Genomic DNA, 72089 nt, shown 5'->3' on the forward strand with positions numbered 1-72089 from the left:
TTGAACTTAAGCTTATGATTCTAAACAGAAAAAGTATAAGTTTATAGTCGGAAATACAGGTTACAAGTCGTTTTTGTAAAGGTAGTCATTTCAGTCGAAAGAACGACGTCTAGATGACCATTTTGGAAAACATACTTTCATTTTCAGTTTAACCATGATTTTTGGATATAGTTTCATGTTCATAAGAAAAATTATTTTCCCAGAAGAACAACTTTTAAATCAAAGTTTATCATAGTTTTTAATTAACTAACCCAAAACAGCCCGCGGTGTTACTTCGACGGCGTATATCCGATTTTACGGTGTTTTTCGTATTTTCAGGTTTTAAATCATTAAGTTAGCATATCATATAGATATAGAACATGTGTTTAGTTGATTTTAAAAGTCAAGTTAGAAGGATTAACTTTCGTTTGCGAACAAGTTTAGAATTAACTAAACTATGTTCTAGTGATTACAAGTTTAAACCTTCGAATAAGGTAGTTTTATATATATGAATCGAATGATGTTATGAACATCATGTAACATCCCGCCTTTTTCCATTTACTTTTTCGTTTACTTATTTAAAGTCCGTTATTTAATTATAACATCTTCCATTAAAACGCGTTCTAAAAATAATTCGTTTAGGTAATTCACGCACCCGCAACCGAACACGAGGGACTAGTTTCGTCAATTGATCAAAGGTGTGACTAGATGGACTAGTCAACACCCACCTCCTCCATTCATTATCCTTTTCCTTTTTTATTTTTCTTTAATACTTTCACATTTTCTCTCAAAACACAAAACAAAGAATCATCATCTATTCAAGATCTAGCAAGCATCAATTCAAACAAATTGCATATTTGGAATCCTTGCATCTTCCTCTTCGAATCCATACCGATTACATCTCATTTGGGTAACTTTCTAAAAACACTAGATTTTGTGTTCTTGATATTTTTAACTTATAAAAGTGTTAATTAGTGTCTATGGCTCAAGTCTAACATGAATATATGATTTGTATGTTCGATTTTGTTGTTTTGAGTAACTAGCATGAACTTATCAAATGGGTGTGTTTAATCTTGGGTTTTGAATGATTAAATATTGTTAGATGTTAAAAGTGCATGTATTAAATGTGTTCCTAACATCACTAGCTTCAAATTGATATGTAGGTTAACATGGATTAGCTTCATAAGTAAAATTGTTAAATTTGTGAATTTGGGTTAGGGTTTGATAGGAGTAAAATGAACCTTTGATGCATTAAATGCTTTGCAATGTTGTTTGTAAGTGTTTAGTTGTAATGTATGCGTAATTACCTACGAAACGGCGTGTTATATGTGTGCATTTAATTCCCGGATCATAAATGTGCAATTGTGAACTTGGAGTAATAAATGATGAGCATTAATGGTGATTTTTGGTGTAAGTTTGTTTGGTTTTGATTGATGATATGTGTTTAGTTGTGTTTCTCGTCAAATTACCTTCCCAACGATATATGGTGTGCGTTTTGTATGTTTTCGGTTCATGAATTATGTTAATTTGAGTTTTGGTTCGAGACTTGGCCATTTTACTGCAATCAGCTCAGTTTCCAGTAATGTGCGTCGTGCATATATTTACGCGCCGCGCAAATGTGAGATTTAAGAATCTTAACCCCTTTAGATGATTTCCTGACCTGGTTCCATGCATAGTTGCGCGCCGCGCAACCCTGCGCGCACCGCGCATCTGCCCATCCACTTTTTATTTGTGTTTTGTTTCTTCATAAAATTCTACTCGCTTAACTGTAACTCCGATTAACATGAAATTTGGCTAATGTGCTCATATATGATTTCTCATCATGGGAAAATTGTCAGATACCCGACCCGACCCCGTTGACTTTGACTTTGACTTGACTGAGTTTGACTTTTAGTCAAACTTAACCAAATGTTTATACGATTGTTCTAACATGCTTAACTACTTGTTTAGGTCAAGACTAGCATTCGTTCTTGCATACGTTATTGATACAACCTACTTGTTTAGGTCAAGACTAGCATTCGTTCTTGCATACGTTTACTTGTGAAGTACTATTACACTCTTGCACTCAAGGTGAGATCATAGTCCCACTTTTACTCTTTTGAACTTACATTTGGGATGAGAAAACATAAACGTTTCTTTTTACTAAGTGAACACAAGTACATGAAAACAAACATTCTACATACGAGTTAGAACAAAATCCTCAATTCGATTATCATTAGTTACAATTGCCGGGTGTAAGCGAGAACTTATGTTGTATGGCCATATGGGTTTGACAAACCTTCATTCGGACGGTTCGCTACCGTTATTTGGATGAAATGTATTTTCGAGAAATAGTATATGTTCTAACACTATTGTGATGGGGTTCTATGGATGGAAAGTTAAGCCTTGATAATTGGGTGCTCGTGATAACAGTTTTTAGAATGGTTTACTATTAGTTCAATGATACAAAATCTTGTGGTTCATTTGTACTTACTTACTTAAACCTATGATTTCACCAACGTTATCGTTGACAGATTTCTATGTTTTTTTAGGTCCTTTAACGTTTTGTGATACATGCTTTGTAACATCCCGCCTTTTTCCGTTTACTTTTCCGTTTAACTATTTAAGTTCCGTTATATGTTTATAACACATCCCGTTAATATGCGTTGAATTATCTCGTTTAGGTAATTCCCGCACCCGGTTTAAAGTTGAGGGACCAAACTTGCCAAAGGTTGAAACATTTGACTAGGTCAAAGAGTCAACCCTTATTCTCATCCATTCATTCATATCTTTCATTCTACTACTTCACCTTTTCTCTCAAAACCCTCAAACCTTCAATCATCATCCAAATTCGTTCAAGAAGGATTCGATCAAAACAAATTGCATATTTGAACTCCTCGTGATCTCCTCTTCGTTTCCATACCGATTTCATCAATTTTGGGTAACTTTCTAAAATCACTAATTCTTGTGTTCTTGAGATTTTTAAGTTATAAGGTTGTTAATTAGTGTCTATGGCTCGAGTCTAGTTTGTTATGTGATTTGTATGCTCGTTTTTGATATTTTGATGTAACTAGTTCATATTGAAAGATGACATGCTTAATCTTGAAAATTAAGTGTTCATATGTTGTTTGATGCTAAGAGTTCATGTTTTAATTGTGTTTCTAGTGTTACTAGCTTCATTATGATGTATAGTTTGATTAATGAAACCTCCTAAACTTGATTATGAAATTTGGTGAATTTAGGTTAAGGTTTCATGAACTTAAAATGGACTTTTAATGATTTGAATGACATGGAATGTTAGTTGTAAGTGTTAGGTTGTGTTGTATGCTTAATTACCTTCGAAACGGCATATTGTTCATGTAATTTGGTTACCGAATCATTAAATGGCATTTATGACTTGTATGCATTGAATGAGGAACATTGATGGCGGTTTTTGGTAGTTGTAAGTGGAATTTTGATTAATGAAAAGTGCTTAGTTATGTTCCTTGTCAAATTACCTTTCCGATGATATAAGATACATATCTTGATTGTTGCGGGTCATGAAATGTGTTGGTTTGTGTTTTGATTCGTGCATTTAAGAGTTGCAGCAAACAAGGCCTGGAAACCCCCTTAGACGCCGTCCAGATACTCAGGACGCCGTCCCACTTTTAGAACCTGGATGCCGTCTAGCTTCTCAGGACGCCGTCCCACCTTTAAAACCTGGACGCCGTCCCGTTTGCCTAAAACTGGCTGTTTGCTTGACCTTTTGACGAAAAATGTTTGGCATGTTCTAGACCTCCAATTTACATGTAACTTGTTTTAAAATGCTTATATATGAATAACTAGCATAGAAAATTTGTCCGAGACCCGACCCGAACAGGTTGACTTTTTCGTTGACGTTGACCGACCAAAGTTTGACTTTTTGTCAAACTTAACCAATTGTTTATGCACCCTTTCTAACATGCTCCTATACTTGTATCTTGCATGAAACTTGACAATTTGATTCACATGCTACATAATCGAGTCGTGTCGAGCCATAGGACTAATTTAACACCTTTGACCCTTCGTGACTATCGTTATTGATACAACCTATTTGTTTAGGTCAAGACTAGCATTGTTCTTTGCACACGTTACTTGTCGAAGTACTTTTTGGTTCGTGCATACAAGGTGAGATCATAGTCCCACTTTTACTCTTTTTGAACTTACTTTTGGGATGAGAAAACATAAACGTTCTTTTAAACTACGTGAACACAAGTACAGGGAAAACAAACATTCTACATACGAGTTTGAACACAAATCCCCAATTCGATTATCATTAGTTACATCAGATGGTGTAAGCGAGAACTTATGTTATATGGCCATATGGGTTTGACAAACCCTCACTTCGGACGGTTCGCTACCGTCTACGGGTGAAATATATTTTCGGGAAACAGTGTATGTTCTAACACTATTATTACGGGGTTCAACGGACGGAATGTTAAGCTTTGATAATTGAGTGCTCGTGAATATTAACTTTTAGAATGTACTATGACTTTATCGATGTTGCAAATCTTGTGGTTCAACTTACTTTTACTCACTTACTTATTTAAACCTATGATTTCACCAACGTTTTCGTTGACAGATTCTCTATGTTTTTCTCAGGTCCTTGAACTTAGGTGATACATGCTTCCGCTCATACTTTTTGATACTTGCATTGGATGTCGAGTATACTTGCATACGTGGAGCGTCTTTTTGACTACTTTTAATTGTGTCGCACGTGTTTCATACAAACTTTAAACATTGTTATGTACTTGTTATGGAAACTACTTTTGTAAACTTTGAAACATCCTTATTTATGAAATGAATGCGACATATTTTTCGGTCAAACTTTGTTATAAAGACTTACGACCATGTAATGGGACCATACGTAGATGACGCCGTCATTTGACGATTTGTCGGGGTCGCTACAAGTGGTATCAGAGCCTTGGTTGTAGGGATTTAGTGTTCATTGGTGTCAACCCTGAGTCATAGGGTACATTGGTGAGTCTAGACTACAACCGGCATATAGACTTGAAGTAGGAATTACTTGACTACTTGTGCATTTATACTCGAACGCTTCTACTCATATCTACTCTTAGATCATCTTAATCTCACGTTGTCTAATTTGATTGACACGCCACCTTGACTATATGAAATGATGTCGAATGCACATATGAATCAGGGTAATATAATTTCCGGGATTATATTATGGTGACTCATATGAACATTCCGACATTATGACATAAAGAATTTAAGGCGGGTCAAGGATAATTTTCTCTCTATCTTTATTCCATATCACGGTTAGTATTATTTAGAATACTAACCAACGGTATTCTTTTGTTTTGAAGGAACAATGGCTCCTCGTCGTGTACGCCGCAATGAAACTCCCGAACAAGCTCTCGAACGGATGATAGCTACCGCCGTAGATGCGGCCATGGCCGGTCACTCTTCCAACAACAATAACAATAACAACAACCACAACAACAACAACAACAATGGGGCCGGTAACTCAAACGAGGGATGCTCCTATAAAGCTTTCATGGGGTGCAAACCTCACACTTTCGATGGGACCGGGGGACCGGTCGTGCTCACCCGATGGTTTGAGCAAACGGAAGCCGTCTTTAGCATAAGCGGTTGTCGGGATCAAGACAAGGTCAAATACTCCACCCACACTTTCTCCGGAATTGCTCTAACATGGTGGAACACCTATGTTCAATCGGTGGGTACCGATGAAGCTCATGCCCTCTCTTGGGCCGATCTAAGGGAAAAGATGATTGTTGAATATTTTCCGCGCGAAGAAACCCGAAAGCTTGAGGAAGAACTAAGAGCTTTGAAAGTGGTCGGAAACGATCTTAAAGCTTATAATCAACGCTTCGCCGAACTATCCCTGATGTGTCCTAATCTTGTTAACCCCGAATCTCAAAGGATTGAGCTTTACATGCTCGGTCTTCCAAAAAGCATCAAACAAGGGGTGATGTCATCCAAACCCGCTACTCATCAAGCCGCTATGAACATGGCCCGCCAATTAATCGAAACGGTTGACGAAATCGTAGTGCCGGCTCCTAAGGCCGAGGACAAGTCGGGTGGCAACAAATGGAAATGGGAAGCCACTCCATCAACCAACTACAACAACACCTTCACCAAAAAGCCTTTCAACAACGACGGCAAGAAGGGTTATGTCGGAAACTTACCTTTTTGCAACAAATGCCACAAGCATCATCACGGTGAATGTAACAAGCTAGTTTGTCACCGTTGCCAAGGTGTTGGTCATAGGGCCAACAATTGCACAAGCGCCGCCCTCGTTGCTCGAAAGGGGCCCAATCCCCCAAAAACGGTCACTTGTTACGAATGTGGCCAAACGGGCCATTATAAGAACGAATGCCCGAAAAAGAAAGCCAACCCCAACAACCGAGGCCGAGCCTTTAACATCAACACCGAGGAAGCCCGAGATGACAATGAACTAGTCACGGGTACGTTTCTTCTCAACAACTCTTATGTTACTTGCTTATTCGATTCGGGTGCCGATAAATGTTTTGTGTCTAAGACTTTGGCTCCTACTCTTTGCACTCCACCACACCCTTTAGATACTACTTATTCCATCGAAGTGGCCGACGGAAAACTCTTAAGTGCCGACACATATTACCGGGGGTGTACTTTGAACATTTTGGGTAAGGAATTTGAAATTGACTTGATACCCATGGAATTAGGGAGTTTTGATGTAATAATCGGTATGAATTGGATGGTCAAAAATAAATCTCACATTCTTTGCGATCTTCACGCAATCCGAATTCCTATCGAGAATGGTGAACCATTGATTGTCTATGGCGACAAAAATTGCGCCGGACTCAATCTCGTTTCGTGCCTTAAAGTTCGAAAGCTACTTCGCAAGGGTTGTTTCGCGATTCTTGCTCACGTTAAGAAAGTCGAGGCCGACGAAAAGCGCATCGAAGATGTGCCAATTGTTAGTGACTTTTCCGATGTATTTCCCGACGAATTACCGGGTCTTCCACCTCATCGACCGGTTGAATTTCAAATTGATCTTATTCCAGGAGCCGCACCCGTAGCGCGTGCACCGTATAGACTCGCTCCATCCGAATTACAAGAATTGCAAAGTCAAATCCAAGAGCTACTTGACCGTGGTTTCATTCAACCTAGCCATTCACCATGGGGCGCTCCGATTTTGTTCGTCAAGAAGAAAGACGGATCCCTACGAATGTGCATTGATTATCGTGAACTAAACAAATTGACGGTTAAGAACCGATATCCCCTTCCTCGCATCGATGATCTCTTTGATCAACTACAAGATTCTCGTGTATATTCAAAAATCGATCTCCGTTCGGGTTATCATCAACTAAGGGTTAAGGGGGAAGATGTCTCCAAAACCGCTTTCCGGACTCGTTATGGTAGTTATGAATTCCTTGTCATGCCTTTCGGTCTCACTAACGCACCGGCGGTGTTCATGGATCTCATGAACCGCGTGTGCAAACCTTACCTCGACAAATTCGTTATCGTGTTCATTGACGACATTTTGGTCTATTCTAAAAGCGAAGAGGAACACAAAGAACATCTCTGACTCGTGCTCGAGCTCTTGAGAAAAGAGCAACTATATGCCAAGTTCTCCAAGTGTGAATTTTGGTTAAAGGAAGTTCAATTTCTTGGTCATGTTGTAAGTGATCAAGGCATTAAAGTCGATCCCGCAAAAATCGAAGCCATTAGTAAATGGGAGACTCCTACTACTCCTACTCAAATTCGTCAATTCTTGGGTCTCGCCGGATACTATCGTAAATTCATCAAGGATTTCTCCCTAATCGCTCGTCCTTTAACCGCGTTAACTCACAAGGAACGAAAATTCGTTTGGACATCCGAACAAGAAACCGCTTTCCAAATCTTGAAAACTAAGCTAACCACCGCTCCTATCTTGTCACTTCCCGAAGGCAATGATGATTTTGTTGTATATTGTGATGCCTCGAAAAACGGTTATGGATGCGTACTAATGCAACGAAAGAAAGTCATTGCTTATGCTTCTCGACAACTCAAAGTCCACGAACGAAACTACACGACACATGATCTTGAACTCGGTGCCGTCATCTTTGCACTTAAGCTATGGAGACATCATATTCTTGGTACCAAGAGTACTATCTTTACCGATCACAAAAGTCTCCAACATATCTTCGATCAAAAGCAACTAAACATGAGACAACGAAGGTGGATTGAGACCTTGAACGATTATAATTGCGAGCTTCGTTACCACCCCGGGAAGGCAAATGTAGTGGCCGATGCCTTAAGTCGAAAGGAAAGAGCGGTGCCTCTTCGTGTCCGAGCTTTGAATATCACCATCCACTCCAACCTTAATAGCCAAATTCGGGTAGCCCAAGATGAAGCTCTTAAGGAAAACAACATCGCACGCGAACTTTTAAACATTCTCGTCTCCCGATTCGAAGTTAAGGAGACCGGACTTCGATATTACGCCGGAAGAATTTGGGTGCCTAGATATGGCGACTTACGAAACCTCATCCTAGACGAAGCCCATAAATCGCGATACTCGATTCATCCCGGCGCCAATAAGATGTACCACGACCTTAAAGAACGATATTGGTGGCCGAACATCAAAAAGGAAGTCGCTACTTACGTTGCCAAATGTTTGACTTGCGCTAAAGTCAAAGCCGAACACCAAAGACCGTCCGGGTTACTTCAACAACCCGAGATCCCGCAATGGAAGTGGGAAAGGATCACGATGGATTTTATCACCAAACTACCAAAAACGTCGGGCGGTTATGATACTATTTGGGTCATTGTCGATCGCCTCACCAAATCCGCGCACTTTCTCGCCATGAAAGAGACCGACAAAATGGAGAAACTTGCACGACTATACATTAAGGAGATTGTAGCCCGACACGGTGTACCTTTATCGATTATCTCCGACCGAGATGGTCGTTTCGTTTCTAGATTTTGGCGTACGTTACAAGAAGCGTTGGGAACGCGTTTGGACATGAGCACCACATATCATCCCCAAACCGATGGGCAAAGTGAACGTACAATACAAACCTTAGAGGATATGTTACGAGCCTGCGTTGTTGATTTTGGAAAAGCTTGGGACAATCACTTACCTCTCGCCGAATTCTCTTACAACAATAGTTATCACGCGAGTATTAAGGCCGCACCTTTTGAAGCGTTATATGGTCGAAAATGTCGCTCTCCTCTTTGTTGGGCCGAAGTGGGTGACGTGCAAATTTCCGGGCCCGAACTCATTCACGAAACCACCGAGAAGATTCTTCAAATCCGAGATAGGCTTCGGACGGCCCGGAGTCGTCAAAAATGCTATACCGACAAAAGACGCAAAGACCTCAAATTTCAAGTCGGTGACCGCGTCATGTTAAAAGTCGCACCTTGGAAAGGTGTCATCCATTTTGGGAAACGTGGGAAACTAAATCCGCGGTATGTTGGTCCTTTCGAAATCTTAGAGCGTGTTGGAACCGTTGCGTATCGTTTGGATCTTCCGCCTCAACTAAGCTCCGTCCATCCTACCTTTCATGTATCTAACTTAAAGAAATGTCTTGCCAAGCCCGATATCGTCGTCCCTCTCGAGGAACTTACTATTAATGACAAACTCCATTTTGTGGAGGAACTGGTTGAAATTGTGGACTACGTCGAGAAGGAATTAAAACAAAGCCGGATCCCGATTGTTAAGGTCCGTTGGAACGCCAAAAGGGGACCCGAGTTTACTTGGGAAAGAGAAGATCAAATGCGAAAGAAACACCCTCATCTATTCCCGGTCCCGGAAACGTCAGATTCCGAGGAAGAAACAACGACTACTACGCCTACCTAAATTTCGGGACGAAATTTCTTTTAAGGTGTAGGTAATGTAACATCCCGCCTTTTTCCGTTTACTTTTCCATTTAACTATTTAAGTTCCGTTATATGTTTATAACACATCCTGTTAATATGCGTTGAATTATCTCGTTTAGGTAATTCCCGCACCCGGTTTAAAGTTGAGGGACCAAACTTGCCAAAGGTTGAAACATTTGACTAGGTCAAAGAGTCAACCCTTATTCTCATCCATTCATTCATCTCTTTCATTCTACTACTTCACCTTTTCTCTCAAAACCCTCAAACCTTCAATCATCATCCAAATTCGTTCAAGAAGGATTCGATCAAAACAAATTGCATATTTGAACTCCTCGTGATCTCCTCTTCGTTTCCATACCGATTTCATCAATTTTGGGTAACTTTCTAAAATCACTAATTCTTGTGTTCTTGAGATTTTTAAGTTATAAGGTTGTTAATTAGTGTCTATGGCTCGAGTCTAGTTTGTTATGTGATTTGTATGCTCGTTTTTGATATTTTGATGTAACTAGTTCATATTGAAAGATGACATGCTTAATCTTGAAAATTAAGTGTTCATATGTTGTTTGATGCTAAGAGTTCATGTTTTAATTGTGTTTCTAGTGTTACTAGCTTCATTATGATGTATAGTTTGATTAATGAAACCTCCTAAACTTGATTATGAAATTTGGTGAATTTAGGTTAAGGTTTCATGAACTTAAAATGGACTTTTAATGATTTGAATGACATGGAATGTTAGTTGTAAGTGTTAGGTTGTGTTGTATGCTTAATTACCTTCGAAACGGCATATTGTTCATGTAATTTGGTTACCGAATCATTAAATGGCATTTATGACTTGTATGCATTGAATGAGGAACATTGATGGCGGTTTTTGGTAGTTGTAAGTGGAATTTTGATTAATGAAAAGTGCTTAGTTATGTTCCTTGTCAAATTACCTTTCCGATGATATAAGATACATATCTTGATTGTTGCGGGTCATGAAATGTGTTGGTTTGTGTTTTGATTCGTGCATTTAAGAGTTGCAGCAAACAAGGCATGGAAACCCCCTTAGACGCCGTCCAGATACTCAGGACGCCGTCCCACTTTTAGAACTTGGACGCCGTCTAGCTTCTCAGGACGCCGTCCCACCTTTAAAACCTGGACGCCGTCCAGCTATATGGGACGCCGTCCCGTTTGCCTAAAACTGGCTGTTTGCTTGACCTTTTGACGAAAAATGTTTGGCATGTTCTAGACCTCCAATTTACATGTAACTTGTTTTAAAATGCTTATATATGAATAACTAGCATAGAAAATTTGTCCGAGACCCGACCCGAACAGGTTGACTTTTTCGTTGACGTTGACCGACCAAAGTTTGACTTTTTGTCAAACTTAACCAATTGTTTATGCACCCTTTCTAACATGCTCCTATACTTGTATCTTGCATGAAACTTGACAATTTGATTCACATGCTACATAATCGAGTCGTGTCGAGCCATAGGACTAATTTAACACCTTTGACCCTTCGTGACTATCGTTATTGATACAACCTATTTGTTTAGGTCAAGACTAGCATTGTTCTTTGCACACGTTACTTGTCGAAGTACTTTTTGGTTCGTGCATACAAGGTGAGATCATAGTCCCACTTTTACTCTTTTTGAACTTACTTTTGGGATGAGAAAACATAAACGTTCTTTTAAACTACGTGAACACAAGTACAGGGAAAACAAACATTCTACATACGAGTTTGAACACAAATCCCCAATTCGATTATCATTAGTTACATCAGATGGTGTAAGCGAGAACTTATGTTATATGGCCATATGGGTTTGATAAACCCTCACTTCGGACGTTTCGCTACCGTCTACGGGTGAAATATATTTTCGGGAAACAGTGTATGTTCTAACACTATTATTACGGGGTTCAACGGACGGAATGTTAAGCTTTGATAATTGAGTGCTCGTGAATATTAACTTTTAGAATGTACTATGACTTTATCGATGTTGCAAATCTTGTGGTTCAACTTACTTTTACTCACTTACTTATTTAAACCTATGATTTCACCAACGTTTTCGTTGACAGATTCTCTATGTTTTTCTCAGGTCCTTGAACTTAGGTGATACATGCTTCCGCTCATACTTTTTGATACTTGCATTGGATGTCGAGTATACTTGCATACGTGGAGCGTCTTTTTGACTACTTTTAATTGTGTCGCACGTGTTTCATACAAACTTTAAACATTGTTATGTACTTGTTATGGAAACTACTTTTGTAAACTTTGAAACATCCTTATTTATGAAATGAATGCGACATATTTTTCGGTCAAACTTTGTTATAAATACTTACGACCATGTAATGGGACCATACGTAGATGACGCCGTCATTTGACGATTTGTCGGGGTCGCTACATGCTTCCACTCATTACTTTTGATACTTGCTTAGATGTCGAGTATACATGCATACGTGGAGCGTCTTTTGACTTAACTTAATTTGTGTCGCATAGGTTTCAATTGTACTTATAACATTGTAACATGTTTGGTCGTCGAACCTACTTTGTAAACCTTAAAACATCTTTATAATTGAAATGAATGCTACATATTTTTTGGTCAAACGTTGTTTTAAAGACTTATGACCACGTGACGGGACCTGAGTAGACAGCGCCGTCAATGACGATTTTGTCGGGTTGCTACAGATGGTATCAGAGCGTTGGTTGTAGGGATTTAGATTTCATTGGTGTCAACCCCGAGTCATAGGGTACATTAGTGAGTCTAGACTACAACCGTCATATAGACTTGAAGTAGGAATTACTTGACTACTTGTGCATTTATACTCGAACGTTTCTACTCATATCTACTCTTATTTCATCTTAATCTCACGTTGTTTAATTTGATTTACAAGCCGCCTTGACTATATGAAATAATGTCGAATGCACATATGAATCAGGGTAATATAATTTCCGGGATTATATTATGGTGACTCATATGAACGTTCCGACATTATGACATAAAGAATTTAAGGCAAGTCAAGGAAAATTTTCTCTCTATCCTTATTTCATATCATGATTAGTATTATTGAAAATACTAATCAACGATATTCTTGTGTTTTGAAGGAACAATGCCTCCTCGCCGTGTACCATGCCATGAGACTCCTGAACAAACCCTTCAACGGATGATAGCCACCGCCGTAGATGCGGCCATGGCCGGTCACTCCTTCAACAACAACAATAACAACAACCATAACAACAATAACAATGGAGCCGGTAATTCAACCGAGGGATGCTCCTATAAAACTTTCATGGGGTGCAAACCTCATACTTTTGATGGGACCGGGGGAACGGTTACTCTCACTCAATGGTTCGAACAAACGGAGGCCGTTTTTAGCATAGGCGGTTGTTGGGACCAAGATAAGGTCAAATACTCCACTCACACTTTCGTCGGTGTCGCCCTCACATGGTGGAACACCTATGTGCAATCGGTGGGTACCGATGAAGCTCACACCCTCTCTTGGGCCGACTTAAGGGAAAAGATGATCGTCGAATATTTCCCTCGTGAAGAAACCCGAAGGCTCGAACAAGTGCTAAGAACTTTGAAAGTGGTCGGAAACGATCTCAAGGCCTATAATCAACGATTTTCTGAACTAGCCTTGATGTGCCCAAACCTTGTGAACCCCGAATCTTTAAGGGTTGAACTTTACATGGATGGTCTTCCAAAGAGCATCAAACACGGAGTAATGTCATCCAAACCCACTAATCATCAAGAAGCTTTGAACATGGCCCGCAAATTGATAGAAACGGTGGACGAAATTGTAGTGCCGGCACCTAAAGCCGAGGATAAGTCGAGTTACAATAAAATAAAATGGGAAGCCCCCAATCAAGCAACAGCAACTTTGCCAAGAAGCCTTTCACCTCCGACGGCAAAAAGGGTTATGCCGGAAACCTACCTCTTTGCAACAAACGCAACAAGCATCACTTCGGTGAATGTGGCAAGCTAATTTGCCATCGTTGCCAAGGAATTGGTCATAAGGCCAACGAATGTAAAAGTGCTGCCCCCGTCGCTCGAAAGGGGCCCAATGCACCAAAGACGGTCACTTGTTACGAATGTGGCCAAACGGGTCATTATAGAAATGCATGCCTAAAGAAGAAAGATAACCCCAATACGCGCGGCCGAGCTTTCAACATTAACACCGAGGAAGCCCGAGATGACAATGAACTATTCACGGGTACGTTTCTTCTCAACAATTCTTATGTTTCTTGTTTATTCGATTCGGGTGCCGATAAGAGTTTTGTATCCAAGATTTTGACTCATTCTTTTAGCACTCTACCACTTCCACTAGATACCACTTATACTATTGAAGTGGCCAACGGGAAACTATTGAGTGCCGACAAATATTATCGGGGGTGTACGTTAAACTTATTGGGTAAGGAATTTAAAATTGACTTGATACCTATGGAACTAGAGAGCTTCGATGTAATATTTGGTATGAATTAGTTAGCAAAAACAAAATCTCACATCCTTTGTGATCTTAACGCAATTCAAATTCCTATCGAGAATGGTGAACCCTTGATTGTTTATGGCGATAAGAGTTGCTCCGGACTCAACCTCGTTTCGTGCCTTAAAGTTAGAAAACTACTCCGTAAGGGTTGTTTTGCGATCCTTGCCCATGTTAAGAAAGTCGAGTCCTATGAGAAGCATATCGATGATGTGCCAATTGTTAGTGACTTTTCCGATGTATTTCCCGACGAATTGCCGGGTCTTCCACCTCATCGACCGGTTGAATTCCAAATCGATCTTAGTCCGGGAGCCGCACTCGTAGCACGTACACCGTATAGACTTGCTCCATCCGAAATGCAAGAATTGCAAAGTCAAATTCAAGAACTACTTGACCGTGGTTTTATCCAACCTAGCCATTCGCCATGGGGTGCTCTGATTTTATTCGTTAAGAAGAAAGATGGATCCCTACGAATGTGTATCGACTATCGTGAACTAAACAAATTGACGGTTAAGAACCGATATCCTCTTCCTCGCATTGATGACCTCTTTGATCAACTACAAGGATCTCGTGTATATTCAAAAATCGATCTCCGCTCGGGTTATCATCAATTAAGGGTCAAGGGGGAAGATGTCTCCAAAACCGCTTTCCAGACTCGTTATAGTAGTTATGAATTTCTTGTAATGCCATTTGGTCTCACTAACGCACCGGCGGTGTTCATGTACCTTATGAACCGCGTGTGCAAACCGTATCTCGACAAATTCGTTATTGTGTTCATTGATGACATCTTGGTCTATTCTAAAAGCGAAGAAGAGCACGAACAACATCTTCGACTTGTGCTTGAACTCTTGAGACAAGAACGACTCTATGCCAAATTCTCCAAGTGTGAATTTTGGTTGAAGGAAGTTCAATTTCTTGGTCATGTTGTAAGTGATCAAGGTATTAAAGTCGATCCAACGAAAATCGAAGCCATTAGTAAATGGGAGACTACTACTACTCCTACTCACATTCGTCAATTTTTGGGTCTCGCCGGATACTATCGTAGATTCATCGAAAACTTCTCCTTGGTTGCTCGTCCTCTAACCGCTTTAACTCACAAGGGAAAGAAATTCATTTGGGCGACCGAGCAAGAATTCGCGTTTCAAATCTTGAAGACAAAGCTAACCACTGCTCCTATATTGTCACTTCCCGAGGGCAATGATGATTTTGTTGTATATTGCGATGCCTCGAAACATGGTTTTGGGTGTGTATTGATGCAACGAAATAAAGTCATTGCTTATGCCTCTCGACAACTCAAAATTCATGAATGAAACTACACGACACATGATCTTGAACTCGGAGCCGTTGTCTTTGCACTTAAAATGTGGAGACACTATCTTTATGGGACCAAAAGTACTATCTTTACCGATCACAAAAGCCTCCAACACATCTTCGATCAAAAATAACTAAACATGAGACAACTACGGTGGATTTAATACATTGTGATTTATGGGGACCTGCTCCCGTTGTCTCTACACATGGCTATCGTTATTATGTTATATTTATCGATGATTTCTCTCGTTTTACATGGTTTTACCCTCTTAAGCACAAATCAGACTTTTTTGGTGTGTTCTGTAACTTCTTAAATTTAGTGCAAACACAGTTTGGCTGCAAGATCAAAGTTTTTCAAAGTGACGGTGGTACTGAGTTTCTCAATAATAATGTTCGTCAACTTCTTTTAGATAATGGAACACATCACAGAGTTTCATGTCCGTACACACCTCAGCAAAACGGACGGGCTGAACGCAAACATCGTCATATCATCGAAACAGGTCTTGCCATGATGTTTAATGCTCATACGCTTGCTTCTCTATGGGTCGATGCATTCAGTTCAACAACTTATATCATTAACCGCTTGCCTACGGTTGTACTCAACTCAATGTCACCCTATGAGTTATTATTCAAGACCACGCTGCATTATGATACTTTTCGAATTTTTGGTTGTCGTGTTTATCCGTATCTTCGTGATTACTCACTGCACAAACTCGCTCCCCGTAGTGTTCCATGTGTTTTCATTGGTTACAGCTCATTTTACAAAGGTTATCGATGTCTAGATATTTCTCCTGGACGTGAATATGTTACACGGCATGCTCAATTTGATGAAGTTAATTTTCCTTATTCCGGGACCTCCAGCAAAGTTGATCTTGGTAGTTTGAGTTACTCAAATTTTTTGGATAGTGCATTACCATGTTATACTCCTACGGTTTCTACAGTGTCTCCTTCGACGGTTTCTACTTCAAATAAATCGTCATCTTGTTCATTATGTCCCGAGACATCTGTGTCGCATCCTCCCATGGTTGCTGCACCGATTACCGACGCATCTGATTCATCTTCATCTTCAGTGTCCGATACCGAAGCTACTGCTGATGCTTCTGTCGAGTCTCAACAAACGGTTGCTGCTCCCGATGTCTTGCCAGCTGAACTTATTGCCACTCACCCCATGACTACGCGTTCAAAAGCGGTTATTGTTAAGCGTAAATATATTGTCGATATTGCACAACTTTCTTGCTCCCCACTCCATCATGCTTTGCTTACTACTCGCGAACCAAAGGGTTTTAAATCGGCATCTAAAAACCCTGCTTGGTTTCAGGCTATGCAAGAAGAGATTGACGTGTTACATGTTAATCATACTTGGGATCTTGTTCCTCGCCCGACTCATGGTAATATTGTTGGTTCGAAATGGGTGTTTCGCATGAAATATAATGCAGATGGTTCTGTTGATCGGCTTAAAGCTCGTCTTGTTGCTCAAGGATTTACTCGAATTCCTGGCCTTGATTATTCTGCAACTTTCAGTCCTGTTGTCAAAGCCTCGACTGTGCGCATTGTCCTTTCTTTAGCTATGCTTCACAAATGGCATTTGCATCAGCTAGACGTTAAGAATGCGTTTTTGAACGGGCATCTTACTGAAAATGTTCTCATGGAGCAACCTCCCGGTTTTATTGATTCTAAGTTTCCTGGTCATGTTTGTCGACTGAAGAAGGCGTTATATGGACTCAAGCAAGCTCCCCGAGCATAGTTTCAACGCTTGAGTGACTTTCTTATTCTACTAGGTTTCACCTGCAGTCGCGCGGATCCGTCGTTGTTTGTCTACAAAAAGGGTACGAGCGTGCTTTATCTACTCGTCTATGTTGATGACATTATTCTTACCGGGAATAACTCTTCTAAAATTGATGGGTTTATTACACGACTTCACCAGGAATTCGCTATCAAGGATCTTGGAAACCTGAGTTATTTTCTAGGACTAGAAGTTGCCTATACGGACTCAGGTTTATTTCTTAGTCAAACCAAATACACTCATGATATTTTGGTTCGTGCTCAGTTGCTGGATAGCAAACCTATCTCGACACCTCTTCCTATCGCGGCTTCATTTACAACAGATGGGTATCCCTTTGATGATCCCACTTATTATCGCTCGCTTGTAGGTGCTCTCCAGTATCTCACTATTACTCGTCCACTATTACTCGTCCAGACATATCCTATGCGGTTAACCAAGTGAGTCAATTTCTTCAGGCTCCGACTCTTGATCATTTTCAGGCTGTAAAGTGAATTATTCGCTATATAAAGGGTACGATACATTATGGGTTGTTTTTTCACCATTCGCCTAAACCATCCATTCTTGGTTATTCTGATGCTGATTGGGCTCGATGTATTGAAACAAGACGGTCCACATACGGATATTCTATTTTTCTTGGAGGAAATTTAGTTTCATGGAGCGCTAAGAAGCAACCGGCTGTTGCTCGCTCGGGCTGTGAATCTGAGTATAGGGCTTTGGCGAATACTGCAGCTGAGATTGTTTGGATTACGCACCTTCTGCGTGAACTTCATATATTGCCACCTGATCGTCCGACCATTTTATGTGATAACAAAAGTGCTCTCTTTCTTACTCAGAATCCTGTCTCGCACAAACGGTCTAAGCACATAGATATCGATTATCACTTTGTTCGTGAGTTGGTTACTTCCGGAAAGTTATACACGAAATTTGTTCCTACGCATCTTCAGCTTGTTGATATCTTCACGAAGAGTTTGCCTAGACCTTTGTTCGAGTCTTTTCACGCCAAGCTTCAAGTTGGCCCGCCACCTATTCGCTTGAGGGGGGTATTAACGGTGTGCTTGGTCAACAAGTCACCAACGTGACTTAAGGAGCAAACTAGAATATTTGTAGATAAAATTTGTTTCCTATTGTATTTATTTTTCCCTATTTCAAACTCCTTGTAACCATTATAATTAGTTCAATGATAAACCCTTAAAGGGTGTGGGATTTAACCCTAATACTAAGAAATAGTTCTATACGAACATGTAATAAGAAACGGTGTCTCTTTTTTTAGTTGTCTACTCATTAGTTATTAGTTCCAATCGATTATCAGAGGTTTAATTGTTTAATTATATTGTTTTTTAGGTGCATCTCCAACTTGATCCTTTTTTCTGAAGGTTTTTTTTTCTTTCCCTAAATGGTAATTTGCGACTCTATGCTTTCACTTTTTTTCTTCTTTTATTATGTCTATTATTAATATTAATTATTAATTATTAATTATTATTGTGGTTAGAAAGGAACTACGATTCAAGAAGCTACAGTTTTGTAATGATCATCAGTTACATTGAGGGAGGTGCTTTCATGTGGTACTAATTATTTATGTTATTTGATTTGTATTATTATGATTGTTTTGTTTTTTCAGAATTGTGATTTATCTTTCTGTTTGTGGGTTATTACGCTGTGTGTATGCTTTTTTAAGAAGTCTATGTAGCTGATGATGGTAAGCATGTTTGTATGTTGCATCAAATGTCTTTAAATTGATCTATGATTTTACAATTTAAGTTTAAAACTTGATGTTTCTTTTAATTAAATAATAGGTTGAAGCAAGAGAAAAAAGGACCAGGCCACTCTGCAAACTGCAAATGAGCATACAATTTTGACTCTATAATATACATGCACTTAAACAACATAGAATGCTTTCTGTGGAAGAAAATAAGCATTCTGTAAAATGTCCCTAAACTACTTATGTATGATCGTTAACTATCTAAGATGCTTTTAAGATGCTTTTCAAGACAACGCTTGCACATAAAGTTTAATTGGTCGGCCGCCGCAGTGCACGGAATGCTTGTTTAATACATATTAATTGTATAATACATGAAGCATTATGTACAACCTTATGATAAAACACCTCCATAACCATATGTACAATATTTGAATCATTATGTACACTCTTATAATAAAACATCTCATGATCATATGTACAATATTTGAAGCATTATGTACAACCTTATGATAATACACTCTTATGATCATATGTACAAACTTTGTAATAAATTGTACAATCTTTTACAGTACAACTTATGAACACATGTACAAACTTTGAAGCATATTGTACAATCTTTATATAATAATTGTATTTTAGTTTTTTAAATAATTTCAAGAGGCATTTGTTATTACTAATAATTATTATTAAAAATATAAATACTTCATTTGTAAGCAAACTTTATTATTATAATTATAACTATAATTGTTATATTATTATTATTCAAATACAGATTCTCTTACTAGATTATTTATGTTACATATTTATGCGAAATAATGTCTCAATAAAAGGTTGTAATGTATAATTTTATGACAAATAAAATAATAATTGTATTGAAAATTGGAAGAGAATGGTGGGAGAATAAATGTAGTTCATTTATCATGACTAAATTAAGTACATTAATATATTTGTAAAAACAACGAGAAGTTTCTTAATCGGAATTCGTGGTCCCACGAGTCATTAAAGTAAATACCTTTAACGTCTACATTCACTTAATACCTAGAACATATCATTAAACTGTTTCGTTTAAACAACCTCGTGATTTTACGGGTCATTTCACTAGTCATTTCACTAGTTTTTTTTAAAAAGTGTATTTTCTTTGAAAAAAATTTAAATGGCCAATTTCCCATAGGGTCAATCACCAAAATACCCATTTTTTTGGTCTTTTCTGAGCTGGTACCCAAAAAAAAAAAAACCTTGACAAAATGCCCGCGCAAGGCGCAAGAGACCTTGCGACCTTGCGACTTGCGTCCTTGCGCCTTGCGTCCTTGCGCCTTGCGTCCTTGTGTTAAAAAATTAGGTCAAATATAGAAATCAGACACCACATACACACACACACCCCGACAATCAGCTCTTGCGACCACTTTGCGACCGACGGCGATTACAAAGAACCTTGCACTTGCGACCCCCTTGCGACCCGTCTACCCTTGCGACCTTTCTTCTGAGACTCACCACATCACCACCACCACCACCACCATCGCCAGCACCACCGCCATCAGTACATCTCACCACCATTACCATCACCGCCTCCATTAGCATCACCATCACCACCACGATTGAGAAAAAGGAAGAGAAAAAAAACCGACAAAAAACGTGATCAATATGTCACAAGAACAGGTAAGTGTTTCCTTTCAACTATCTCCGTTCGATTACTCCATTTCTATGTTGAAAATGATATATAATTTTTGTTGCACACCAAGTGTTCGATGAAATGCTTCAACGAGCTTGGTGATGCAAAACTCACTTATAGTGTTGCTAGATTTGTTAAAGTTACAGTATTTGGAAGCTAACATTTTATAAAAACTGGAACACGATTGTTTTAGGGCTTAAAACTAGAATCTGGTATAGGCGCAAGGAAAGTCTTGCGTCCTTGCGTTTTGTCCCTAGTAGCTGGCGCAAGGCACGTCTTGCGTCCTTGCGCCTGTGTGATACACGAGACGCAAGGTGCGACTTGCGTCCTTGCGCCTGTATTTTTCTTCTGAAAAACTGTCTGTTTCAGGGATATGTTGAGGCGAAGTTGACGATGAAGAATATGCTTAATGTTATACCTCAACTAAAGGCATCAATGACTGAGAATTAACAAAAAATTTTTAGGGGAACTTGTTTTGGTCCTTGGCTAGATCTTTCTTACACCGGCAATGATCCGGGCCTTGTACATGCAATGCTCCAAAGAAAGAGTGAGCGACCGATAGGAATAGATGAAAAGTACCCTGCTGATGATGAGGAAATATGGTTTAGTTTCCGTCCGAATTTCAAAATTAGATTTAGTAGGCGGGAATTTTGTCTCATCACGGGGTTTAAGTTTAGTCGTCGCACGGACATGGCACATTACATTCCCAGAAGTTATGATGTAGAAACACCACCGATTAGATTTAGTTTTGATGTTCATGAATAAATGACGTGCACAATGAGCGTGAAACGCTTCCGGAAACACGTTTGCAATGCCGTGTGCTATTGAAGCAGCACGATCAGAAATAAAAGTAATCTCTGACATACGATCAACCATACCATAACTCATTAAATGATCTCTTAGGTTACCAAAAAACCATGACCAAACACTGTTTGTCTCGCCTTCACCAATTCCATAAGCCAATGGCAAAATTCCATTATTGTCATCCATCGCAACAGCAACTAAATTAGTACCCAGGTACCCACCCTTTAAATGTGCAGCATCGACGATGATTATCGGGCGGACATGTTGCACAAATGATCGAATCTGCATGAAATTTTCACAGTAAATCAAATATTATTAATAAAGACCTCATACACCATACGCAAGGCGCAAGGTTTTTATTGCGTCATTGCGTATTAGTTGGCGCAAGGTGACCCTTGCGCCTTTGCGTATGGTGTACATATTAAAAGGTGGTTTTTGCTAAAATATATTTACTTACAACTACTCCAATGGACATGTAACACATCACAAATTTATTTTCTTTATCGGTAACCAAATTGGTGATGGTCCCCGGGTTGTGGATCTTAAGGTTATGAAGGTAAATGGGAAGCATTCTAAAGGAGTCATCACTACTGCCACGTAACATCTCTATTGCTTGACACTTGGCCCTCCATGCTTGATTGTATGATACACTCACTCTAAACCGATTAGCTACATCATCACGTATATCTTTTGGTTTATACTCTCGATTAGCAGCCTTGAACGAATCCATAAGAATACTACCCAACACCTTTTTAGTAGCATGTTTATTGTTTCCCATAATTTGTGTGCGTGAGCAAGTGTGTACGTCATGCAACTTTTTAACCATAAAGTTTTCAGTGTGTCTTATTTTGTATGCACTACATTTCCACTCACAATTTGGCAACACACATTTAGCGGTGTACCGAGATTTGTCTGACTTTACAGGCTTTATTTGAAAGTTTTCTTCAAGGCATTTTGTAAATAGCTGGTTTAGGAATTCTTCCTTGTTCGAAAACGTTTGACGAACTTTGACCAAATCAGATACCTGATACGTGGTTGGAATTGGGGTCGTAAATTCTGGGTTTTCTTCATCTTGCTGATTGTGTAGAGTTGGCATATTCCAGAATACATCTTGTTTTTCTTCATCTTCTTCATCTTCATCTTCCTCGTCACTTGCTTCATCCGATTCACTAGACCCAACAACAGGTATAAACGGGTTCTCTATTTTTTTTATTTTACACACGTTCTCGGCGCCATGGTTGAAGAAGTCAAATTCTTCTGTGTTTGGAGGTGGTATTTCAGCCTGTTTTTCTTCCGAATAGTGTGTTTCGAGGTTTGGTTCGGAATTGTGTATTTCATCCTGTTCTTTTTGCAGATGGTGAGTTTGTTTGTTTGGTTGAGACTCGAGAATCCGGAGGTTTTGTTGGAGATGGTGTGTTTGTGGATTTTGTTGGGGCTGGTGTGTTTGTGAATTTTGTCCGGGTTGAAGCATTCTAACTTTGTCGACAACATAAATATCAATAGGCTCGTTTGTGACAGCGTGTTTTAAAAACTCAAAAAAATCTTCATGATCATCAGTAATATCAAAAATATGATTATTATCAATATATCTTAGCGAAACAGGTGCATTAGGTGGCAATTCAATTTTTTTGAGAATTTTCCTTAACAATACTCTTCGATTTATTGGTTTTTGTGGAGCAAGTGGTAGTTTTAATCTGGTTCTAAAACAGTCAAGAGGCAGATACATAGGTATGTTGTTAACAAATTCAAAATTACCTCCACAACATACATGAACAACAAATGCTTCATCATTACTACAACTCATTAAGACACAAATTAGTGAAAAAATAGATAAAAGTTGGTACCTTAACGATGCTCTAATGACTTGATCTTTTTGAAAATGAAGTAAAATAAAATTATTAATCTGGAGTTCTAGCCTCATTAAATAGACAGGTACATAATCTTATCCGTAAAGGTACAAAGAATCCAAAAAAATCTTATCCAGAAATCAGGAAAAATTCATTCTGATAAGGCGCAAGGCGCAAGGACGCAAGGACGCAAGCCCTTATCCTTGCGCCTTGCGTTTACACGCAAAGGCGCAAGCCGCAAGGTCGCAAGGTCTAAAGATACTTACGCCTTGCGCGGGCAAATTCTCAAAAAAAAAAAGGGGGGTTCCAGCTCAGAAAAGGGCAAAAAAATGGGTATTTTGGTGATTGACCCTTTCCCATATCCAAAACGTGTGGAAATATCCATCTCCTGAAAAAAATAAGTCCAGCCCAAAACAAAAGTCGCTTTCCAATTAAATCTCCAGATACTCTAAAGGTCCCTACTCAAAAAGGTTTATTTCTTTCGCTCTTATCTCCTATGCGAATGCCCGTCTCTTCACAACTTCAGCTTTTCAATTTCAAATCGAAGTAGTGAAGGAAGCTGCGGATTGTTTATAACTTCCACTATCGCCTTCACATTATTCGATTTCCTCAAGTATCAGCAACTTTTCTTGGTATTAAATCAGGTAATTTATTTAGTTAATTAATTTATTTAGGGTTTACAAAATTTATGTTAAAAATTGAGGTATAATGTTTAAATCGTGTACTTCTACTTGCCGACTTTCTTCATGTTGTTGTTTAGCTGTAAAGCTGTTTTTTGAGCTCTGCTACTGCTGTTTTTGGCTGTGATACTGTTTCTAGTTCATTTTTTAGCAGTTTTAGTGCCTTTTTTTTTGTGTACAGAAATAGTCTTTTTTATTGCACTTATTTAATACAAACTAGTAATTATTTTTATTTATTTACTATTTTTGTTGTTGTTGCTGTTGTCAAAATCACGTTTTTTTATTGCACTTATTCAAAGGGATTTACTAAAATTTTCATTAAAACAAGTGTTTTTGAGTTTGTAAATTGAGTTCGGGTATTGATGAAGTTTGAGCCATAGTGGCTTGATATTGATCAATTGCTCAATTGGGTGGAGATTTGTTGTATGTTCATCTGAATAAGGAATGTAGTTTTAACCTACTACTGATTTTTAGATGATTGTTATTATTAACTTGTTAGATGGAGCATGATCAGAAGGTTTCTATTGGTTCATCATGTGACGAATTTCCTCTTTTATCTTCAAAATATCCATGGTTTATTGTTCAGAACTTCATAGATGAACAAGACGCCATTGATACAGAATTTTACTCTACACTACACGACCCGCTGATTAAATATCAAAGTCAAATCCCCGAATTGAATGGAAAACGTATTCGAGGTTGTCTCCATGGCTGGTTAATTCTATCAAACCATCCATATAATACCAGTTGGTCTCTTTGGAACCCTTTGACTTTGAAGATTATTGATCTTCCTAATTTGGTATTGTATACCGCATATGGTGTATCTTTAGATGAATGTTGTTTGACGGCTCCTCCTGATGATCCCAATTCAATCCTCCTGGTAACAAGATGTGATGAATCTTCAATTTTCATTTGCCGGATGAATTCTAAAAAAAGTTGTATGAGATGGACTCAAATGTCATATGCTAAACAACTCAAGGAATTAACATATGATGGTGCATATCTAAATAGTCTAACATGTTGTAATGGTAAAATATATGCTTTAATTTGCGATAGTTCTATCTCTCCTGTAGTCATACAGGTTGAGATTGTAGTAAAGGACTATCAAAATACAATTCAACTACTGATGTTTGGGAATGGCCCTTTGTTTTCTTATTCTTCTTCTGATTCTAAACGTTCTTTGGGGTGGGCTAATTTTTTGAAGGGATATGGTACAAAATTGTTCTGCATTAGCGTTGGTATTGATGAAAAAACTAAGAAATGTGGTGATGTGTCTTTGTTTCAATTAGACACGGCTAGTATAAAGTCTGAAGAATTGGAGTGTCTCAAGAAATGGGACTTGACTGGTGTTAAAAAAATGGAACAAATGAGTGAGGATGACCTCAAAGACTTGCGGATTACTCAAGTTAAGTGGGAAGAAATGAATGACTTGAATGATGCTATCTTTTATGTGGATCTTGGTCGGGATTGGTCCATATTTTATAACCCTGCGGTTGACTCCGAGTTAGGGGGTTACATACACATTCGTTACGAAGTGGATGGAATATTATACTTGTACCATGTCAAAGATAGAACCATCGTCGTATCTTCTATGCCTTCTCAAGTGGTCTCAACAACCCGTGTGTTGATGTTGGAAGGAAGGTAATAATGATCATCTTAGTTGATTTATCATTTATATTTATGTGTCATGTTATTATTGTATACTTTTATTTATTGCTATGAAAATAATACTTCTTTTTTCATGTAGGCTAGAAAAGGATGAGAGTGTGGTAACGGGTGACGCTGTTGAGCATAATGAATCACGCGTGTACAATATTCCATTTGGAGTTTATAAGATTATTTTGGAATATTGTGTTGGTGTGGAGTACCTCAACTTTCGTGCTACATGCAAACTCTGTCATCTTGCTGCACCTCTCATAGGGTGGAGAAACGAGTCATCATTAAGAAGAAGAAGATGGCATAATTATTCATTAAATTCACCATGTCTAATGGTTGTAGATAAAGGGATTGTCACTTTTATAGATCCGTTGTCGGGTGATAAGTATTTTATGAAGAATTCAAAGCTATCGTTGTCGTTGGTGGAGGACACGATATATTGTTCGAGGTATGGTTGGTTGTTGTGCGAGAGCAGAGAATATGAATGCCCAGTGTTTTTTAACCCCTTCACAAATGATGTACGCAAGCTTCCAGTATTTAATAATGGTGATGTAAAAAGCTTATGTTTCTCAGCGCCACCTACTTCATCTGATTGGATAGTTGGTGGATATGCAATCATCAATGACAGGATTACTTTGATCTACTTTGTAAGTGGGAAACCATCTTGGTGTTTGTTCGAAGACAATAATGATCGTAACTTTGTAAATGGGGAACCTCTGTTTTCTTCAATATTTATTGGCAGAGATCTTTATGCGATGTATAAAGAAATGGTAAATCCGACCATCTGGCAGCCCCACACCAACACGTATATAGAGATGCGGTCTACTGTTTCTTACATGTATTCCAGTACATTTGACCCGATTGACTCAGTTATTTTAGCCGAAGTACCGAAAAGTAGTTGTAGCTCTAGGACACAATATTTTGTGATGAATTGTGATGAATATCTTTTAGTAGTTATTGTGGGTGAGTTTGGAGAAGTCGAGGTATTCAGGCGAAATCATGCTGACGATCAATGGAAGAAAACAGACACTATAGGGAGGCACACAATTTATATTGGTGGTCCCACATCTGTTTGTGTTGATGCCAAAACGCGTGAAATGGAGAATAAGATCGTTTTCCCGAACCTAGTGTGGTATTCACTCAAAACACGAACGTATCACACATTTGGTGGGAAACTTGTCAACAATGGTTTTGGGGGTTTCTTGGAAGCCAAAACTCATGCTTGGATAGAACCAAGTTGGTCCAAGCTGGATGTTAACCAACTTAATTAGGTACTGTCATCATCGGACGAGGTCCAAGTGCCATATGAAGTCACCAGAGCATCATTGTTTTCACATGAGGGAAGGCCTTGGAACAGTAAGTTAGCCGATGACATCAAACTATTTAGGGTTTTTTTTAATTGGGGCACTTTCATGTATAAACTCAAAAAACTGTTTGACGTAAGTTTAAAACCTTTTGCTATGTTCATGTAGACAGTTTCTGCATTTGATGTCATTTGTATGTTAATTTTAAGTGTTTGGGGATTTTATCTAAGTTTTTTCTGGTAGAATTTGTATGTTAGTATATGTGTTGTGACCATTCGTGCATGTTGATGATTGATGATAGTAGCTCTACGTTTAAGGAACATTATTCTCAAGTTAACTGAAGTTAAGCATGGTCGCAGTTGCATTACTTTGATACGTTCCGACTTATTTTTTTCTTTTACTAAAATAACGAAGAGTACTAAAAAGTAGCATTTCATTGAAAAACAGAGGAAACCGATATAGAACATACAACCACGGAAAGGCTTGTTGAGAGTAAACTTCACAAACTGAAGCTAACTCAAAACGAGCCTAAACTAAACCAAAAACGCCATACAATGCGAACAATACCAATAACAATCGCCTAAACAATTACAAAATACTAAAAACTAATTGAACAATACCAATAACAATCGCCTAAACAATTACCAATAACAATCGCCTAAACAATTACAAAATACTAAAAACTAATCGAACAATGCCAATAACAATCGCCTAAACAATTACACAATGCTAAAACTAATCGAGCAAACGTAAACAAAGCACACAAGCTGATTTAAACGCCTTAGAGGGACCTTTATGATCCGTTCCATCCGGACGGTTCGTAATCCCATCAACTTTATCAATATGGACGCCCTTACCTTTCCGAGACTTAAAGGAGTAAGTGAGAACGTTGAAGGACTTGCTTCCAAGTAGAACACCAGAGGATGGAGGAAACAAACCGCGATCCGCTAAATCATGAAAAAAAAAAAAAAAAAAAAAAAAACCCCTTACTGCTAACGTTCAAGGTACCGGTTACGTATTCATCCCGTAGACCGGAAACCCCATTATCTACTTCGGATATCTGCTTGTTCTTGATCACCCGAACTCATCATCGTCCCGTAAAATAAAGTGACCTTCCGCGTCCTTCACCTTATGTCCTTCTGCATGTCTTTCTTGCAACGATTGTAATTAAAACCTTTCTTAGCCCCAATCTCAACATGTATATCAACAGTAGGCTCAACAATTGGAGTGTCACTAACTTCTAAAGCAACAAAAGTTGGAACCAAATTGAATTGGACCATCAACCTTATTAATACCTTTTTGACACCCTTTTTTTTTTTTTTTTTTTTTTTTTTTTTTTTTTTTTTTTTTTTTTTTGAGGTGGTAAAGCTACTGAATTAATGCTATAGAATTAGACAAAACTAACAACAACAAAAAACATTTGTATTTCAAATACCCTACTATCAACGGTTTCCATTTGTCATTCATTTTAATTTTTTCGAACGGGTGAAATTTTATTAAACTAGCAAAGCGCATCAAATAAAATTAAGGAGAATCGAAACAAAATCATCCAAGCAAGGAACATCTTTTCCATTTGTCATTTATGTACGATATGCTTCTAATTTGTATTATAACAAGATAAAAATTTATTTTAGTGTTGTTATTGTAAGTTATATATGTTTGCAATAGATTGCACGTTAAACAATGCCACTCATTATTGAACCCAATTGTAACATAAACCCATTGTCTTCTGTAGTGGGTTCTCTTAATTTGTCCCTTTTTAAAATGTTGTCATCGAACGTTGATCGTAACTAAGAACAAGAAAAACATTTTCACTAAGTTTATAAGTAGATAATTAACATTCTCATCCGTCACAAAAACAAGAGATTAACTATGGCTACTCAAAGAATCACATTCCTTTTTGTCTTAACAATCTTGAACTTTCCCTTAATTACTATAGCACTCGGGTCAAAATCTCATGATTTGGTATCCGATCAAGGTGTTAGAGCAGCTTATTGGCCTTCGTTCACTGGATATCCCGCCTCTTCCATCGACACATCATACTTCTCACACATTTACTACGCATTTGTTCTACCATCGTCTACCAATTACGCACTTGACATAACATCAGACGATGTAGACAAGTTACTTGAGTTTTCAAATGCTAAAAGTAGTTGGAATCCGCCTGTTAAAACCGTGTTGTCCATTGGAGGTGGCGGGGGTGGTGATTTACCCAGTATTTTTTCAAAAATGGCAAGTCAAGAGTATTCTCGTGCCACTTTTATAAATTCAACTATCGAAGTAGCACGAGATTTCAATTTTGATGGCGTTGATCTTGATTGGGAGTTTCCATCGAACGAGTCTGATATGGCAAACTTAGCTTTGTTATTTAATGAATGGCATGTTGCGCTTGAACATGAGGCGAATGTGAATAATAGGGCTCGACTCGTATTGACTTCGGCTGTTTATTATGCTTCCAACATTTCATTTAATGGTGGACCGCGAACATACCCAACCCAGGTGATAAGTCAATACGTTGACTGGATTAGTCCAATGTGCTTTGATTATCATGGCACTTGGGAAAATTTTACAGGATTGCATTCGGCTTTATACGACCCAAACACTGATCTTAGTACAGATTTTGGAATCGGGTCTTGGATTCAAGCGGGTGTGCCTTCCAAAAAGATCGTATTGGGCCTACCCCTCTACGGCCCAACATGGTCGCTCCAGGACCCAAATGTCAACACGGTCGGAGCTCCAACCACCGGGGCGGGCCCTGGAAGTGGTATATTGGTCTATTCTCAAGTTGTTGATTTCAATAAGGAGAACAACGCAACAATTGTGTTCGATAACACAAGGGTTTCGTACTATTCTTATGCAGGTGACTCATGGATCTCATATGACGATACTGGATCGATTAGATCCAAGGTCCATTATGCACGGGATCGAGCCTTGGGTGGGTACTTCTTTTGGGCCTTAGGACAAGATTTGGAATGGGCTATTTCAAGTACAGCTTCACAGGCATGGTTAACTTGATAAATTTGTAGTACATTCAATATTTATGTAAATTTACAATGAGAAGCTATGAGATATATGTTTGTGCATCTTTTAGCACAAAACTAATGATATCCTGCAGCCTAAAATTGGAAAACAAAGAAAAAACTACTGTCTTTTTCCATTTGATATGCTTGTTAAAAGAGAATTAGAACTTAAAAAAATATAATGATCCTTGATGAATAATAACAAATGTATTAAGTGTAAACTAAGTACATTCAGATAACATTTTTCCTCTCTAGAACTAGCAAACATGTTGAGTATACACACAATAAGCCGCCCAAGATCAAAACTGGTAGTCGGGTCAATACAGTTCACATAAAAAATGAAATAAAAACGATAACGACTCACCAAATCTTTTAACAAAAAACCGACTTTTATATAACGGTGTACCTTCCCGAAACGGGTTCGAGCTGTACTTCCATTATTTCACCCGAATCTTTATCTTCATGTTTCCCATTTGAGCTTAAAAGATCAGCATCTTCCTCTTCCCCATTACCCAAAACCCAGTTGCTTCTCACTATTGTTTCCCCGTTACGCCTTTCTTTATATTCCAAATATAAAACCGTGACAAAACCTAACGATACCCAAACAATCAATGCCCATGTTAGCCCACGGGTATTTTCGTCATTGTATCTATCTCCTAAATGTTTCATCCCACTAATAAGAGCAGCAATCGCAACAAAAATTGAACATCTTCCTACATACATGTGAACATATTCCCAAATTATCCTTTTAGAAGACGAGCTTTCATTATCGGGCTTTTTGGGTCGGAAATAAGCGTTAACGGGCTGTATGCAACCCATCAGAATTGTCAAGATCCCAAATTTCACGTGTGCTGACCCGAGATAAAACCCGCGAAGCTCGGCTACAGCAAAAAGGAGCCCGAGAAAAGTAATGGCTAGGCCCGAATACTGTGAGTATACATGAATCTTGAACCATATGTCCCCGGGCAGATGTTTAGTGTATCGGGCAGCTAAAATCCCACAAGGTAGTAATATGCCCCAAGCTAAAAACATCATGAACCCGTGTGCAGCTAAAACGGGCCGTAAATCCTCCTCTGCCTCTGCTGAACCACGAATGAGTGAAACCCGAACAGGTTTATTGCTTTTCACAAAATGCATGTTACTTTGGGTCAAATGGTCTAATGACCATTTTGCCCCCATGGCCCATATGACTTTGAGAGGGCTTGTGGGTTCAATAATGTTGTTACACTCTTGTCTTTCTTTTCGGTTACAATTTGGATCTAACGGGCGGGTGAATTCGAGCGTAATGACTCCATTTTCTGACTTGCATCTGACATATGTAAGATTTTCATTGGTGGGGTGTAGACTTTGGGCATCCATTCCGTCTATCCAATACGTGTTGACCCGACCCGTACCGTTTACATCAACCCATCCAACATATGCAAAACTGTTCTCCATTTCTGACCCGAACCCAATTGCAAGATACCCGCTTTTCTTTTCACTACGGGCTGCTATAGATATCGACTTATCCGAAAGTGTCCAAAAGAAATTTACTTGTTGATCATCTAACAGAACACTGTTTTTATACATATCGGTTAAACCCCCGTCAACAACTTGAATCTTCCAACCCATTTTTTGTGTAAAAACAGACTGATAATAGACTTCATCAGGGGTATTTCGGTCAGGGGCCCACATCAACTCTTTCGGGCTGGACTGAACCCCTTGAGCATCTGGCCCACCCGTGTAAACTGTTTCCGACCCGTTTCTAGAAGTTGCATTACCACCAAGTGGGTCAGACGTGATATAGAACGCAACATCATGACCCGCTTGAATTGAGAATTTCACGGGTACACCTCTCTCGACCCGCAAAACAGGAGATTCTTTCTTGTTCATATACAAAACCTTAGAAGGATTTGGCGGGTTTGGGTAATGCAAAGCGGGGCCCGAAGTAACAATAATCGGTTCCTTCTTATCCGCAATCACTAATTCTTGATCTTCCTTATCTTCAGCATCAAGTGGGCCCAAACAATCATTTACACTCTCTGAAACGTTAATATGAACATGCCCGTATGTCTTACCATGGTTTTGTGGAAGGTAATATGGGCGAATTGAATCGGGCGGTTTTATCAACCCTAAAGCCCAAATACACGTTCTCTTACTTGTAACATCGATATCCCAATCATATTTCTTGTCTACAGACTTTAACGGTCTCTGAAATCGAATAAACGATACACCATCTTTTCTATGACCATAAACTAACCGTGTATTGTTTACAAGATCATTCGAAACTGAAGCATTATACATTGTATCGGGACATACACCCTCGAATGTACCATCTTCGTTCATAATACATTCACTATACTTTGTAATATAATAATCATCAGCAAACGGAATACCTTCTTCATTAAAACCCGTTACCGCCACATCAGCATGAAGCATATGATCATGTTCCCTATTCGGTTCAGTCCACCCAAAAGCCATATAATTTTGAATCCCAATTGCACCCTCTAAACCAATATCAATCACATTATCTTTCTCATTCAATGTCCATCTCAATCTATACGTATCTGATAACACTTTACAATTTTCAAACATCGTCGGTTGTAAACCGGTCTCCGTACTAGAATTCAACGGCGCTTCGTCCGAATTTGGCAACATAACATGCCCAAAATCGGATGCCATCGAACTATCCCAAACAGACACAACCCTAAACTTATCCCAAGTAACATTATTCATTAAACTAACAGTAAAGCTATCATTTTTATAATAAGTTGATGCATTCAATTGATCATCAGATATAATAAACCCTGAAGTTAGATTTTCATAATCATCACCAACAGCACCCCACCAATGAACATGAGAACTACCAGGAAGCATATCAAATTCACTAATTCTAAAAGAACAATTATTTATTATACTAAAAGATCCTCTTAACTGATGTTGAACCATAACAAACTGGGAAGTGAAATTAAGTAATGAAGTCATGGATTGTGCGCAACTTCGTGTAGAAACTGGATCAGATTTGGTGCATATACAAAGATTTATAACGAAGTATAATAAAATTAGCAAAAAAGATTGTAACTTTGCCATTAAATTGATACAAAATTTGAGATCTGATATGGGTATTAGTTAATTGAAATGGGTTTATAAGAAAGAGGGCGGATTTACCTGTTTTGATCGCCGGAGAACGGTGGTTCTGGGGCGGCTATCTAGAGAGATGGAAAATAAAAAAATGGGAGACTTTTTTTCTTAAACATCATGGTAATGGTAATAATGGTAAATCTTGTTTACTTCAGGTGATTTATTAATTTTAAAACCCTTGTTAATATGAATTAGGAAATTTTGAACCTTTATGTATGGAAATAGACACTATAAACCCCTTGGCATAGTAATACGGAGTAGTAATTACGTTGTATATTTTATATTTTATTTATTTTTACATTCTAAATGGTTTGTGTTTAATGGGAAATGAGTGACATATATGTAGATTATAGATTATAGAAGTAGGTATCATAAAAAACTAGCTCATGAAAACAACATATATCTAGTAGATAAAACATATATTATACAAAGTCATTAGAATTTTAGTTATATGCATAACAAGGTGTAACAGTAACGTTATGTGATTTTATATTGTACATAAAAAGTTATTTTTTATTATTATTTGTAGGTAAATAGCTTACATATTCCAAGTTTTATACAAATGTTAATTGGTCAACGACATAAACATATCTTCTTACAAAACACAAATCAAAAAATCAGACCTAATTATATTGTATCATTTTTATTTTTTGGAATGGCTATATTGTGTCATTTTATTTTTATTTTCTTATTATATTCTATTTTATTTATAATTTATAATTCTATTTATAAGATTCGAAGTGTTATAGAAATATATAACGGATCATGCCATGATGGCATAGCTAATCACCCCACAACACCAACCTTGAATCTTGATTATGAACATAAAATTTAGTTGAACGTCACAAAATCTGTCGAATATATCAGTAGAAATTCAAATCAAAACTTGAGTTTGATATGAGATTTATTAAATTGAATATACCATGAAAAATTACGAATTACCAAGTTTTCTCCTCTTTCACAATTATCTCAGAAATTAAATTATTGGTGTAAATGAGCAACTCCTTACTTTATTACGTATTGGTTAGCGGATACAATACTACGATGTCATAATTCATCTTTAATGGCGTATTTTAACATAGGCATATTTTGAATATAGGCGAATAGTTGAGGGGGCAAATCTAGGCTTTACCGTTAATGAAGTTACCTTGAGATCCAAAAAGAACATGCTTATTGAGTTCCTAATTGACTAGTCAACATCAAGAGAAGTGGAGAACCATATACAAAGTTAATCGTTAAGCCCATATATTTGACCATATACTTCCTTACATCTTACAAAGCGTGAAGATTAGATCTGACATGTCACTGCCTCCTTATTCCTCGCTTCTACTTAATGACGTGTTATTTCACTAATTAATCTTGATTAATAGTAAATAATCAGACATGATTACACGTGTCCTGTACATTTACCCTTGGAAAAAAAAAACCCCTTTGAATCAGTTTTAGGGTTCCGCAAAATCACATATGATACACCAAAATATCAACACCCATTCAATCTATACTCTGTATGTATCAGCTTGAAGATCTACAGTCTTATGTGTGCTTTTACGGATACGATTACATTTAAGTATATACGTTCTTCATGAATCAATGATCGATTAAAACAGATTTCAATATGATTGTATAAAGGTATGTCAATTAGAAACACACATGGTTAGTGAAACATAAAGTTGGTCAAAATGTCAAATGATTAGGAAGCGTAAATATGTTAATAAATAAAAACACAAAACCTCGTGAATTATATTTTTGCTGTGGTAAGATAATTATTAATCATGTTTGATGTTTGATGCTTTAATTGTTTGCAGATAAATGGGCAGAAGACGTTAGAACCTCAACGTGATATGGCCCGCACTACAGATGCCTGTTTGACCCCGTTATTCTTTTTAATTTTAAATTCTTTTTTCGGTTCATGATATTTAAATCACAAAGGTTGCAACCTTTTGAGGAGACCCTTCAAACCCAATTTTGCAAGATAATGTTTAGTAGAATTTTGCAGGATAATGTTTACATTTCTTGCAATTTAGTATTTTGTCCATGTGAGAACTGATAAGCAAAGATTATATAAATCACTAACCTAAGAAACTTTTTCTGCCAGCCCCGAGTTAGTTGCATATTTGACCACAAGTTGACTGCAGAAACACCAAGTTCCTTAGCGACCTCGACACACCCGTTTGCATAAGTCCCAGTGACTTCATTTGTCCTTTCGGAAAGTTTCGTAGCCTTTTCCCCATATAACGATCTATCAGCCACAACATAGCCTTTAAGATTCTTAATAATAATTACAAAACAATAGGTGGCATTTTCAACCCATTTATATATAAGTGGGTGGGTCAATTCCAGTTATGCTATCTCTAACAGTGTGTTAGACCTTTAATAAGGAAATGGCTCAATTAGAAACACACATGGTTGTAGTTCAAGCCGATGATGCATTTACAGATTCAACTTCATATGATTTGTTAGTTTTATTCCGATTTGGATCAACAGTTATGTCAATATCTCAAACTCCGATGATGAAAACGCATATCGGTATGTTTCGTCTTCTAGGTATTCAATTTATCTTTACAAATTTTATCTTGAATATTCTACTGGGTGATGTTTCGTTAATGACCATGTTTCTCTAGGTTCTATAAACGAATATCTTCATCAGGTAGGTATGTATATTATCTTATTGCTAATCCATCCTATTAGTTTAAGTTTTGTTACGGTATTTTTAGTTAAGGGTTTGAATGTTTGATCATGTATTACACATCTTTTTGGTTCGATGGGTATTAGTCTGATTTTGTGGATCCTAGGAATTAACTTAGTTTTGTTATCTAAGTTTGATTTGTTTTAGTCTATGTTGTTGCTGACAGATCCAATAAGATGGAGAAAGATGTTATGATCCATTAGGGATGTTGGTGAGAATTAGTGTGTCATTGTCATTACCCAATTTGGCAGAACTAAGAAGTTTGGGAGTAAGTTGACAGTCCCTACTATGTACAAATTTAAACCTTTTTCATTTAAGCTACTCTCTTTCATAACAAAGTATATAATACTCCGTAATAAATATGTCCCACATAAGTTGTAACCACCTCCTTAACAGAGCATCTATAATTATATACAAGAGCCTATTCCAAATGGTGTTCTCAATGTGGTTTCACTTGCAAACTAGCAGTTGGCTCCAAATGAAATAAACGTGGTCTGGCTATCAGTTAGATTGGTACTGTTGTGGTCAATATGGAAGTGGAGGAACAACATTATTCATGAACCGCAAGATCGTCGGAATGCAATTCTAAAATAGGACATCCTTGCGAACACGAGAATATTATTTAATCTGTGGCTATCGAAGCGAGGCAATAAAATTGAAGCTGATCCGGAAAAATGGCGTCTAAATCTAAGAGATTCGTTGGTGGTCAAGATATAAGCAATTTCTTAGGAGCTGTTTGTGATAATTTTGGTTAAAAGTTGTTTGTTAAAGGCTTTGTATCACTTCGTCTTTTATGCTCACCGCTGGTGTGCTTCTGTAACATGGTTGGGCTTTTTTGGCCTCTCTCGATAATATTTAGCTTTTCAAAAAAAAAAAAAAAAAAAAATTAGTATGAACAACCGCATCGATAATTTTAATCCTGATTTTGCGGTTGTATTTATAAAATTCCAAAGTTCAGATCTGAAAATGGGATTATTATAGTTTAAAATGCGAATGTGATCAGATGGCAGACGATAATTTATTTAGAATTAATTCCAAAATAATTATCAAAGGTTTCCATCAAAAGCATCTAAAAATACTCAATCCAGAATTTTATAGATAATTTCCAGTGGCCTACTTGGTGGTTCTTAATCTACCATCTTCTAGATTATTTGTTGTAGATAATTTCTTTAGCACATCCATGTTATTAGTGTTTATCGTTTATTTATTTTTTCTTTCGCTTATTGATGCATTATTCAGGAACCGATTACTGGATTTTGGTTTCGTTAGGATCCTATGCTTCATCAAACGATTATTGAGGTATTCTATATAATTTTCGTTTATTGCATTATCGTTTATTGAAGACATAAAATTATGCTTTTGGATTTAAATTACATGTTTACAGTTCGAAGTTACTAACTACACCATACAATTTATAAATTGTGTTTATGTTTTGATAACCACATTTGTTCTTTTCATGTGGTACAATGCTTCAAAGTCTATAAACAAGTAAGCTTGCACACTTTTGACTACATTAGTAGATTGTGAGTTTGTTTTTTATTTTTATTTTTTTTTATAATTTTTTTTTGAGATTGGACTGACTGGTATGTTTATTTCAACGACTTACCCAAGTTATCAGCTATGTTGTCGTGTTTATACTATGCATTTTAGGAGTAACTGTTTTCTTAAAGTCTCTTGGTTTGTTAGAATTGAATACTTAGTAATCTTTATTACCATCAACCTTATCAATTGCTTAATAAGTTACAGATTTGGCATATTGGTCAACATACTATTTTCCTTTATGTCATTCAATCCAGTTCCATAGTACTTTCAATCTTTCCTTTAATCAGGTACTCCGTATATGACTCCACCAATTGAAAGTCCAGCAATGGAGACTCAAAACAAACCGGTTGACTCCCATAATCATCATCAATATTATTTACATGAAGAGAGTCAGTTACTTCCCATCCATGGCATGATCTTGAGATAGGTATGTTATCTAATCAGTCTATCGCTATATAAGTACAATTTGTTAACAATGTAATGATATACATATACGCGTCTGACTTTGGTACTTATGTAATGCACACTTATGGATCGACTTTGGTAGTTATGTAAATCAGTTCATCATGTTCCATGGTGACCACTCAAGGACTGGCATCTTTGAATACCCAAAATGAAAGATATACAAAGTTATGTTATTACAACAAGCGTAGAGTTGGCAATGGGCGTAAAAAAACCCGTGACCCGCGGGTACCCGTGCCCGTGACAGGCGGGTATTAATGAAAAAATGTACCCGCAGGCATGAGTCGGGTAAAATTTTGTACCCGTTGGCGGGTCGCGGGTATTTCATACCCGTCGCAGTAAAACCCGACCTGTGAATCCGTGATGCCCGTTTTAGCTGCCCGCGGATATGCCCGTTTTAGCTGCCCGTTTACCCGCATACATATATACTTAACTATATATTATAAAGAAGGAATTGGCTAAAACTACTCATATATTTTCCTATCTACTCATAATGAAATGCTTCTACAGATTGTACCAGATCACACCAACAACTCTTAAATATTTAGCTACAATAATGCTGGTATATTCTCCTATGTCTTAAGCTTGCTACAGTTCTCCATTGTAATATGTATTTACATCCATCATATAATTCTTTGATCATATATTAATAATATTTTGTTTGCCTGAGGTGATGTGTATTTACAATGCGTCCAAGTTCATATTATTTGTTACGGCCATACATGTGTATTCCAGGTTATTACTAATGTATATCATTGCTTTTCATATCAAATTGCTAAATATGATGCAAATTGATTTGATAAACTAGAATTTTGCTTATTATATGTGTGTGCTTTTAGATGCTTGCGATTTTGACCTTAGTATTAAAATGCTCATTTCATTACAAGTGTTTCAGCTACGTATATAGACAAAGTTCAACTTGAATTACAACTATACAATCTAAGAGACGTTTAATAATCGGTGTGGTTTGTTTCAGGTCAGGTAAATGAAGTGCACCAAAAGGTTTCATCTTCAAAAGTTGAACTAAAAATAGAGATTACTATTGTCAACAAGTAGAAGCAACATGTCTTAATCTACATGTACGACTAGCGATATGACTTCATATATCTATGTGATTTGTGTAAATAAAAAAAACTAAATCAAATTATGTTTATTTCATATAAAAGAATAGTTTTCATACCCTCTTTATCATACTGTCAATTGATATAACATGTACGTTTCCAGTTTGTTTGATTAAGAGTCGCCGTGCAACGCACGGGCTCTAAAAGGCTAGTTATGTAACAAATCCTAACTTCACAATAATAATATATCATCTAGAAGATTTCTTCAAACCATGTAAAGACACTTAAAAAAAATAATAAATCGGATATTTTCAACTTTTAGTTTAAATCATATAATAAACATAGATCCGATCACAAATTTATTTATATATAAGCGATTCTAAATTCTTATTTAACACTGGTTGTTAGTTGTTACGATTTAAACAAACTTTTTTTTTTTTTTTTTTTTTTTTTTTTTTTTTTTATCTTTTACCAATTACCATTGATATAGCAACTAGTACCTCATACAACATTACTTGTACTTTGCATCTAAAACCCTAAGAAAGCGGCCATCCCTTTTATGTAACGTAATAATAGCCTTTACTAGAATTATTTTAACACACAATTACTCTACATAAAACAAATTTAAACAATCACTACAAATATGCAAGCAACATTTACAACTACTTTTATTTTTTGAGCAAACATGTAACAACTTTTCTTTTTTGAGCAAAGCAATAAGCATATACAATTACATTGTTTTGGTGTTTACTGCATCATGGGTTGTATACTCTTCATCATGTTTGTCTAGATGGTACAACTATGCAAGCAAACATGCAGAACAGTTCCATTTGATGCAGAGCAGTTAACTTCTAGACAAGTTTTACTACACATGTCCTTGTACTCCTCTTTGAGTACAACCATGAAAGCAGCATGTACAACTACATCAGCAATCTAGGATTCTGGACAACTTCATTCAATACTGATGATTAACTTTGTTAGTGCATATTTTTGTAATCCCTAGTTCCATGAACTTTAATGAATTATTCGATCATGTAGTAACCTGTAATACTGTTAAACGTTGATTGTCGATTTGTTACTTTATATATTTGTAAACGTTTAAATGTAATGTGTAATGTTGTTCGACAGTCGGCCGACTGACATAGTCAGTCGACCAACTGTCAACCACAGTCGACCGACATATGATCTGGGATATTTAAGCCAAGTTAATCTCCACTAATTTGGCTAATCACTCTACACATTTTCACACACATACAAACAGTTCTATGTCCGGTCTCACTCAATCTTCATGTCCAAATACCACAGAATGTCAGTCTAGGCTTCGTGTTTATCAAGATCTAATCTTGGTTTGACTCGTACGAACCCGAAAACTCATAGATATTCGTTTAAGCTCGTTCTAGTGTTATTCTGCCTCTAGATCGTGTTAGGTTGATTCTAAGATCCTCTCCCAGCGTCTACAAAGTGGTATCAGAGCTATGGCTTGCTGAATCAATTGTTTTAAACGAGTTCTTGTTATATTTTTGGGTCAAAAATTGGTTTTGGATTGAATTTTGCATACTTTTATGTTAAACTTTTGGTCTTAATTGCTTTAGAGTGTTTACAGAAGTAATTCTAAGTTGTTTAAGGTGTTGATCAGTGGTTTTAGTTCGTAAATTGAGCTTGAAATCGTTTAGAAGTCAAAAACCTAATTTTTGGATTCTAGTTCTGAGAGAATTAACAGTCGACCGACTTAGGTGTCAATCGACCGATTTTAGTTTATTTCGAATGATTGTCATTAGTTCGACCGATTGTCATTAGTTCGACCGATTGTCTGAAAATCGACTGACTTTAGTACTAAATCGACCGAGTTAAACTCTAAACCGACCGATTGACGGAACATCGACTGATTGAGAAAAGTAATACCATTTGACTTAATTTAAACAGAACTTCGACCGATTAACCATTGACAGTCGACCGACTGTAACTGTTCATCGACCGACTGTCACTCAATCGACCGACTTTGGATCAGATTCAACCTTAATTAATTTTAACGATGTCTAATCAGGCAATGGCAATTACTTCCGGCGTTCAAAATATTTTACTATCTGATAGTGAATCAGGCAGTGACAATCGTGCTCCTAGACTTGATAATACAAATGATTACATTAGATGGAGGTCTAGGTTTATGAATTACATTAGAGGCCTTGATCCTAGAATGTGGGATTTGATACAACATGAATATAAAGAGCCTTTAGGTACTGATGGTAATAGTAAAAAGTATGAAGATTATAGCGTGACCGAAAAAGAAACATATGCCTTAGAATGTAGATGTTATGCTCAATTGACTCAGGGTTTAGATGGTGATATTTATCATCAATATCAGATGCACTTAACATCATATTCTCTTTGGAATGCTATTAAGATAGGTGTAGAAGGAAATAAGGTGTATCGTGAAAAGAAAGCTAAAGTAATCAAAAGTGAATGGAAAAGGTTTGCTGCTCTAAGTCATGAAACGTTAGAGGAGACAATCATTCGTTATCGTCATCTTGTCTCTGAATTGGGTAACTTAGGTGTAGAAGTTACATAACAGAAAGCTATCAAACAATTAACAGATGGTATACCACACAAGTGGGATGCGTTTATTGAACAGGTAGAAGACAGAGCTTCGTCTGCTGGTGAATCACTTACCCTAGATAAATTCACATCAAAATTGATGGTAAAGGACTTGGATATGGAAACCAAGAAGAAACGCCTTGAGGGTCAACAGAGTCCTATAATTTACAAAGCTGGTACTTCTGGATTGAGTAATGTTCATGCTCCCTTACAAACAACATTTGTTTCTAGTGATAGTGCTGTAAATAGATCACAACCTGCTCAAAATGTGATGTTTCAAACCCAAGTAAATAAGCCTATTAGCACAAATCAGTCCACTATTAGACATGAGCCAAAAACTGTAGTTCTCAACACTGAGAATTTAAGAACTAGGCCCCTTGCAGTTGTAGAGGAAGATATGGCTTTAGTTGCTTTGGTAGTTAATTCTTATAATGAAATGGTTGGTGGTCAAATTGGTAATGCTCATTTAGAAGCAGAAGATTATGAGCAGATTGGCGAGGATGAACTTGAAAAGATGGATATCCTCTGGGCTATGGGTAGTGTGATTAGACGAGCGAAGAAATTTCTGAAAAGGACAGGTCAACAGAGCTTAGGTGTTACTAGAGATACTAAGTTAGGCTTTGATATGTCAAAAGTGAGATGTTTTAATTGCAATGAGTTAGGACACTTCAAAAGAACATGTACCAGGCCACAGAAAACTGGTTTTCACAATCCATTTCACAATCAGTATAATAAGACAAAGGTTAATGTGCCAGTTGAAACAACGAGCAGTGATACTACCAGAAATGATAAAGCAAAAGGCTTAATTGCAACATATTCAGACGAAGGTTGTGATTGGACAGTATTTGCTGATGATGAAAATCATGCTAATGTGGTTAGAATGCCTAAGACCGAAGAAGAAACTGAAAGTGAGAAACAAGAGAGAGAGAAAGCTGGTTGTGTTGGTACTGCGAATGAATGCATGTGTTACATCTGCAAGATGGAAGCAAGAATTGAGCGAACTTATGCAATGATCAGATATGTTAGAAGAGGTGTTCTTAACAAGAGAGTGTATGAGAAGTTCAAATACGCAATGCACAATGACGGCGATGTATGGAATGATTACAGTAGTTCGTCTTCATCAGATGGCGAAACTATTGTGATAGATGATGTCAAGACTTCAATTGAGTTGAGTAATTCTGACTGTTCCAGTTCTAGTTCAGAATCTGAACCTGAATCAGAGACTGAAGAAAAGGAATATGCGTTCATGGCAAACACATCAAGTGACTCTAAGGTACAAACTGAATTTCCTTTGGTATGTAACGATCGTGCTGATCATAAGTTGGAAATTGTTAAACTTGAATGCATAGTTTCTAAACTGAATGATATCCCCTTAGGATGTATTTTTTGTCCTGAAGTAAAACAGGAACTTAGGATTGTTAAAGCAGCTTATCTTGAGGTAAAAGACCTATATGAGACTAATTTAACTCAGTTTAACAATAAAAAGGAATTCAGGGAGACAATCAAAACTCTAGAAAATCAAGTTCATGATTTAAGAGCTACAATTTCAGGTGACCAAAAGGCCATAATGATGTACTTAAATCAACTTGAATGTGCTAAGAAAGAAAAGGAAGAGTTTAAGATTAAGTATGAGTCAGAAAAGGCTAGAAATGATACTTGGCAACGAATGTCATATGTCATTGACTATACTGTCTACAACAAGAATGATGGTAAAAAGGGTTTAGGTTATAAAGAGTGTCCTCCTCCTCTTAGGAATGAGTACATTAATAAACCTTCTGATTCTTGCCTTAGTGAAATCCTAAGTGTTCAGCCTGTAGAGAATGAAAAATCAGACAGTACTAAGCCTGTTGTTGAAGGCTTAGTGGAGGACAGTAAATCTGACTCAGAGTATGAAAAAGTTTCTGAGATTGTTACACCAAAATCCAAACCTATCACTATCCTGAAAAATCCATTGAATGTTGGTAAGGCTAGTGAAAGCAGAGGACCCACACCTAGAAAACAAGTAAACTCTAGGAACTCTAATGGAAAGAAAATATTTCAGACACCTGTTAAGTATCAGCAGGGACTCAACCTAGATAAACAATATGTTCTTACACAAGCACCTGAAGAACTATTTAATAAGAGGAGCCATAATACTAACAATGTGCCTAAATATGTACACCCTAACCATCGACCGGGTTTGAAACATCAAGTTAAGAAGCCTATGTCACCCAAGAAACAGTCTTTGCCCAATAAGAATCTGAGTTCAAAAGCACCTACTCAAGGAACTCAAAACTGTAATAAATGTGGGAAAAAGGGTCATTGTGCTGTTAACTGTCAACAGGGTTGGAAAACACCAAACAGAAAATCTGACACTGATACAAAAACTAAACTCTATGCTTCTAGTACCAGTTCCATAGGTACTTCAAGTTATAGTTCAAAAGGTTTTTATAGACCAAAGTCAAATTCTGTTGCTGATTCATCCACAAGTGTACAGTCAAGGGTGAACACAAATTTTCAAACGAATGACTATTATAAGAAATCTGTTGGTAAACGTACCGTTTGGAAACCTAAAACAGAGACAAAGGTTGTTGACAAGTCCAAAGATCCATCAGGATCAAAGGGTCAATGGATGGATGTGCAAGTTATTGGTGTCGATGGGAAACCCACTGCCATTCAGGCATGGGTGTCCATCTCAAACTAACTTCTTTTCTTGTTGTGCAGGTCGCCTACAATCCGAGTAGAAATATCTGGATTGTTGATAGTGGGGCATCCCGGCACATGACAGGAAACATGTCCTTACTTTCTAATGTCAAGTCAGTAAATGGAGGATCTGTTTCTTTTGCAGGAGATGAAGGAGGTTTTATTACAGCTCAGGGTGTGATTTCTAATGCTAATGTTAGTTTTGATAAAGTGAATTTTGTGAAGCAGATGTCAAATAATCTGCTGTCAGTTTCGCAAGTAGCAGATAAAAAGCATAAGGTTGCTTTTGATGATCAAAGATGCTACATTTTGAAGAAAGAGTACGTAATACCGGAAGATATGATTCTTATGACAGCTCTCAGAAATAAAGATTTGTATATTTTGGATATGGCCACAGCCCATGTTAAAGCTGCAACAGGTCATCAAGCTTTCATATCCAAAGCTACAGAACAAGAATCAATATCATGGCACAAGCGTATGGGTCATTTGAGCTTGAGAAAGATGAACAATCTTGTTCATAATAATCTGGTTGAGGGAGTAAATGTTAAGAGTTTTCAAATTCCTAAAGGATGTCTTCCGTGTAAGAAAGGCAAATAGACTAAAAAGTCACATGCAACAAAGAAACATCATTCAATTGTTATTCCTCTAGAGTTGTTACATATGGATCTTTTTGGTCCGATTAATCGAATAAGCATCTCTGGAGATTCATATTGTTTGGTAGTGACTGATGAATACTTACGATACTCTTGGGTAGTGATGTTAAAGAAGAAGTCTGACACGTTTAAAAATATAAAGTTGTTGTTTTTGAAGCTGGAATCTTTGTACAAGTTAAAGGTTAGGAAGACTCGAACAGATAATGGTACTGAATTCAAGAATTAGCAGATGGAGAGTTTCTGCAACGAGAAAGGCATTCAACAATAGTTCAGTCCAGCTTATACTCCACAATCAAATGGTGTTGCTGAAAGATGTAACAGAACGTTAATTGAAACTGCGAGAACAATGTTAGCCGACTCAAGTTTACCGATTAACTTCTGGAGTGAAGCTGTGGCTACAGCATGTTATACAATGAACCGATTGTTAGTAGTCAAGAGGCATGGAAAGACTTGCTATGAATTGCTACATAAAAGGAAGCCTAACATTAAACATTTCGAACCCTTTGGTGCACCGTGTTCAATCATGATACGAGATACTGGAGGAAAATTTAATCCTAAGGCTGTTCCTGGTATATTTCTTGGTTATGGGAATCCAAACAAAAGAGTTTTCAATACTGTATCTAAACGTGTTGAAGAATATTTCGAAGTAGATGTTCAAAGAAATGCTGCTATTCCTGCTGGGAAAGGTTTTTCATGGCAGTTTGATTATGAAGATTTGTTTGATTCTTTTGGTCTTCCATCTGTTGCTATTGATGATGAAGTTATTGCAAAATTGCTGAATGAAATGCAGACGTCTCCATCACAAATGGTTCCGCAATCACAAACGGCACCACAACAATACACAGTGCCGCAACAACAACTTGTTCAAGATGATGAAGAATCCGGTGATTATCAAGATGATCCATCTTATGATGGATCTGATTCTGAAGAGGAGTCACAACCTATAGATAGTGGCGAAAGTGCTCATAATCTGCTACAAATTGTAGAAGTTCGGGAAGAACAACCAGAACCTGAAGGTGTTCGTAAATCATCACGAACAGTTGTCCTACCTCGACACTTAGATGATTTTATTGTTGATTCGAAAGGAGTTTCTGGAGCACCATCAAATGATGCCTCAATGTCTGAAAATCAGAAAGCTTCAACTGAAAATGTTATGCAAGCTTTCTATTCTTCGCTAAATAGGTCAGGCAAACTCTTTTTACATGCATATACATGCTTTGTATGTCAAATTGAACCAGACTCTGTTGAGGAAGCTCTTCTATATGATGATTGGGTAAATGCTATGCAAGAAGAGCTTTTGCAATTCAAGCATTTAGGAGTATGGAAACTGGTGAATCTGCCTCATGGTTGTAAACCTTATGGGCTTCGATGGGTATGGAAGAATAAAAAAGATGAGCAAGGTATAGTAATCCGAAATAAAGCTAGACTGGTTGTGAAGGGATATCAACAGATCCCTGATATAGATTATGATGAAGTATTTGCACCAGTGGCTAGACTTGAGGCAATTCGAATATTTTTGGCATTCGCATCATTTAAAGGCTTCAAGGTCTATCAAATGGATGTCAAAAGTGCTTTTTTGTACGAGACTCTCAATGAGACCGCGTTTGTTAAGCAACCACCAGGTTTTACAGATCCACACTCTCCAGAAAAGGTATATCGTCTAGAAAAAGCACTGTATGGGCTTCATCAAGCTCCAAGAGCGTGGTATGGTACGTTGTCCAACTATATGATTGATAATGGTTTCAGAAGAGGTGTCATCGATCAGACACTTTTCATCAAAGAAAAGGGCAAGCATATTATGCTAGTACGGGTGTACGTAGATGATATTATCTTTGGATCTACAGATAAGACGATGGTGGATGATTTTGAGGAGGTAATGCAGAAACGGTTCAAGATGAGTTCAATGGGAACTATCAAATTCTTCCTTGGTATTCAGGTTGTCCAAACAAATCAGGGTATCTTTTTACATCAGACGAAATATGTATCAGATATTCTGAAAAGATTCAAAATGGAAGATGAACGTCCTGAAAGGACGCCGCTATCGGTGAATCACGGGATTACACCAGATAAGGAAGGTGCTAAGGTTGATCAAACCTTATATAGGGCCATCATTGGTTCTTTGATGTATCTGACAGCGTCTCGCCCTGATATCATGTTCGCAGTTTGTTTATGTGCTCGCTATCAAGCAAATCCAAATGTACATCATTTGCTTGTGGTGAAAAATATTATGCATTACTTAAAGCAAACTCCGAATATGGGCCTATGGTATCCTTGTGATAATGATTTTGAACTGACGGCTTATAGTGATTCCGACTATGGTGGATGCAAGAAAGATTTTAAGTCAACATCAGGAGGTTGTCAATTCCTTGGAAACAGACTAGTTACATGGCAGTGCAAGAAGCAGACAGCAGTAGCCTTGTCCACTTGTGAAGCTGAAAACATTGCTGCAGCAAGCTGTGCATCTCATGTTGTGTGGATACAACAGCAGCTTCGTGACTACGATTTGAATATTTCTAACACTCCTATTTTCGTTGATAATTCTGCTGCCATAGCTGTTACGAAAAATCCTGTGAATCACTCTAAGACCAAACACATAGGGATTAAATACCATTTTATTCGAGACTGTTATGAGAAAAGACTAATCGATGTTGTTCAAATTGGCACAACTACGCAAAGGGTTGATCTTTTCACAAAAGCTTTTGATAAACCACGTTTTGATTTCTTGTTAACTGAGTTAAGTGTCAAAATATTGTCAGATGTCGTTCCTGACGAAGAGACCAAAGGGTAACATCATTTTATGTGTTCTGCATGTATAGCTGTATATACTGTGTGATTATATTTTTCTGATTGTTTCTGTGTTTTTAAAATCCAAAAAGCCAAAAAGATTTTAGATTTTTAGTATTTTAGGGGGAGTAATGATTTAATGATGCAACATCAGAAATTCAGAAAATTAAAAATTTAGAAAGGTTTAAATGTAAAATGAGTTTGATCTAAATGAAAAATGAGATACGGACTTAATCATAGAATGAGATGATCATAATCACAATCATGTAAATATCTTGATAAGGAATTCATGGAAAGGTTTACAACGGTTGAGGGTAGTCACTTAATTACCACAAGTGCATACTTTAAAGAAAATTGTTGAGGAAATCAACAAAAGGTGAGGGTATCCCCTATCATGACGTATAATCTAGAAACACATGATGTAGAATATCCCCAAGCAAATTCCAAATTGCTGCACCATTGAGTCTCACGACTAATTGGGATATTCAAGCGATCAATAAGCGTTGAGAATGTTCTGATTGACTGTGCATACCGACTTCTATCAAACTTTAATTCTTGAATCGTACCTAAACTCCAAAATAGTAAGTTTATCTCAATGAGAGTATCTTTCCTGTGAACGGGTTGAAAAGTGTGGTTCTATATTACAGACAGTCCATGAATGAATGATTTAAGTTAATTGTTACACAAATGAAGAAAAGAGATCTTCATCGTAAGGAAGTCAATTCGAGAACTAAATCAAAGTCAAGACTGTAATGTGTTGTTAAAAAAAAAAATAATAAAAAAATAAAAATTAAAATTATGGCACATTGCATATCAAGTTATTATATCATGAAAACAGAAGTGAAATCATGGAAGACGAAAATATCAAGGTCAAGATAATGATGGAATCGAGAAGAGAAGTCTTTGTAAGAATACTATTGAGTGTGAAGATTAACAAGAAGAACTTAAATCATTCATACTTCAACAAAACCATTCTATTGGACTTATTATCATTGTATGTGATATGGGACTGTGCCCATTAAGGCCTAGATAGCGAAAGATGTTTTCAGAGGGATATTCTGAATACTCACTCATTAAGAAAGCTACGTCTTTCATTTCGTTTCCTCCAATAACTTTAATAATAAAGAATGAATGAGATTGATATCAGTTGGTTACATAAAAGATTGCACGATTAACAGAATATTAAATATACTATGAGATCCATCAGAATCATATGAATTGAAAAGTATACGTTTCGATAGAAGCTAATGGCTGACAGGGATATTCCAAAATTACTATGAGAACCTTCCTGTTCAAATTAGACCTAACGTATGTGTTTGTGGTAACGAAAAGCATCAATAGACTTGTGCTCAATTGACTACCTAAAAAATCATGCGATCTCAAAATGATGACTAAGTCAGTGATTGAATCTAACATAGCAATATGCTAAAGTATTTAATTAACTTGATCATCAAAATGTCTAAGAGGAAAGTCTGTAAAAGTTTAATGAAGATAGATACCATGTTAAGATCAATTTCTCACAAATTATTTGCTTTTACTTGTGAAATTTTTTGTACATATTGTTGTCTGAATGTTGATTGCTCATGTATATATTTTGATAATTTAGCTTTCTTAGGCTTATGACTTACAGAAACTGCTTCCTATAAATAACATGTTTTATGCCATACAATCTTGGATCTTTCTTAACCTTGATCATTGACTTTCTGACCTGAATTGTTCTTCATTTGCACTTCTTATTGTGATAATTTTAAAATCTTAAAAACTACAAAAAGATTTTTCAGTGTGTTGATATTTATTTTTAAAAATACAAAAACATTTTATTTGTTTGCTTATGTGAATATGTGTATATTTCCATGAAGTTACAAATTGTGTCTCGACGTCAAAAAGAAACGAACTACACATCTAAATTTTTAAACTTGTTAAAGTCTTCAAAATGAAAATATTTTGCGTGTAAAATCAGCCCAATGGATGTGAATAGAGGGAGTTATCGGGGTTTCTAAAACAAAAAATAAATTTTAAAAAAAAAGGTGACAGTCGACCGATTTGGACCATACGTCGGCCGACGTTGAATCAAAATCGACCGACTTACTGGCTTGTCACAATGTCGGCCGTTTGTCACATATGTCGACCGTTTGTCGCATATGTTGGCCGACATAATCTCACAGTCGACCGACTGTCAACCTGGGTATAAAAAGGCCTCAGACGGCCGAAGTACCCCATTTCGTGCGATTGTGTTGTTTTACCAAAAATTCGAACTTTGCAAGGAGGAGTTTTTGATCGTGATTTTCATATACATCTTTGATTTGTGATTCCAGCGCCATTAACCGTTCGAGGTAATTCCTTCTAGATCGAAAGTTATTGATGATTTTATTTATTTTTCCTTTTTCGATTAGATTTGTACAAATTAGGACCTGTTAGAGTTAATTGGTGAATAGATCATGTAAATCGGCCTTCTCTGTACCATTATTAGTCATTGATTGCAACAAAACACCATAAAATCGATGAATTTGTATTTGGATCTGTGTTTCACTTCGATAAAACAATCGGCCGATTGACTTCCTAAGTCGACCGCCTGACTCTATGTCGGGCGATTTTCTAAGTCGATCGATTTATATGTATGTCGGGCGATTGTCTTTGAAACTCGACCGACTTATCTTGTATGTCAACCGACTGTATAATCTTGTAATTTTCTTATTTTTTTAAAAAAATTTTAACGCTTTTCGATTCTTGTATATATGTTTGTATAGCAGAATCAATGGCTCAACAGGGTAGTCCAGTGAACGAAGACGTACATGAGGAAGAGGTGATTCTGTCCAAGAATCTTCCGGGCTTGACGGCAAGCGAAAACGCCAATATAGAGGCTTGTTTAAACGAGGAAGGACCTGAAGCAAAGGAAGGCTTCGTTGATATTATCAAGTTTTTGAAAAGGTCCAGGATTCATACTGCAATCACTCTAGAATGCAAGGCATACTACTCGCACAAACGAGAATTCTAGAACAATGCTTCTATTGTCACTGAACATGGAAAGAAGGTGATACGAAGCAGCGTTGGTGGTACAATTGTGAAGATTTTAACTCAGACAGTTCGTGAAGACTTAGGCTTTCCCGATAATGATTCTATGCCAGTCACACTGAATAGAACTAAGGTCCGAAGGTGTTTAGTAAGATGTGGATACTCTGGTGTTCCGATGAAAGATGCTGTTAAGAGAACTCAATTCTGTCATCAATACAAATACTTAACTTTGGTGTTGTTGAGATGCATGAGTCCAATGGTAGGCGGTTTTGATGAGTTGAACGAGACTTATAGTTCAATGTTTGCAGCACTAGTTCTTCATGCGGACTTCAATTTCTCTGAAGTGATTTTTAGAAGTATGTTGGTGAACGTGAAAAAGAAAAGCCACTTAATGTTTCCTAGGTTCTTACAGGTGATGATTGAAAAACAAGTGCAAGGATTGAATAAGGTTTGGGAGGATGAGATTAAACTGAATCATCTGAACGACTTGACTTTCAATCGAGTCAAGCAAAAGAGAGGTCCGAATGAACCATTCAAGAGACTGGTTGGCCACCTAGCAAATGAAAACTATGTATGTCCACCAGGTGCTGCCTGTCGTCATGAGAACAGTACGTCTGGTAATGAAGAGGATATCGTCGCAGTTGGTGAAGATGATCAAGAGGTTAATCAGCCACCGCCAGCTGTTGCATCTGAACAGATTCTGGTTGATGAAGATGATGAAGGAGATGACTTTGACCCTGATCAACTCGAGTTGAGAAAGCGAAAACAAGCTGAGGGTCCTTCAGTTATGACAAAGCCAAAGCAGAAGAGAATAAGGTTCATTAAAAAGGAAAAAAGAACTGAGTCTTCTTCAGCTGCTGAACAGCGACAATCACAACAACAACGACAATCTTCAGCTGCTGCTACTCAAGAAACACGTGCTGAAATTGATACAGGAGTTCATGCTGCTGCATCCACTACGGTTAACAAGATACTGCGGTTACTATAACGACCCGACTTTTTTGACTAGCTTTTATGCTTTGTATTTTTGCGAAACTGCGTATTTGTGCGTACTGTGTTACTTGATTACTCCGAAACCATGGCACACGTGTTTTATATTCATATATAGTTTAAAACGTGCCTTGGTGCATGTAAAATACTTAACTTGTTCACCGGATGCCTTTATAACCGTTAGTGTTACTTGCCGTTACGAATAAACCGCGGACTGCGCGCACGTTTGACTTTTGTTGGAACCGGAATATTTGGGCAGCGAAATATTAATTATTATTTTATAATAATAATTACTTGGGCCTTTGGATGCTTAATTTTATTTATTTAATTGCAAGAGCCCAATAATTAGTCTTGTTGGACTTTCTACCTTGTTGGGCTCAAGCCCACCCTACTCTAGCTAGTGACCCAATTAATTAGCCCAAGTATTATTACTAGTGACCCATAATAATAAATAAATAAATAAATAAATAAATAAATAAATAAATAATGAGTCATACTATCATAATGGATAAGGATTATCAACTTTGTCACATGGGATTCTAGCATAAGGACACACTTTAGACACCATTAGCCAAAAGCAACACTTTGTCTCACCCCTCCCCTCTAAAACCGTCGGCCACCAAGGCCACCATGGCCTTGTCCATGTCATCAATCCTTGTCATTTCATTTGCTTATAAATACTAGTCATTTGCCTCTCATTCCAACACTTGATCATTTGGTTTTCACACACAATTGTTCTTTCTTTCTTTCTTTTCTAGTATCATTTGTAAGTTTTCTTTTTCTTCCTCTTTTCCTTATCATTTTTGTGTACCATCATCATCATTATATGAAGATCAAGTTCCATTTAGCTTTGATCTTGGTTACATCTTGTTGATTCAAGCATGAATCCTTCAAGAACATTGAAGATTCAAGCTTTCTAGCTTTGAATCTTCACCAACTTTGTAGATCTACTTCTTTTATGCTTTAATCTTGTTATTTTATGATAAAGATTCAAACTTTTGTTTGTTATCTTCATATATCTTAAAGATCCAAGCTTTATGCTTCAAGATCTTCAAGAACAATTAAGATGCAAGCTTTCTAGCTTGAATCTTCATATCTTTTTATTAGATCTAAGTTCTTTTTGCTTTGATCATGTTGTTTTGTGAAAAAGATTCAAACTTTTGTTTGTAATCTTCATGTATCTTCAAGATCCAAGCTTTATGCCTCAAGATCTTCAAGAACACTAAAGGTTCAAGCTTTCTAGCTTTGTGACCTTATAAATTGTGTGAAAGGGATCCAAGCTCTCTAGCTTAGGGTTCCATCACTTCATTTGACCTAGATCATGTTCATACTTGTTTGATTGATGTAAAGTTTGTAACTTTGTTGTGAATAGGACTTGTAATTGTTTTAAGACTAAGGATATGATGTAACCTTGGTTCATCATCCATCTAAGACTCTTAAATGAGTTATGTTACCACTTGGTCTTAATATATTGTGTATTGATGGTAGAATATTGGTCAAAAGTGATGCTAAACCATCAACGAGTTGTACACTTGAAGCTACAAGCATCAAGGATGAGAACCGTGATGAGCATCAAGCACCAAGAACCCCACCGGAGCACTTGTCCACTGATTTTCGTATCTGATCAGACCACCTGGGCTAATGGAAAGATGATTTTCAGTTAGTTTGGTTCGAGTAGATGATTTTCCGTTTAGGCCTCGTCTTAATCCGAGTTACGGTTTAGGATTTATGGCCCTCCGAGAGTCACTACACCCTATTAATGTTGTGCTAAAATTTCTGACCTACTCGCACTTAAACCGTCGCCACAGTCAAACGAAGACGAGTTAGGTTCTGAAAATGTCAGCTGTTAGGGGACTCATATACGGAGCCATAGCCACTGACTATGCATCTTTTCGATTTACGTAGAGGTCGTAGCAGCTGACCGAAATCAGCCTATTATTTCGATCTCTATTCTTGTCAAACTTACTTAGCTTTTATGATGATGAATGATGAATGATGATGATGATGACACTTAAACTTATTTTAAGCACTATTATAATTTATAAAAACAATCTACTGACCTAGTAACCCTTGATTTAGGTTGACGACCTTTCGGACCGACTTACTACTTGCGTACTTTCATTACCGACTTTACCGCTTTTATCACTGTGAGTTATAGCATCCCTTTTTACTTTAATTATTTTGGGACTGAGAATACATGCGCTTTTTACATTTTACATACTAGGCACGAGTACTTAAACTTTGTATGTGTGTGGGTTATACAACGGCATAAACATTCCCCTTAGCACGGTAACGTTTAGTCATTGGTTTTTGAACCGGTGAACACGAATCTTAGATATGGATCCATAGGGTTTGACATCCCCACTCGGGCTAGTCGCGCTAGCATTTAACGGGTGTTTAATACTTCGTGAACATACGCACTCGCCAAGTGTACTTTCAGGGGGTTATTAACGTTAAGTCTAGTTACCGGGTGCCCACGGTTATACATATACTTTTCATACTGTTTTGTTACACTGAAATCTCGTGGCCTACCTTACGTTACTGTTACAACTTAAACTATAGCTCACCAACATTCGTGTTGACTTTTAAGCGTGTATTTCTCATGTGCCTAGGGGTTTCTTGCTTCCGCTGTTAGATTTGCTGTCTTGCTATTAAGGACCTGCTGTATTAGTTATCCGCTGCATTACTAGAGATGTCTCATTCATGGAACTTTTCTGTTGCATTCATAGTTTATGTTAATTTCAAACAATGGCTTTGTAATGACCTTAGGGTCAAGTACTTATGTTTATGCTCCTATTCGTAGGATGCACGTTATCTTTTGTAAAACGCTATCTTTTTATGAATGCAATCTGGTTTTCAAACAGCATGTAGTACTTGACCGTGTAAAGATCCTGTTGTTGACGATTTGTACACGATGGTTTTGTACGGGGCGTCACATTTGGTATCAGAGCATTGATTGTAGGGAATTAGGTTGCATTAGTGAGTCTAGACCGGACCCGAGTAGGATTCACTAATAGGACTAATCTACAACTTGCTAGTTTACTTGTTTCTGCGAGACTTACTGTATGCTACTGCTTACTTTTACTGCTATGTGATCTTACTGCATGCTATTGCTTATCTTCACTGCCATGCGAACTTGTTGTATGCTTATTTCCGCTATTGCATGATTACTATCTGCTTTCACATGTTATTTCTGTTTAGCACTGTTATTATTACTGCCATGCTAGGTTGCTGTAGTGCCTAATACATGGTTGCTTTATGACTTACTGACATGGAAAAGTTATTTTTCCCTGTTCAGATGTCGGATATTCCACCTGTCATCATTTTGGGCAGCGATTCAGACTCGTCAGCCACCTCACCTACTGCTTTAACTGACACACAGGTCCCGTTAACCAGTGACCCCGGCGCTTCATCCTCCGGAACCAGCAGCCATACGCCTGCCCCAGTGGTTACCTCAGGCGGAGCCCAGGACCCCCCGGAGCCACAACCCTGCTCCGGTGGTGTTGTAATTCCCGAGGAATACGGGGACGTCCCGTTCCGTAATGAGCATAACCATTGGTGCCGACGCCTTCCTGATGGACGTGTCATACCAATCCCACTTTTCAGATACCGGATCATGACTACCGGTCGCCGATCGCCGCCACCTCCAGCTGTTTTTGTGACGACCCGGAAATTTCCGACCAAATTTAAACTTTAATCTTTATATTATTCCGACACGATAAGCAAAGTTTGTTAAGTTAAATCTTAAGAATTTTAAACTGTGTTCATACATTCATTATAACCTCGACCAAATTTCGACGATTCACGAACCGTTATATATAAATAGATATGTATATGTATATATATATTATAACTTGAGAATATTAATAAAGTATTAAACGTATAATACTTTACACGAACGTATTTGTTTCAATATGATTTTCGACGAATTTAAAAAAAATAATATATATTAAATGATTGAATTATCAGAAACATTGAATTATGATTACAAGTCTCTGTTGAGAGGTCCACTATGATTTGAGAAAATCTATTCCTCTTAACGATATTCAGAATAATTTGTAAAGCTATTTATAAATAAAAACAAAAAGTGTCATTTACGAAAGTTAGACAAAAGTTAGTGGAGAATTGGTTTCCATAATATTCTATTAATCTATTTTCAAACGTACAAAGACGTTTTTAGTTTAAAAAGAACTTTATTATTAAAACGTATATAACTTTTATAAATATCTAGAATCAATTTTGACAACTCATTACTTAACCAGTATAATAAATATAACGATATTTATATTTTATTTCATTAAATATATATAACGATTTAAATTAATATTATATATATTTATACGCGTATTATACATACATAGTTTTTATACTTTTACTATACTTTAACTTTACCTTTACTTTACTTTTACTTTACTTTAACTTTAATAATTCATACTTTAATAATTCACTTTAATAATTCATACTTTAATAATTCACTTTAATAATTCATACTTTAATAATTCACTTTAATAATTCATACTTTAATAATTCACTTTAATAATTCATACTTTAATAATTCACTTTAATAATTCACTTTAATAATTCACTTTAATAATTCATACTTTAATAATTCACTTTAATAATTCATACTTTAATAATTCACTTTAATAATTCAAAAATCTATTATAAATAGAATTCAATAGGTTTCATTATTTCAGAGAAACTTGAAAATATATTTCTCTAAACTCTCTTAATCGATTTATATATATATATATATATTTGCTCTGTATTATTTCAAGATATTATTAGTATACATAAAATATTACGACGGAGTGCTGTCCGAGTGATTTCAAAATAGTTTTTTTTGAATGAGTCGAAGCTAAGGAAATTATGGGTTATAGCTATGGAGGTGATGGGTATGGTTCATGGGTATGCTCGTGAGGTCAATCTAGTGTTTATCATCTCCGTTGCGTCTACGTACTTTCCTGCAATATTGAATCTCAATATTGATACGTGAGCACTCATAACTTAACTTTTATATATCAATAGTGTATCCCTGACTAGTGCTCGAGTATATAGAATTATGCATGCTTGTACATTCGATATTGTCCTTAGATAGGTTTGTTGAATCCTGAATTAGATACATATGCTACTGAGATAGGGTATATGATATGCATGTCATTGGAAAGCTAGCGAAAAATTAAGAACTTTTCATTTAGATATTGAATGGTTTCGATGAACGGATTATAAGTTATAGTCAACTGAATTTTAGTATTATTGTTAAAATGATTATTATTACTATCGTCGTTATTATTTTAATAGAAATATCATTGTTATTATAAAATATCATTATTACTATTATGTTAGTATTATCATTTTATCATAATACCATTTTTAGTAAATATAAATATTGTTATTTTTTTTATAGAATAATAATAATTATTATTACAAAATAATACAACTTTTACTTATTATTATTATGATCAATATTATTTTATCAAATAAATAGGGGATACAAAGATATTTTCACCACGCGTAATATAATTACATTAATAATACTTACCACTATAGTTTTACGATATTAAGTGAACTTTATAAATTTTACTACTTAAGATATATAAAAGTATATTTTATCATATATAAATGTTAATATAAATTTTTATTAATAAATGACTTTTATTATTATAAAATCTAATAAATATATTTAAATATATAAAACGACTATAGTTAAGTTATATAATAAACACGTATAAATTTTAGAAGTCATTTTGGGTCAAGTTGACTTTTGCATATTAGTCTCGAGCATTAGGATTGTGGTACACTATGACTTGACCAAAAATTGTTAGACAAATATTGACCAACATATAAATATATATAATTAATATAGGTTCGTGAATCGGAGACCAACCTTGCACTTGTTAAATGACGTTATATGTATTTTTACTACGAAATACAGTATGGTGAGTTTCATTTGCTCCCTTTTTAATTGCTTTTGCAATATATATTTTTGGGCTGAGAATACATGCGCTGCTTTTATAAATGCTTTATGAAATAGAGACAAGTGATCAAAAATGATAATTCCGCGGATTGATGTGCTAGGTAATTTAGTTACATGTTATAAGAGCATGTGAGCGCGAATCCTAAAGATAGATCTATCGGGCTTAACACCCCCATCCTGTAGGCTGCACTAGACATAAGAGCTAGTGGGCGGATGTTTAGTGCTTCGAGGATTATTTATACACTTGCGAGTGTACGTATCCATCTTTGCGAAGATGACTTATTATATTATTGTTAAGATTGGTTACTGAGGCCTCAACATAAGCAGAACGGTTTTATACACTTGCGAGTGTACATATATTTATAAACAGAAATCTTGTGGTCTATTAATATATTGAAATGATTGTTATGATAAACTTATGAACTCACCAACCTTTTGGTTGACACTTTAAAGCATGTTTATTCTCAGGTATTAAAGAAATCTTCCGCTGTGCATTAGCTCATTTTAAGGATATTACTTGGAGTCATTCATGGCATATTTTGAAAGACGTTGCATTCGAGTCATTGAGTTCATCAAGATTATTATTATGTCAATTATAGTTGGATGTATTATGAAATGGTGTGCATGCCGTCAACTTTCGTTGTAAAGAAAGTTTGTCTTTTAAAAACGAATGCAATGTTTGTAAAATGTATCATATAGAGGTCAAATACCTCGCGATGTAATCAACTATTGTGAATCGTTTATAATGTATATGAACGGGTCCTTTCAGTTTTCGACGATTCATCATCCAACGACTCATCCACAGATGACTCTAGTGACGATGACTCCGATGAGGAGGACCCTGATGATGCACCTGTACAGCCACCCTCCACCCTGCCGAAGAAGCGGTACCGTTTCGATGGCACCGTTATTTCGGGGATCAACGGAGGTCGAGCGTTCACTAACGCACATGGTCAGCGTCGTAGGGTTACCGCCCGTAAGCGGGTTGTGCCTTACCCTGCTGATCCTTTCGTGCGTAAGCCTTACCGCTATGCAGCATCTACTTCTGGTGCTGGACCATCTGCACCACCGGCACCACCTGCGCCAGCAGCACCGCCTGCTCTGCCAGCCCCTCCCTCTGTCGAGGAACTGGCGAGGAAAGTGGAGATCCTCCGTGCTCGGGTAACTGAGCTCGAGGACCAGATGTCCCACGTAATGGACATCCTTTACCCACCGTCACCATAGGGCTTTGTAGTAGATTTCATTATGTAATCTCGTATGTAGTTCATGTTTTACTTATGTATTGTACGAACCTAAGCGAATGTATGTAACTCTTTATTAATGAATGTAACTTTGTATTGTTTAATTCTTGCACAGTGTTCTATTTACGTTATTGTATGGTGTTTTTGTGGTATCTGTATCTTGTTGCATTGCTTAGTTAACATGTGTTGCGTTGATTCCATGTTGGTTGCTATATACTATATTACTACTTATTGAATGCTGGATTTTGACTAAGTCAAAATTTCTGTTTAGAAGAGCAATGGCAAACGGACGAGCAGCACCCACAGCAGCACAGATTGAGGAAATGATTGCCGAGAGAGTAGCCGCAGCCATGGCAAATGTCATTCCCCTAGCCCCACCGGTTAACCAGAACGTCCAGAACGGTTGCACTTACAAAGAGTTCCAAAGCTGCAAGCCCCACAACTTTAGCGGCACTGAGGGGCCAGTTGGTTTGACTAGGTGGTTTGAGAAATTAGAAGCTGTGTTCCGCGTCAGCAACTGCTCAGAGGCAAACAAAACCAAGTATGCCTCATGTACGCTGTAAGACAGCTCCCTAACCTGGTGTAATACACTGGCTCAAGCTAAGGGTATTGATGAGGCTTATGCCATCCCGTGGGAAGAATTCAAGGGGGCCACTGTAGTGACCCGAACTTTTCCATGTTTATATATATTAATTGAGATTGATATTTACATGATTAAATATTTCCAACATGTTAAGCAATCAAACTTGTTAAGACTTGATTAATTAAAATATGTTTCATATAGACAATTGACCACCCAAGTTGACCGGCGATTCACGAACGTTAAAACTTGTAAAAACGACATGATGATATATATATGGATATACATATGGTTAACATGAGATTATGATAAGTAAGTATCTCCATAAGTATATTAACAATGAGTTATATACATATAAACAAGACTACTAACTTAAGGATTTCGAAACGAGACATATATGTAACGATTATCATTGTAACGACATTTAAATGTATATATATCATATTAAGATATATTAATATATCATAATATCATGATAATATAATAATTTAACATCTCATTAGATATAATAAACAATGGGTTAACAATATTAATTGAGATCGTTAACTTAAAGGTTTCAAAACAACACTTACATGTAACGACTAACGATGACTTAACGACTCCGTTAAAATGTATATACATGTAGTGTATTTAGATGTATTAAAATACTTTTGGAAGACTTCAAGACATATATCAAAACACTCATACTTAACGAAAATGGTTACAGTTACTTTCCCATTCTTTTCTTTCATCAAGAATTCTAGTCGTATTCTTACCCGTATTATACACAGCTTCAAAACGTACTTACTATGGGTATATACCAATAGGAACTAGCATGGGATTCCACTCTTGATTATGTCATGTATGACTAATCAATTTTAACTTCTACCATGAGCTAGTCAACTAACTAGAACTCCTTTTAACCCCACTCACCACTCACCAATTAACACTCATCATTCACTCCATTTCACTTCCAAATCTCTTTCTAATTCTCTCTCAACACACCCACACTATTATGAACGTATTTTTCCAGTAGTTAATCATCATCTTCATCAAAAATCACTTCAAGAATCAAGCTATAATCATCATAGGAAGAACACTTCAAGAATACTTCAAAAAAATCCCTTCAAGTTTACTAATTTACTTCCAAGCTTTCTAATCCATTCCAAGTAATCATCTAAGATCAAGAAACCTTTGTTATATACAGTAGGTTATCTTTCTTATTCAAGGTAATATTCATATTCAAACTTTGATTCAATTTCTATAACTATAAACTATCTTAATTCGAGCAAAAATCTTACTTGAACTTGTTTTTGTGTCATGATCCTACTTCAAGAACTTTCAAGCCATCCAAGATCCTTTGAAGCTAGATCATTTCTTGTCACTTCCAGTAGGTTTACCTACTAAACTTGAGGTAGTAATGATGTTCATAACATTATTCGATTCATATATATAAAACTATCTTATTCGAAGGTTTAAACTCGTAATCACTAGAACATAGTTTAGTTAATTCTAAACTTGTTCGCAAACAAAAGTTAATCCTTCTAACTTGACTTTTAAAATTAACTAAACACATGTTCTATATCTATATGATATGCTAACTTAATGATTTAAAACCTGGAAACACGAAAAACACCGTAAAACCGGATTTACGCCGTCGTAGTAACACCGCGGGCTGTTTTGGGTTAGTTAATTAAAAACTATGATAAACTTTGATTTAAAAGTTGTTATTCTGAGAAAATGATTTTTATTATGAACATGAAACTATATCCAAAAATTATGGTTAAACTCAAAGTGGAAGTATGTTTTCTAAAATGGTCATCTAGACGTCGTTCTTTCGACTGAAATGACTACCTTTACAAAAACGACTTGTAACTTATTTTTCCGACTATAAACCTATACTTTTTCTATTTAGATTCATAAAATACAGTTCAATATGAAACCATAGCAATTTGATTCATTCAAAACGGATTTAAAATGAAGAAGTTATGGGTAAAACAAGATTGGATAATTTTTCTCATTTTAGCTACGTGAAAATTGGTAACAAATCTATTCCAACCATAACTTAATCAACTTGTATTATATATTATGTAATCTTGAGATACCATAGACACGTATACAATGTTTCGACCTATCATGTCGACACATCTATATATATTTCGGAACAACCATAGACACTCTATATGTGAATGTTGGAGTTAGCTATACAGGGTTGAGGTTGATTCCAAAATATATATAGTTTGAGTTGTGATCAATACTGAGATACGTATACACTGGGTCGTGGATTGATTCAAGATAATATTTATTGATTTATTTCTGTACATCTAACTGTGGACAACTAGTTGTAGGTTACTAACGAGGACAGCTGACTTAATAAACTTAAAACATCAAAATATATTAAAAGTGTTGTAAATATATTTTGAACATACTTTAATATATATGTATATATTGTTATAGGTTCGTGAATCAACAGTGGCCAAGTCTTACTTCTCGACGAAGTAAAAATCTGTGAAAGTGAGTTATAGTCCCACTTTTAAAATCTAATATTTTTAGGATGAGAATACATGCAGATTTTATAAATGATTTACAAAATAGACACAAGTACGTGAAACTACATTCTATGGTTGAATTATCGAAATCGAATATGCCCCTTTTTATTAAGTCTGGTAATCTAAGAATTAGGGAACAGACACCCTAATTGACGCGAATCCTAAAGATAGATCTATTGGGCCTAACAAACCCCATCCAAAGTACCGGATGCTTTAGTACTTCGAAATTTATATCATATCCGAAGGGTGTCCCGGAATGATGGGGATATTCTTATATATGCATCTTGTTAATGTTGGTTACCATGTGTTCACCATATGAATGATTTTTATCTCTATGTATGGGATGTGTATTGAAATATGAAATCTTGTGGTCTATTGTTACGATTTGATATATATAGGTTAAACCTATAGCTCACCAACATTTTTGTTGACGTTTAAAGCATGTTTATTCTCAGGTAAATATTAAGAGCTTCCGCTGTTGCATACTAAAATAAGGACAAGATTTGGAGTCCATGTTTATACAATATTGTGTAAAAACTGCATTCAAGAAACTGATTTCGATATAACATATTTGTATTGTAAACCATTATGTAATGGTCGTGTGTAAACAGGATATTTTAGATTATCATTATCTGATAATCTACGTAAAACTTTTTAAACCTTTATTTATGAAATATAGGTTATGGTTTGTTTTAAAAATGAATGCAGTATTTGAAAAACGTCTCATATAGAGGTCAAAACCTCGCAACGAAATCAATTAATATGGAACGTTTTTAATCAATAAGAACGGGACATTTCAGTTGGTATCAGAGCGTTGGTCTTAGAGAACCAGAATTTTGCATTAGTGTGTCTTATCGAGTTTGTTAGGATGCATTAGTGAGTCTGGACTTCGACCGTGTTTACTTGAAAAATGATTGCTTAACAAATTTTGTTGGAAACTATATATTTTTAACATGTGAATATTATGTGATATATTAATCTCTTAACGCGTTTGATATTATGTGATAGATGTCTACCTCTAGAACAAGTCCCATTGACTCACCTAATAATAATGAAGAGTCAAATGTAAATTGGAATGATTCGTGGACTGATTTGTTGGGATTTAACAAGTTTCATGATACTTAAAACCATTTAAGAATCAATTAAAAGCGGAAGCATGTAATTACCATTTTAGAACATGTTAATCTTTAACCAATTAAAGTTAAATCCCAATTAGGATCAAGTTGAGAAATAAGCTTACAAACTACAAGCAAGAATAAGATGTTATACCTATTCCAAGCTAGTTGAAAGTGATGAAGATGATGATGTTGAATGGAGCTTCAAATGGATGAAACCTCAAGTTGTTATACCCCAAGCTTATCACCAACACCTTGTACTTTGGTTAGGATTTATTGACACTTGAATTTAGCTTCCAAAAACCAAATTAAGAACCCCTTTTCTCCCCTAATACCCCACGGTTTTTACAGCAGAATGGGAGGAGAAAAATGCAGTTTTTTTGATTACTTTTGATGTGTATGAATGTGTGTTGAGTCTCCAAGAAGTCCAAGTACATATGCACATGGGAATCCTTCAAGTAGCCACTCAAAATGCTAGTCAAATGCATGCATATTTGAGACTCCAATGCCACTCACTCAACAAGTAATATAGAATATGTTTTATAAAAGAATTAGTTTTTATAAAAGTTAGATTTTATAAAATCTAATTTATAAAACTTCCATATAATTTTATGTACATTTTTAATATATAAAGTCCATTTATATAAAATGTAACATAAACTTATTAATTATTTACCTATAAATAATTAAATCTAATATATATAAATTATTCCATAATTTATATATATATATATATACACATCAAGTAATATTTAAGAAAACCATCTTTCCTAAAGTTCAAGTGTTGCGTATTTGATCAATGAACCAATCGTTAAAATCAAATACGAATAAAGGTGTCGGTAAGCCTGTTATTGGGTATGACCCGACTTGGATCAAAACATATTAGCCACGTTAATTTAATATGTCTCTCGGGCATATGAAATACCTTCAATCTCCCACTTGCACGAGAAACATAAGAAATTAATGCAAATGATGGATACAGCCTAACACACCGTCCATCACCCCTAATATGTTATGACTTTGTGCCATTCAATAACATCATCCCTTTCGAGCTCCCTACTCGAACTGATATATGTAGGTGAATCTTTCATTATTTCCTTTCGTCCTAGATGTCATGTTAAATCCAAGAGATACAGAGTGATCACTCTCTTATAGATTTAACTTTTCAGGCCTTAGACATCTGACTCTCAACGAATAAGAGGGACAAATTCCATCTTGACTACATACGTCCTAGATATACACTTTGTAATATACCTGAGTTCCTCCTTATGTACTACCATGTTTCAGAATAGCGAAGGAAGGAATCAAGGCACAGTACTAGGTGAATATCCGAACCCAATATGTATCTCAGGTCAGAGGATACAATGATATTCGCCTTTACTCAAGATTACATGTGATCAACCACAAAGGCTCTATACAGTAATTCTTGAGAGCGGGTCTTCCAATATTTGTGTCCCACAAATATCTATGAACCTTGGTAGCAACCTTGCCCCACATTCACCATTTGAATGTTAACCAATCCAAGTTCATAATAGTCTAGACCTCACACTTGTTTCCATAAATGTGATCAACTACGGAATTTAGAATAATAGTTTATTCATGGATAAAATATGCAAAATTGGAACATGACTCATAAATAAATTAATACCATAATTATATTAATGAGTTTGAACTAATTCGTTCCGTTACAATACATAAAATAGATCAATTCCAATCACTAGAATATCGAAGCCCTAATGCACAAACATGTCCCTCATGTTTTGGCCCATGTAAAAGCTTCGTGAGTGGATCCGCAACATTATGATCTGTATGAACTTTGCGAATACATATCTTTCCTTTTTCAACTTCATCCCTTATGTAGTTGAATCTCCGCTCAATGTGACGAGTCTTTTGATGGGCACGAGGTTCCTTGATTTGAGCAATCGCACCCTCGTTGTCACAAAAGATCTCAAGAGGGTCCTGAATGGAAGGGACCACTCCTAAGTCATCGATGAATTTCTTCATCCATGCAGCTTCTTGAGCTGCCAGTGAGGCGGCAATGTACTCCGACTCTGTAGTGGATAACGCAACAACCTCCTGTTTCGAGCTCTTCCAAGAGACCGCACCACCATTTAACATGAAGACATAACCGGATTGTGATCGAGAGTCATCTCGATCAGTTTGGAAACTCGCGTCCACGTAACCTTTTACAGCGAGTTCCTCCTCACCAGACCCATATATTAGAAACATATCCTTAGTTCTCCTAAGGTATTTCAATATACTTTTAACAGCAATCCAATGACTGTTTCCTGGGTTGTTCTGGTATCTACTTGTCAAGCTTAGAGCGCATGACACATCCGGTCTAGTACATATCATTGCATACATGATAGACCCAATAGCAGATGCGTATGGGACTTTCTTCATTCTCTCTTGTTCATCTTTCGTGGTAGGACACTGAGATGAACTGAGAACGGTTCCCTTTTGAATAGGTACCAAACCTCTCTTAGAGTTTTCCATCTTGAACCTTTTCAAGATTTTATCAATGTAGGTACTTTGACTTAAACCTATCAATCTCTTGGATCTATTCCTATAGATCCCTATCCCCAATATGTATTGTGCATCTCCAAGATCCTTAATGGAGAAGCAACTCTTTAGCCAAGTTTTGACTCCTTGCATTGTGGTAATATCATTCCCAAATAATAATATATCATCCACATATAGTACAAGGAATATGATAGTGCTCCCACTAGCTTTCTTATATACACAAGCTTCATCACCATTTTTAATGAAGCCAAATTTCTCGGCTTCCTCATTAAAACGATGATTCCACATTCTAGATGCTTGTTTCAATCCGTAGATTGACTTCTTTAACTTGCATACACTTTTAGGATATTTTGGATCAACAAAACCTTCAGGCTGGACCATATAGACATCTTCCATAAGATATCCATTTAGGAAAGCGGTTTTGACATCCATTTGCCATATTTCATAGTCGTAGTGAGCAGCAATGGCAAATAATATCCTAATAGACTTTAGCATTGCCACAGGCGAGAAAGTTTCATCATAATCAACCCCTTGAGTTTGAGTGAAACCTTTTGCAACAAGTCTAGCTTTATATGTATCCAAGTTTCCATGTATGTCGGTTTTCTTCTTGAAAAGCCATTTGCAATCAACTAGCTTAGAGCCAGGAGGTTGCTCAACAAGTTCCCACACTTGGTTTTCATACATGGATTGCATCTCGGCGTTCATGGCATCCTGCCATTTATCTTTATCAATCCTTGATAAAGCATCTTCATAGTTTGTCGGTTCATCCAAATCAACCGTATAGCAACCATCCACGAGAAACCCATATCTCTCGGGAGGATTACTAATCCTACTAGATCTTCGAACGTCTTGTGTACCTTGATCATCCACTTGATCAATTTCAACATCCTCATGTTGAGTACTAGTGCCAACCAATTGTGTATCATCGGCTTGATCTTGTACCTCTACAAGATCTACCTTCCTTTCACCATCACCTTCCATAAGGAACTTGGTTTCTAGGAATTCCGCTTTCCGAGCAACAAATACATTCTGCTCGGATGGATCATAGAAGTAATATCCCATGTCATTTTTGGGATATCCTATGAAGATACACTTTGTGGATCGAGCATGTAGCTTATTAGCTACATAACGCTTAGGATAAGCTTCACATCCCCATACTTTTAAGTATGATAGAGAAGGAGGTTTTCCAAACCACATCTCGTGAGGAGTTCGTTCCACTTTCTTGGTTGGGGCCATATTTAAAATACGAGCCGCGGAGCTTAGACAATAACCCCAAAATGATAGAGGCAACGAGCTTCTTGCCATCATAGATCGAACCATATCCATTAGGGTTCGGTTCCTCCTTTCGGAAACTCCATTAAGTTGGGGTGTTCCGGGTGGAGTAAGTTGTGAGATAATCCCACAACTCCTAAGATGATCTTGGAAGGCATCGCTTAGGTATTCACCTCCTCTATCGGTACGAAGTACCTTAATTGTCCTATTGAGTTGATTTTGTACTTCGTTTTGATATTCTTTGAATGCTTCAAACGTTTCGTCCTTATGTCTTAATAAGTAGACATATCCGAAACGACTAAAGTCATCAATGAAAGTAACAAAGTATCTTTCACCATTCCTAGTCATGGGTTTAAAGGGTCCACATACATCCGAATGTATTAATCCCAATAAATCTTTAGCCCTTTCATAGGTCCCTTTGAAAGGTGCTTTAGTCATCTTGCCTTGTAAACAAGATTCACATACTTCAAACGAATCCATTTCATTTGATTTCAAAAGTCCATTCTTTTGAAGTGTATGTATTCGGTTCTTGTTTATGTGACCAAGGCGACAATGCCATAAGTAGGAATCACTCAAATCCCTTTTGAGTTTCTTGGTGCTTGTATGGTACATTGAGCTACTAGATGATGTGTTATCATGAACCAATTCATAAATTCCATTTGAAGGTGAAGCCTTGAAATAGAATACATTATCTAAATAAATATGGATATCGTCATTAACAAAATTAAGATTAAAACCACATTGTTTCAAACGGGAAATGGAAATAATGTTTCGACATAAATCGGGTGCATACAAAACATCTTTCAAAATAAGTTCCAAGCCACTTGGAAGTTTTAACACAAAGTCTCCTTGAGCCTTCACTTGCACTTTGGCTCCATTACCCATGTAGAGACTTGATGTTCCCGTTTGCTTGCTACTTCTTTTGAACCCCTGCAATGAATTGCAAATGTGAGTTCCACATCCCGTGTCTAATACCCATGTATTAGAAGAAGTAATACTAAGCTCTATATATACCATATATATATTACCTGAGGTTTGCCCTGCATCCCTCTTGTCCTTCAACTCCTTAAGATATACCGGACAGTTTCGTTTCCAATGACCCATCTCACCGCAACCGAAACATGGGTCTTCCTTGGGGTTTGCCTTCTCGGCTACCTTTTGCTTCTTAGCCTTGTTGATGGTTGGGGTAACCATCTTCCCTTTCCCTTTGCCTTGATAGGCGGGTCCTTTTCTCTTAGCCACCTTTGGCTTAGAGGTCTTACCTTTGGACCCACCTTGATCGATTGCTAACACGGGTAAAGCCCTTTTACCCATGCTAGTTTCCGCCGTTCTAAGCATCCCATGAAGCTCACCTATGCTCTTATCCATCCCATTCATATTGTAATTAATTACAAATTGATCAAACCTTTTTGATAGGGAGTTAAGGATAAGATCGGTGGCTAACTCATTGGAAATGTTTAGGTTAAGACGGTTAGCACGATCGATAAGGCTTTTCATCTTAAGTACATAAGATGAAACCGATTGGGTATCGTCCATACGACAAGCATGTAGCGCCCGAACCGTTTCGAAGCGCTCGACACGCGCTTGTTGGAGGAACATCTCCTTCAATTGCATTATCATGTCGTATGCACTATGATGTTCGAAATCCTTTTGGAGTTCGGGTATCATAGTCCCAAGCATTAAGCATGAGACTTGAAGGGAGTCGTGGCAATACTTATCGTAAGAGGCCATTGCCTCCACATCATTCTCATTCGGTTGATCGGGAATGGGGTCCTCAAGTACATACGCTTTATCCTCTTGTTTGAGGACAATCCGAAGATTGCGGAACCAATCCATAAAGTTGGTATGGTTGAGTTTGTCTTTCTCTAAGAGAGACCTTAATGATAGGTGGTTTAGGTTAAGTGGTGCATTTGGAATGTTGTTGTTGTTATTGGCGGCCATCTACAAAATTAACAAAGTTCGTTTAAGTATCGATTTTAATTTAACATTCAATACCCTTTTAAATTTTAATTGACTTATTAAATATTAGAATCCAACGGTAAATCAAATTTCGGTTAGGTGACCTTTATCCCGTTATTTGATTTAGCTAGGTAGTCATTATATGACAATTGCAATCCTTTTGCAACTTCTAAGTTATGGGATCATGCAATCCTTTTGCATGGCATATTTATCCCATCAACGCCTATTTGTTCATCATGCTTCGGTGACCCTAAGTTCATGATTCCTAAATCAAGTCGTCCTACTTGTATAGACTTGTAAATTTAACATACATGTGGTTAGGTGACCTTTATCCCACAAGCATGCAAAATTTACCTTAATCATATTAGTTTGCTCATGACGGTTAGGTGACCTTTATCCCATCAAGAGTTTCCTAATACGTCTAAGTGTTTCCACAAAAGGATGGCGTTTAACTTGTTTGCCTTGTTAATAAGGGATTTTAAGTTTTCATTAATTCTAGTTTGAGAAAACTTTTGCACCATACACCAACATGCATTTAGTGTATGGTTTATTTGAAAATCCATTTTCATGTTATGTAATAAAGCCAATTTTATTACTTTGATATAAACCATTTTATATGTATGATCCTTATCATGTTCTTAATAACCGATTATTAATGTCCTTTTAGCCGTTTTTAATTTAACCATTTAAATTGACGTTTTGCATGTCGTTAATAATGTCAATTTTAACCAATTTAAATTGCCATTTTAGTTTGTTGTTAACTTGTGTGATTAACTTGTAGCATACAAACATACAATCCACATAATCATACAAAACAACCACGCATGCAAAATCATATGTTCACAATCAAGCCATTTTTGGTAGACATTTGTTTAGCCGAAAACAAATGCCACCGGTTAAGGGGTTATAACACAAAGTAGGAGGTTTTAACCTCCCACTTAATCTTGCATCCAAATGCTTCTTCATGTGTTCTTCAAGTCTTCATCATCTTCATCATTTTACAAAATATATCCTAATACATTTTGTCTAGAAAATGAAAATACAACCTAATCTATTTTACATACCAAATATAAAATAAATTACATAACCAAATGAATAATATTACAAACCAAATTGCATGAATATTACAACCACATGAATGAATTAATATTACATACCAAATGAATGAATTAATTCAACCAAACATGCAACCATTCAAACAAAAGGCCAAGGCTTGATTGTGAACTTCAACATACAACAAAATGACCAAAATGGAAGAACCAAACCCAATTTTTGGAGCTTCCAAATTCGGCCAAGACATCAAACCACCCAAAACCAATAATTTTTGCATTTTATTATCATGCATGTACATAAAATGCAAAGTTATGGTGAGTTCAAAAACCATCTCGAAGCATATTTCAACAACTTCGGCTCTGATACCATTGTTGGGATTTAACAAGTTTCATGATACTTAAAACCATTTAAGAATCAATTAAAAGCGGAAGCATGTAATTACCATTTTAGAACATGTTAATCTTTAACCAATTAAAGTTAAATCCCAATTAGGATCAAGTTGAGAAATAAGCTTACAAACTACAAGCAAGAATAAGATGTTATACCTATTCCAAGCTAGTTGAAAGTGATGAAGATGATGATGTTGAATGGAGCTTCAAATGGATGAAACCTCAAGTTGTTATACCCCAAGCTTATCACCAACACCTTGTACTTTGGTTAGGATTTATTGACACTTGAATTTAGCTTCCAAAAACCAAATTAAGAACCCCTTTTCTCCCCTAATACCCCACGGTTTTTACAGCAGAATGGGAGGAGAAAAATGCAGTTTTTTTGATTACTTTTGATGTGTATGAATGTGTGTTGAGTCTCCAAGAAGTCCAAGTACATATGCACATGGGAATCCTTCAAGTAGCCACTCAAAATGCTAGTCAAATGCATGCATATTTGAGACTCCAATGCCACTCACTCAACAAGTAATATAGAATATGTTTTATAAAAGAATTAGTTTTTATAAAAGTTAGATTTTATAAAATCTAATTTATAAAACTTCCATATAATTTTATGTACATTTTTAATATATAAAGTCCATTTATATAAAATGTAACATAAACTTATTAATTATTTACCTATAAATAATTAAATCCAATATATATAAATTATTCCATAATTTATATATATATATATATATATACACATCAAGTAATATTTAAGAAAACCATCTTTCCTAAAGTTCAAGTGTTGCGTATTTGATCAATGAACCAATCGTTAAAATCAAATACGAATAAAGGTGTCGGTAAGCCTGTTATTGGGTATGACCCGACTTGGATCAAAACATATTAGCCACGTTAATTTAATATGTCTCTCGGGCATATGAAATACCTTCATGATTCACAAGTTCCCGAAGAGGAACCGGAAGAAGAGTCGGAACCGAAAGAAGAATCGGAACCGGAAGAAGAATCGGAACAAGATGAAGAAATAGAACCGGTGGGGGAAATAATAAAACGGTTAAGTAAAAGAAAATCCTCAACCAACCGACCAAGGTTAATTATGGTCAATGGTGTTTCCGCCAAGGAAGCAAAATATTGGGAGGATTACCAATTCTCCGATGAATCGGATTCCGACGAGAATTCCGATGATGTTATAGAAATTACCCCAACTGAATTTAAAAAGGCAAAAGAAAATAATAAGGGAAAGGGCATAAAAATAGAGAAATCTAAATCCAACCCCGATGAACTTTATATGTATCGTCAACCCCCGAAGTCCTTAAGTTGTAACAATGACCCGGGAACCTCTAAACCACCAGGTTTTTCTAAACCAATGTGGAAAATAACGGCTCGTATTAGGGGAACATCATATATCCCTAGAAACTTGGCAAAACGAACCAAAACCGAAGAAGAAGAAACAAGCGAGTCCGAATAAGATAGTTGTATTCGTGTGGTGTAATATATGTAATATAGTGTGCTTATGCTTTATGATATATGTAAAAATTGCTTGTATTAATAAGTATTTTTTTTATGAATCTAACTCTTGTCTATTTTACAGTATAAAAACACAAAATGGATAGACAACCCAATATTTTAAGAGACCTACCCGGAGACATGATTGATGAAATCTTGTCTAGAGTTGGTCAGAATTCTTCGGCACAACTATTTAAGGCGAGATCAGTTTGTAAGACATTCGAAGAATGTTCCAAGAATACCTTGGTTTATAAAAGGCTTTCGTTCGAAAGATGGGGGATATCACATTGAGAAATCCATAAGTTACGATGTGTTTACTTTGAC

At 36.6% G+C, this 72089-nt stretch overlaps 3 protein-coding genes and 1 long non-coding RNA gene across 4 annotated transcripts; 3 read left to right on the forward strand and 1 right to left on the reverse strand.

Moving 5' to 3' along the window:
- Window positions 1-17041: 17041 nt before the first annotated feature.
- LOC139858504 (uncharacterized) lies at window positions 17042-19401 on the forward strand. Its single transcript, XR_011762973.1, has 3 exons — window positions 17042-18729; window positions 18846-19052; window positions 19150-19401. It is a non-coding gene; the product is annotated as an uncharacterized lncRNA (long non-coding RNA).
- A 5027-nt stretch (window positions 19402-24428) lies between these two features.
- LOC139857566 (uncharacterized) lies at window positions 24429-27282 on the forward strand. Its single transcript, XM_071846379.1, has 2 exons — window positions 24429-25696; window positions 25803-27282. The coding sequence occupies exons 1-2, from the start codon at window positions 24555-24557 to the stop codon at window positions 26980-26982; spliced, it is 2322 nt and encodes a 773-aa protein (XP_071702480.1). The 5' UTR covers window positions 24429-24554; the 3' UTR covers window positions 26983-27282.
- A 1605-nt stretch (window positions 27283-28887) lies between these two features.
- Window positions 28888-30030, forward strand: LOC139859210 (class V chitinase CHIT5a-like). Its single transcript, XM_071848005.1, has one exon. It carries the CDS (start codon window positions 28888-28890, stop codon window positions 30028-30030), a length of 1143 nt encoding a protein of 380 aa, XP_071704106.1.
- Window positions 30031-30203: 173 nt separating this feature from the next.
- LOC139857164 (cytochrome b561, DM13 and DOMON domain-containing protein At5g54830-like) lies at window positions 30204-33242 on the reverse strand. Its single transcript, XM_071845897.1, has one exon. The coding sequence runs from the start codon at window positions 33102-33104 to the stop codon at window positions 30426-30428; it is 2679 nt and encodes an 892-aa protein (XP_071701998.1). The 5' UTR covers window positions 33105-33242; the 3' UTR covers window positions 30204-30425.
- Between the last annotated feature and the right edge of the window lie 38847 nt (window positions 33243-72089).

This window comes from Rutidosis leptorrhynchoides, chromosome 7 (genome assembly GCF_046630445.1).
Source record: "Rutidosis leptorrhynchoides isolate AG116_Rl617_1_P2 chromosome 7, CSIRO_AGI_Rlap_v1, whole genome shotgun sequence".
Lineage (NCBI taxonomy): Eukaryota > Viridiplantae > Streptophyta > Magnoliopsida > Asterales > Asteraceae > Rutidosis > Rutidosis leptorrhynchoides.

Excerpts from the sequence above, each read along its gene's own strand:
- LOC139857566 (XM_071846379.1), top strand. The coding sequence starts at position 24,555 with ATGGAGCATGATCAGAAGGTTTCTATTGGTTCATCATGTGACGAATTT. Across the intron at positions 25,697-25,802 it reads GTGTTGATGTTGGAAGGAAG|GCTAGAAAAGGATGAGAGTG; the intron begins GTAATAATGATC and ends TTTTTCATGTAG.
- LOC139859210 (XM_071848005.1), top strand. The coding sequence starts at position 28,888 with ATGGCTACTCAAAGAATCACATTCCTTTTTGTCTTAACAATCTTGAAC.
- LOC139857164 (XM_071845897.1), bottom strand. The coding sequence starts at position 33,104 with ATGGCAAAGTTACAATCTTTTTTGCTAATTTTATTATACTTCGTTATA.